The sequence below is a fragment of the Rhinoderma darwinii genome, chromosome 13 (genome assembly GCF_050947455.1).
Source record: "Rhinoderma darwinii isolate aRhiDar2 chromosome 13, aRhiDar2.hap1, whole genome shotgun sequence".
In the NCBI taxonomy this organism is placed as follows: domain Eukaryota; kingdom Metazoa; phylum Chordata; class Amphibia; order Anura; family Rhinodermatidae; genus Rhinoderma; species Rhinoderma darwinii.
Window position 1 is genome coordinate 5,029,678 of NC_134699.1, and position 52,543 is coordinate 5,082,220.

The 52,543-nt window shown below is 42.3% G+C and overlaps 2 protein-coding genes across 6 annotated transcripts; both read left to right on the plus strand.

Moving 5' to 3' along the window:
- The first annotated feature begins 3,344 nt into the window (after positions 1-3,344).
- On the plus strand, positions 3,345-38,242 carry SPO11 (SPO11 initiator of meiotic double strand breaks). Of its 3 annotated transcripts, XM_075845600.1 has the most exons (16): positions 3,345-3,441; positions 3,685-3,767; positions 22,781-23,018; positions 28,304-28,442; positions 30,830-30,943; positions 31,875-31,963; positions 32,554-32,620; positions 33,214-33,322; positions 33,425-33,511; positions 33,757-33,793; positions 34,383-34,492; positions 34,718-34,817; positions 35,474-35,511; positions 36,354-36,430; positions 37,794-37,905; positions 38,008-38,242. In XM_075845600.1, the coding sequence occupies exons 4-16, from the start codon at positions 28,312-28,314 to the stop codon at positions 38,125-38,127; spliced, it is 1,191 nt and encodes a 396-aa protein (XP_075701715.1). In that variant the 5' UTR covers positions 3,345-3,441; positions 3,685-3,767; positions 22,781-23,018; positions 28,304-28,311; the 3' UTR covers positions 38,128-38,242. The 3 variants fall into 3 exon arrangements, with proteins under 3 accessions (XP_075701715.1, XP_075701713.1, XP_075701714.1); XM_075845598.1 differs by lacking the exon at positions 22,781-23,018; XM_075845599.1 differs by lacking the exons at positions 3,345-3,441; positions 22,781-23,018 and adding an exon at positions 3,446-3,475.
- A 1,407-nt stretch (positions 38,243-39,649) lies between these two features.
- RAE1 (ribonucleic acid export 1) lies at positions 39,650-44,680 on the plus strand. Of its 3 annotated transcripts, none has more exons than XM_075845601.1 (13): positions 39,650-39,757; positions 39,907-40,003; positions 40,076-40,180; positions 40,418-40,510; positions 40,940-41,026; positions 41,116-41,202; positions 41,820-41,891; positions 42,228-42,335; positions 42,746-42,852; positions 42,936-43,011; positions 43,311-43,505; positions 43,584-43,669; positions 44,068-44,680. In XM_075845601.1, coding segments are annotated over exons 2-13 (1,107 nt in total). In that variant the 5' UTR covers positions 39,650-39,757; positions 39,907-39,913; the 3' UTR covers positions 44,069-44,680. The 3 variants fall into 3 exon arrangements, with proteins under 3 accessions (XP_075701716.1, XP_075701717.1, XP_075701718.1); XM_075845602.1 differs by having other exon boundaries at positions 44,148-44,680; XM_075845603.1 differs by lacking the exon at positions 44,068-44,680 and having other exon boundaries at positions 43,584-43,670.
- The last annotated feature ends 7,863 nt before the right edge of the window (positions 44,681-52,543 follow it).

Sequence of the window (52,543 nt, forward strand, 5' to 3'; positions counted from 1 at the left end):
CAGGAGAGAGATTGGTGCTGCTGATGTGCTTACCTCACGGAGCATTGTCTAGACTGGATACAATGGTAGAAAATCCTCATCTTAATTACATAGAATGACATAACTTTTTTCTCTCTCTCTATTAATGAATCAGGAGGCTCAGGATGAACAAAGTCCCTCCTAGATATGGGACGGCTGAGTATTTCTATTACGTACATAACCTAAAAATACTGTGCAGCGCAAAACCGCAACACGCGACTGCTGTGCAAGACAATGCTCTGTGAGCTAAACACATCAGCAGCTCAAATCTCCCCCTCTGTCCTGATAGTTTGTTACAATGTATCAGTGCGGTTAAAGTGTGTCAGTCTGTAATCCAGGCTGTTCAGCTCACAGAGAATGGTCTAGACTGGTTACAATTGTAACAAACTCTCAGCTGTGAAAAATTTATTTGGTCAGGACGGGTTTTCAGCTTCTGGTTATAAACTAGAATGTTCCTATTTACTGACAGCAAGCAGAGATCTGAAGGTAATTTAAATTTGAGAATTTGAAACTCGGAGTATATCAGAAAGTTGCAGAACTCTCTATTACACAATCATTACGTCTTCTAGCAGAAACACCTCGCAGGACCTAGAAAAATGGAAATGCCAATGAGCAATTTGCAAAAGGGTCTTCAATAACTTGGGGTCTTCTCATCATAAAAAGATAACAGTCAGGGGCGTAGCTATAGGGGGTGCAATTATACTGCGTTGTACTTCAGACCCGGAAGAGGTGTTATGATTAGTAACACATGGCTGCCTTCTTCAAAATATAGCGCCACTCCTGTCTATAGGTCGTGTCTGGTATTGCAGTGAATAGGACTGAGGTATATTACCATACACAACCCATGGACAGGTGTGGCGCTGTTTTTGGAAGATGGCAGCCATGTTTTTGCCATCTTGGACAACCCCTTTAACGGGACCTCTGAGTCCCGCATAAAGCGGCCTTTACACAGCAATAGTCGGACTGTTCCGGGGCCTTTCATGAGCGCAGGTGTCCGATCCTCCCAGAGAGCGCGCTTTGATCAGTCGGATAATAGAGCTCTTCATTCAGATAGATAATTGTATATTGGGGATAGAACGAGTCACTGTTACTCCGCGGCACCTGTCACCCAGATAGAGCCCGTCTGTCAGCTCCATCAATACGCATGAAAAAAAGACCCACCAGCTGCAAAATAGTGACTCCCCTATGGCAAAACTACAACTCCCAGCATGCCCTGACAGCAAGGCTGGAAGTTGTAGTTTGGCAGCAGCCGCAGATTGGATACGACTACCATATATAATATAATAATATCATGCAGTAAATCCTATTGGGTTGTTCATCCTGAGCCTGCTGGTTCAGGACGATAATCCTACAGAGCGGCTTTAAACCTCTGCGGCGTTTACCGGTGTGATTTACGCCGATTACGTCAACATCATAAGGCGATTGAGAGCAGATCGGGATCAAGGGATTGTTACAAGTGACTGATCCAACATTCTAAAGATTCCGAAAAATCATATGTCGCACTCGACGTCACAGGAACGGGCTGGGAACAGGAGATGGAACTTACCTCATCGTCTACCTATGAAGCCAGACGGACGGCGAATACCGAAACGTGTGTTCTCAACCGCGGCGTGATGTCATCCACAGACGAGGCATCGGGGAAGTGTTACATGTAAAGAAAAATGGCGCACATTAATACAAAAATAAGGAGAAACTAAAACGCGGAATTTTGCTAAGTTATTCACCTGCAAAAATGGCGCCATTTTCTATGTGACAAGCAACTAATTTGACATTTTATATGGTCGAAGGTGAATTTGGTGCAAGTTTCGGAAGCCTTCTACACTACAGTATGCAGCAGCGTAGAAAATATGGCGTATGTGACAGATTAGACTACACAAAAATGGCGGCCGGATGTTTATAAATATGGTACAGGTCCTAGCACGTTTTTATAAATTGTCCCGTAGCGTTTTCTACGTCTTCCGAAAAATGGCATCAGTTCTGCTGTCGTATTTATGGCCCACGACGCGGTCAAAATGAGTTTTTTTTGCGGCAACTGACACGATTTTTTTATGTTATGTCGCTAAATATGGGTCTGGCCTCTCAGTCGCATGGATTCACAATCACCCATTTACATAGTACTATAAACTTCCTTTAATCCGTCATCTATTGGACCTACCGGATTATCAGACGGTCGTTTTCAGAGGAATTTTCTAATTGGTTCAATATTCTGCTTCCGGTCTAGCGAAATTCCACATTAAACAAATGCCAGATTATCAGATTTCTGGATTAACAAATGCCAATTGAAAGGAATTTCACTACATTTGAACTTGTCAAACATACGGTAAAATTTGCGCAACTGTTGTCTGCGAACAGTGCGATATATTAATAGATTTCCAGCTTTCAAGAGTTCTTCAAGGAAAGACGCGTCTTACTTAAATCGTTACTCAGGCCAGACATTTCCCTTGGAAAGTACTGAATAAACATTCTGGCGCGGTTACGTTCGCTATCTGATGTTGGCGGAACACGTGAAAATATTTCAGAATTGTCTGATCCCCCAGGAACGCACTGAAGAAAAGTGTCCGCTAATATTTAATAATCATATTGGAAGGAGATTAAACGTCTTTGAGCGCCGAAATGTCACGAGGGAGCAGTGAGCGCTGAGCAGTTTATACTGACACAAAATGAAAATTATTACTAAAGAAATCCAAAAAAATTCCTCGAGTCGTCGTCTTCTGTCAAGTAAAAATCATACCCAGACGTTTCTTGATGATATCTGTTCCTGGGAAAGTTGTGTGACAGCCAATATGGCAGCAACTAGAACTCCAGCAGAGGTCGTCACCCAGCTTTACCAAGCTACTGAATGACAAATGTGTTTAGATATGTCTGTTACCAAGGAGACACATCGATCAGCATAGGAGCTGTAAACGCAAAACGATTTGCAAAGGTGCTTCATTTTCATTTCACATGCAATTGCTTGAAAAGGTGTACCTTCTATATAATAGGAACCTGACAGGTGTCGGATTATCAAATGTTCTAGATTATTGGGTGAATTTCCTGTCATACTACTCCAAGACGACATTACCTTATTATCCTATACAAATACACAGGTCTACACATACAATACTATATACTGTGCATACGTACGTAAATACATCACTACATACAAGATAGGGGTCTATATTCAGTCACATCTTTACAAATCTTCCACCAAATCCGTCTACTTTTTATTTTCTCCCCTCACCGTCTCAACTGGTATGAACTAATGAGGGGACGAGGAAGCCATTTTTGTTACGTCACGTAATGTACACCTTGGCTTCAGCTCGATACGGCAACACGTTAAGCCCCGCCTCCAATCCTGTTCCAAGTGGGTGGGCTCGGCTCCTGCGTTGCTCCGTTACGTCATCATGAGAGTGGAGCCGCTTCTATAATTACGGGATTTCTGAGGTAAATTGGGGTGACTGGCGGCTCCTGACGTAAAGTGAGGACTAAATGGGGTGTGACACATAATGGGCTATTAAATGAACCTACATGTTCCCACTGGGCTGTGCAATAATTTATATGTACATATATATGCTGCATTATTACTAATATATATTATAATTATTATATATTATACTAATATTACTAATTACTATCAATTATATTACTAATAATTGCATCGTATCATTAATTATTTTCATCTTCCAGGTACCAGTAAATACCGTATATAGTCGTCCGAGTTTGTCGGCCGCTGAGTACTTGAAAGAAAGATAACCGGTTAACGCTGAAAGGTAACTCCTCTCCGCCCAAATAATACATTTTACTATTTGCTTTCCTACCCTCTCGGTCCCCACAGTATTTCACCGATTAGAGCAGCAGTTTGTGCTCCAGAGCTGTTCTTCCTATGGTGACTTGGAACCATAGTCGGCCATTTTGGAAGATATGGAGAGCTGTCTTTGGTCTCCCGGTCACCCACCTTATACATATGTCCTAATAGGGTGTATGGACTGCGGTTGTCTTCGGGAGGCAACACCTTTAAGTGCAATTGAACACGACCGAGTGCCACCCGGGCCGTTTTTCACGGCATACGAGTGGCACCCGTGGACCTGGGAGTCCTGAGGTAAAGCGGCTGGAGAAGAGGTTAATAAGAACAAATATCTCATTCAGCAATCAGACGCTTTTATTTATTGGGGATGAAAGGGCGCGGCGAGGATCCGGAAGCTTTTTCGGACAATGGTGCAGATTCCATAGGAATGCATTGTCGGCTCTCAGCTATTCTGTTGATATGTCAACGGGAAACAATATAAACAAGGACTCTTTTGTTTCCGGCCAAACTCTTCCTAATGATCGTCTCTGTAAACAGTTGCGGCGGTTGCGCCCGACAAGTCTTTTCTTGAGAGCGCTTGTGACAAGGGAAAACGGCAGACGAGACAGAGGACGCGATTATAAACGGCAGAGACAATCTGGAGGTGAAAATGGCCACAACTTCTGCTCTTACCGGGCACCTCCAATGATGACGGAAACATCTCCTGTCAGAAGTTTAAGGCGGAGTTCACACAGGGCAGGTACGTTACGTAAAAGCACACAGCGTGCCGCAGGGAATTCCAGCCGAAAAACCGCGCCAAATTGTGGTGCAGTTTTTCGGCTGGAATGTCCGAGCTGGAAAACGGCAGATTATTAAAAAAAAAAAGCTTATGCTTACCCGTAATTATGGCGACTCGTCACTCTGCCGTCCTGCAGCCCGGCCTCCTGGGATGACGTCTTATCCCATGTGACCACTGCAGCCTGTGATTGGCTCCAGCAGTCACATAGGTCAAAACGTCATCCCTGGAGGCCGGGCAGGACACAGAAGCAGAAAGATCTGGGTAAGTATAATCTTTTTTTTTTTTTTTTCTGGGTTTGCTATTTTTGCTGTGGAATTGCAGGTTTGTTTTTTTTCGCAAAAAAACAAAACATCTGCTATTTGTTGCGGGTTTTACCTCCCTATTGAATTCTGGGGAAAACCAGCGATTCCAATGCTGTGCATTAAAAAATGGCACCGCATGTCAATTTATAAACGTTTTTTTCGGCGTTTTTTTGCAGCGTGTGGATGAGATTTGTTCAAATCCCATCCACTCTGCTGCTACTGTATTACGATGCGGATTTTCTGCAATGTTTACGCTACGTGTGGACTAACCCTAAGGCTCTGTTCGCACACAAAATAAAAAACGGCTGAAAATACGGAGCTGTTTTCAAGGGAACACAGCTCCTGATTTTCTTAAGTTTTTTAATCAGTCGCGTTTTTCGCTGCGTTATTAACGGCCGTTTTTGGAGCTGTTTTTCTATAAAGTCTATGAAAAACTGCACCAAAAACGGCTGAAGAAGTGACCTGCACGGCCGCGTAAAAAAAGCCCAGTCGGAACAGAACGCAGTTTTCCCATTGAAATCAATGACCAGATGTTTGGAGTCAGCTTCCGATTTTCATGCGGTTTACGGCCCGAAAAACGTCCAAAAACACACCGTGTGAACATACCCAAAAAGTGACGGCAGGATGCGGCAGCAATATGACCAAGGAGACGCTTTCAGCGTTATACTGTTGCCTAGGCAACCAGCCCGTCCACTCTCTCCTCTGTAGCTCCTGCCATCACTATGAGGACTCATTCAGACGCCTGTAATGCAGTCACATTTTTGCGCTCGTATTACGGTCGCCAGTCCTGGCCCGACCGCAGGTCTAATGACATGAACTAACCGCATCATCGATCCCTCTTAGACCCACGTCGGGACTTGCAGGTTGTAATACGGACGCCAAAATGCAGCTGCGTGACGACCGTCTGAAGGAGACCGTACGCTTCTGGTGGGAGACATCATTAGAGGTACCCTTAGGCCTCATTCACAAGGCAGGGTTTCCCGGACGGGTGCCGGCCGTTTATAAATCGGCTGGCACCCGGCTGCATTAGGAATAATAGACCCCTAATGGGGCTATTCACACGAAGTCTATGGGGCCGGGTAATACGCGGACATCACCGGAATGTGTCCCGAGTGATGGCCGTGTTTTCCGTGGCTTGCGTTCTGTCTCCTCCTCCTCACAGCGCAGAGTGCATGTGAGGAGGAGGAGTTGATGAATGGCATCGCTGTACACTGTGTGGCAGGGCCGGGGTGTACAGCAGGTGGAGGGAGCGCTGCGCTGGCTCCCTTCCCCTGCTTGTTTTAAAAGCGCCCTGGCCCGGTGACACCTTCCATGGCACCACTAGCAGCTGCTGCGGCTGCTACTACTACTGCAGCGACGCCACTATAGCAGAGCAGGGAGGTATCTCCCCGCTCTGCTATGTGCTAGCCGCACTTTAGCTCCTTGAAGGAGCGGAATCCCCGTGTGTTCGGGGATTCCGCTCCTGGACAGAGCGCTTGATGTCTCTGTCCATATCTGGGCAGTGACATCAGGGGAAACTCCTGAAGCGGAATCCCCGAACACATGGGGATTCCCCTTCAGGAGTTGCCGCTGATGTCACTGTCCGGATCTGCCCGGCCCGGCCCGGATGCAAAACTTAATGCAAACCGGCCGGGCAAAATGGCCGATTTTACCGGCCGACACTCGGGCTCGGGAACGACCCGGTCGTGTGAATTCCGCCTTAAAGAAAACCCATGAACAATACGAGACTGCTCTGACCTGTCTAACAGTGGCTGCCAGAGGCTTTATAAACATGGCGCACGTGTTTACGTACTTTTGAATGCTTTATCTGCCCCACGGGAAAGCTGGGTGGGAGCGGTATAAGTTCCCATATAAGTTGTCACCCAGTTTTCCCAGAGACAGATATATCTTAGAAATGACTAAATAGAATATTAACTTGTCAGAAGACGACGAATCAATGACGTTCTGCATTCATCGACATCTTTATGGCCCCCCAACCCGAGATAGTGGGCAGCACCATGTTCAGTTACAAAAACATATTCTTCGACATGATTTCCACAGGGCTACAAGTTTTCTTTTTCACGACTCCAGTCAATAGGAGTCTGGGAGACGAGCCGGGCCTTGTAACGGGTGATAAAGCCCCGGATTCTCCGAAGACGTTTACAGATCCTGAGAATGGTCCCCATGTTAACAGTTCTGAAGTTTTAATGGCCGATCCAAGGGCCTATCAATTCAGAGCGATGACCCGTGGTGTTTGTGTAAAGCCCCAGCAACACTTCCACCGGTGTTTAATAGACTGGGCTGCGGTAAAGTACGGGCGCTCATCCGTGCAACATCTTCTCTGGACGTTTTTTAAGATTTTATTTTCTTTGTAATTCTAGGTACGTTAGGCAATGAGGCTTTTCTCATGGGTTTTATCCCCTCTGACTTCAGGGTCATCCTTTTATTTTAGCTATAAGTACAATACATTGACTGTTAGGCTATGTTCACACGGGGTCTTTTGCCGAGTTTTTTGACGCGGAAACCGCGTCGCAAAACTCGGCAGAAACGGCCCGAGAACGCCTCCCATTGATTTCAATGGGAGGCGTCGGCGTCTTTTTCCCGCGAGCAGTAAAACTGCCTCGCGGGAAAAAGAAGCGACATGCCCTATCTTCGGGCGCTTCCGCGTCCGACCTCCCATTGACTTCAATGGGAGGCAGGAGAAAGCGTGTTTTATGCCCGCGGCGCTCAATGGCCGCGGGCGAAAAACGGCGCGATAATTGCTATTCACACGGAGTATTTTGGGGGAGGAATATCTGCCTCAAAATTCCGTTTGGAGCTTTGAGGCAGATATTCCTCCCCCAAAATACTCCGTGTGAACTTAGCCTTACAGGTTTATTAGACAAGCTGGATAGAATAACCTTGTCCTTTACTACATGCATTTTCCGCCCTTTGATTCTCAGTTGGAAATAAAAAGTCGTTTTTTTCAGCCATGACTAGATGTATTAAAGCGGTTTTCTGGTTTAAATCGACACTAACTTTTTAAACAACTTAAAATAATCTAATAGTATACCTGTTATAGATCAACTTTGTAATTGACTTACTGTTAAAATTTTGTTGTTTTAACCATGCAAATTCTGTGTGAAGTCACCGTCACTAGGTGTCTCTTCTGTCCACCCCCTGTTGTGAAGCATAATCCATCTCTGGCTACAGATCAGAGGAGACGTACTGCTGGAAGTGGGGGGGGGGGGGGGTTGTCTCTTCACTGCCTGCCAAGAGAAGTCTATGAAGAGGGGAGGGAGGAGCAGCAAGAGAGACACAAACGCTGATGCCCATAGAAGTCTATGGAGAGGGGAGCAGGGAGAGAGAGAGAGACACATAGACGCTGCTGCCCATAGAAGTCTATGGAGAGGGGAGCAGGGAGAGGGACACATGCTGCTTCCCATAGAAGTCTATCAAGAGGGGATTAGAGAGACAGAGAGAGAGAGACACGCACAAATGCTGCTGCCCCTAGAAGTTTATGGAGAAGGGAGCAGGCAAAGAGACACAGAGGCTTCTAACCATAGAAGGCTATGGTGAGGGGAGCAGGGAGAGAGACACAAAAAATGCTGCCCATAGAAGTCTATCGGAAGAAGTAGGGAGCAGAGAGAAACACACAGGCTGCTGGTAAGAGTTGTATGTCACCCCATTACTGGATTCTCATATACACTGATCATTACTGCTGTATAATGTCCTCCATGCTCCTTCTGCTTCTAAGAGCTCATTGACACGAGCGTGTTCGGTGTCCGTGTGCTGTCCGTTTTAACAACGGACAGAACAATGCAATCCAATGAGGCTATTCACACATCCGTGATTTTTCACGAAACGTGTGGCCGTTGCACAAAACTCACTGCATGTCCTATTTTGGTCCATTTTTGGGGACCACGTCGCCTATTCAAGTTTATGGTGCGTGAAAAACACGGACAGCACAAGGACGACAACCGTGTAGAACCTGATGTTTCCCATATGAAGTCCGTAGGGTGCTGTGGTATATGTGACCAGACCCTAACTCCTTGTCTTACCCGTGTAGAACAGGTAATGTATAGTGTATGTCCATCATACGGAAATTCTAACTGGCAATGTAATGTAGGCCATGAGACTGGTACCGTACATTGCGTTACATTTTTTATGGAAATTGTGATTGGTACACAGCTTGACATTATTGTGGAGGCACTGTGGCTGACACTATTACGTAGGCAACATCAAAAAAACATGCACGACTGGTAGTCCGTCATAGTCATGTGAAATGTCAGCTAAAATAAATCCAACAATCCGTCATTCGGACCTTGTTTGCGTACTTTTTTTTTATCCAATAGTCGTCTGTTACGAAGAAGTTTTGTCTAATGATGCGGACAAATATAAAGTGACCTGAGTAAAACATTTGCAGCTCACACGGATATGATTTCACCAACCCCCCGTGCAGTCAGCCTGGTATTTCTACCTACGCAGTCTTGAGATTAAAGCCATATACTTGTTCCCAATGGCCACATATCAGCCGTGTCCTGGTAACCGCCCTCGGGTCCTTATCACTTTAAGAGGAAAGCGAAGGACCAGTGATCTGCTGATGGTCACAGCGCTAAGACGTTAATGGAGTGGAGTTGTGTTTTATAAACACTTCAGAGCTTTCTCCCGGGAGACACATTGCCTGGAGCAGTTAGCAGATTGTCAGCATTAAGTGTTCCTTGCTTTGGACTCACAAATAGGATTTGAATGAGGTCAATTAGAAAGAGCTTAAAAAAAAAAATTAAAAAAAATTCCTGGCCTTACCAGGTTAATGTAGAAATATGTGTAAAAGCCTCTAAATATCAGCTGTTTATAGACCCAGGGATTTCCTTGGCTTTTCATACTTGACTAAACCTGTCAATCATCAATTGTATTGAAAAAAAAAGAGGAGACTAAACTTAATCCCTTAAAGAGGACCCGTCACTAGGTCATATAAGTCGATCGGGTTTACTGACCTGAATAGCGCTGTCTCCTTGAATCCAGTTCTGTTTTTCTTTTTATCCTGGACCATCCCGTTCCAGAGATATGGCCCACTGTTGTGTTTAGCTCCATCTATGCTAATTTGCTGTAGTTAGCCAATGGGGAGTGAACTATCCTCAAGCTGCCTTGTGCTGATTGGTCTGCATCAGAGGCAGGAAAGTAGCATATATAAGCCTAGCAAGAATATAACTACTATAATACGGCCCCCTAGAGACAAGAATATAACTACTATAATATTGCTCCCTAGAGACAAGAATATAACTACTATAATACTGCCCCCTATATACAAGAATATAACTACTATAATACTGCCCCTATATACAAGAATATAACTACTATAATACTACCCCTATATACAAGAATATAACTACTATAATACTGCCCTCTATATACAAGAATATAACTACTATAATACTGCCCCCTATATACAAGAATATAACTACTATAATACTGCTCCCTATATACAAGAATATAACTACTATAATACTGCTCCTATATACAAGAATATAACTACTATAATACTGCTCCTATATACAAGTATATAACTACTATAATACTGCCCCCTATATACAAGAATATAACTACTATAATACTGCCCCCTGTATACAAGAATATAACTACTATAATACTGCCTCCTATATACAAGAATATAACTACTATAATACTGCTCTCTATATACAAGAATATAACTACTATAATACTGCCCCTATATACAAGAATATAACTACTATAATACGGCCCCCTAGAGACAAGAATATAACTACTATAATACTGCCGCTATATACAAGAGTATAACTACTATAATACTGCCCCTATATACAAGAATATAACTACTATAATACTGCTCCTATATACAAGAATATAACTACTATAATACTGCCCCTATATACAAGAATATAACTACTATAATACTGCCCCTATATACAAGAATATAACTACTATAATACTGCTCCTATATACAAGAATATAACTACTATAATACTGCCTCCTATATACAAGAATATAACTACTATAATACTGCTCCTATATACAAGAATATAACTACTATAATACTACCTCCTATATACAAGAATATAACGACTATAATACTGCTCCTATATACAAGAATATAACTACTATAATACTGCTCCTATATACAAGAATATAACTACTATAATACTGCTCCTATATACAAGAATATAACTACTATAATACTGTCTCCTATATACAGGAATATAACTGCTATAATACTGCCCCTATATACAAGAATATAACTACTATATAGTATCAGCCAAGACTATATACAAGACTATAACTACTATAATACTGCTCCTATATACAAGAATATAACTACTATAATACTGCCCCTATATACAAGAATATAACTACTATAATACTGCCCCCTATATACAAGAATATAACTACTATAATACTGCCCGCTCTATACAAGGATATAACTACTATAATACTGCTCCTATATACAAGAATATAACTACTATAATGCCTCCTATATACAAGAATATAACTACTATACTACTATCCCCTATATACAAGACTATAACTACTAGAATACTGCCTCCTATATACAAGAATATAACTGCTATAACACTGCTCCTATGTACAAGAATATAACTACTATAATACTGCTCCTATATACAAGACTATAACTACTATAATACTGCCCCCTATATACAAGAATATAACTACTATAATACTGCCCCCTATATACAAGAATATAACTACTATAATACTGCCCCCTATATACAAGACTAAAACTACTATAATACTGCCCCCTATATACAAGAATATAACTACTATAATACTGCCCCCTATATACAAGAATATAACTACTATAATACTGCCCGCTCTATACAAGGATATAACTACTATAATACTGCTCCTATATACAAGAATATAACTACTATAATGCCTCCTATATACAAGAATATAACTACTATACTACTATCCCCTATATACAAGACTATAACTACTAGAATACTGCCTCCTATATACAAGAATATAACTGCTATAACACTGCTCCTATATACAAGAATATAACTACTAGAATACTGCCTCCTATATACAAGACTATAACTACTAGAATACTGCCTCCTATATACAAGAATATAACTGCTATAACACTGCTCCTGTATACAATAATATATCTACTATAATACTGCTCCTGTATACAAGAATATAACTACTATAATACTGCCCCATATACAAGACTATAACTACTAGAATACTGCCCCCTATATACAAGAATATAACTACTATAATACTGCCCCTATATACAAGAATATAACTACTATTATACTGCCTCCTATATACAAGAATATAACTACTATAATACTGCCCCTATACACAAGAATATAACTACTATAATACTGCTCCCTATATACAAGAATAGAACTACTATAATACTGCCCCCTATATACAAGACTATAACTACTATAATACTGCCTCCTTTATAGAAGAATATAACTACTATAATACTGCCCCCTATATACAAGAATATAACTACTATAATACTGCCCCCTATATACAAGAATATAACTACTATAATACTGCCCCCTATATACCAGAATATAACTACTATAATACTGCCTCCTATATACAAGAATATAACTACTATAATACTACCCCCTATATACAAGAATATAACTACTATAATACTGCCTCCTATATACAAGAATATAACTACTATAAGGGCATGGCCCCACGTGGCGGTTTTCCTCCGCAACTGTCCGCATCAATGCCGCACAGAATCTGCGTTGCAGATTCTGCGGCGGATCTGCCCAAAATGTGCAGTAAATTGATGCGGACTAGCTACTGCGGACTGCGGTAAAAGTGCTTCCCTTCTCTCTATCAGTGCAGGATAGAGAGAAGGGCCAGCACTTTCCCTAGTGAAAGTAAACGAATTTCATACTTACCGGCCGTTGTCTTGGTGACGCGTCCCTCTTTCGGCATCCAGCCCGACCTCCCTGGATGACGCGGCAGTCCATGTGACCGCTGCAGCCTGTGATTGGCTGCAGCCGTCACTTAGACTGAAACGTCATCCTGGGAAGCCGGACTGGAGACAGAAGCAGGGAGTTCTCGGTAAGTATGAACTTCTATTTTTTTTACAGGTTGCTGTATATTGGGATCGGTAGTCACTGTGTTTCAGCACCCTGGACAGTGACTATTTACTGACGTCTCCTAGCAACGCTCCCGTAATTACGGGAGCCCCATTGACTTCCTCAGTCTGGCTGTAGACCTAGAAATACATAGGTCCAGCCAGAATGAAGAAATGTCATGTCAAAAAAGCAAGACGCATCCGCAGCACATATAACATGTGCATGACAGCTGCGGACTTCATTGCGGAAATTAGAATCTCCATTGAAGTCAATGGAGAAATTCCGCCATAAGTCCGCAACCAGTCCGCCACAACTCCGCAACATCCATTGCATGCTGCGGACACCAAATTCCGCACCGCAGCATATGCTCCGCAGCGGAATTTTCAGCCTCGTCTAAACAAACCCTACTAAATAGAAGTGGAAGTCAATGGAGAAACGGCTCCGCTGCGGATTAACGCTGCGGAGTGTCCGCAGCGGAATTCAAGAGCAATTCCGCCACGTGTGGCTTTGCCCTAATACTGCCCCCTATATACAAGAATATAACTACTATAATACTGCACCTATATACAAGAATATAACTACTATAATACTGCCCCTATATACACGAATATAACTACTATAATACTGCCCCCTATATACAAGAATATAACGACTATAATACTGCCCCTATATACAAGAATATAACTACTATAATACTGCTCCTATATACAAGAATATAACTACTATAATACTGCTCCCTATATACAAGAATATAACTACTATAATACTGCCCCTATATACAAGAATATAACTACTATAATACTGCCCCTATATACAAGAATATAACTACTATAATACTGCTCCTATATACAAGAATATAACTACTATAATACTGCCCCCTATATACAAGAATATAACTACTATAATACTGCTCCTATATACCAGAATATAACTACTATAATACTGCTCCTATATACAAGAATATAACTACTATAATACTGCTCCTATATACCAGAATATAACTACTATAATACTGTCTCCTATATACAAGAATATAACTACTATAATACTGCCCCTATATACAAGAATATAACTACTATAATACTGCTCCTATATACAAGAATATAACTACTATAATACTGCACCTATATACAAGAATATAACTACTATAATACTGCCTTTATATACAAGAATATAACTACTATAATACTGCTCCTATATACAAGAATATAACTACTATAATACTGCTCCTATATACAAGAATATAACTACTATAATACTGCTCCTATATACAAGAATATAACTACTATAATACTGTCTCCTATATACAAGAATATAACTACTATAATACTGCCCCTATATACAAGAATATAACTACTATAATACTGCTCCTATATACAAGAATATAACTACTATAATACTGCTCCTATATACAAGAATATAACTACTATAATACTGCTCCTAAATACAAGAATATAACTACTATAATACTGCCCCCTATATGCAAGAATATAACTACTATAATACTGCTCCTATATATAAGAATATAACTACTATAATACTGCCCCTATATACAAGAATATAACTACTATAATACTGCCCCCTATATACAAGAATATAACGACTATAATACTGCCCCTGTATACAAGAATATAACTACTATAATACTGCCCCTATATACAAGAATATAACTACTATAATACTGCTCCTATATATAAGAATATAACGACTATAATACTGCCCCTATATACAAGAATATAACTACTATAATACTGCCCCTATATACAAGAATATAACGACTATAATACTGCTCCTATATATAAGAATATAACGACTATAATACTGCCCCTATATACAAGAATATAACTACTATAATACTGCCCCTATATACAAGAATATAAATACTATAATACTTCTCCTATATACAAGAATATAACTACTATAATACTGCTCCTATATATAAGAATATAACGACTATAATACTGCTCCTATATATAAGAATATAACTACTATAATACTGCCCCTATATACAAGAATATAACTACTATAATACTGCCCCTATATACAAGAATATAAATACTATAATACTGCCACTATATACAAGAATATAACTACTATAATACTGCCACTATATACAAGAATATAACTACTATAATACTGCCACTATATACAAGAATATAACTACTATAATACTGCCCCCTATATACAAGAATATAACTACTATAATACTGTTCCTATATACAAGAATATAACTACTATAATACTGCCCCTATATACAAGAATATAACGACTATATTACTGCTCCTATATACAAGAATATAACTACTATAATACTGCCCCTATATACAAGAATATAACTACTATAATACTGCCTCCTATATACAAGAATATAACTACTATAATACTGCCCCCTATATACAAGAATATAACTACTATAATACTGCCCCCTATATACAAGAATATAACGACTATATTACTGCTCCTATATACAAGAATATAACTACTATAATACTGCCCCTATATACAAGAATATAACGACTATATTACTGCTCCTATATACAAGAATATAACTACTATAATACTGCCCCCTATATACAAGAATATAACGACTATATTACTGCTCCTATATACAAGAATATAACTACTATAATACTGCCCCTATATACAAGAATATAACGACTATATTACTGCTCCTATATACAAGAATATAACTACTATAATACTGCCCCTATATACAAGAATATAACTACTATAATACTGCCCCTATATACAAGAATATAACTACTATAATACTGCCCCCTATATACAAGAATATAACGACTATATTACTGCTCCTATATACAAGAATATAACTACTATAATACTGCCCCTATATACAAGAATATAACGACTATATTACTGCTCCTATATACAAGAATATAACTACTATAATACTGCCCCTATATACAAGAATATAACTACTATAATACTGCCCCCTATATACAAGAATATAACTACTATAATACTGCCCCCTATATACAAGAATATAACTACTATAATACTGCCCCTATATACAAGAATATAACTACTATAATACTGCTCCTATATACAAGAATATAACTACTATAATACTGCTCCTATATACAAGAATATAACTACTATAAGGGCATGACCACACATGGCGGAATTCCTCCGCAACTGTCCGCATCAATGCCGCACCTAATCCGGGTTGCGGATTACGGCTGCGGATCTGCACAAAATGTGCAGAAAATTGATGCGGACTAGCTGCTGCGGACTGCGGTAAAAGTGCTTCCCTTCTCCCTATCAGTGCAGGATAGAGAGAAGGGACAGCACTTTCCCTAGTGAAAGTAAAAGAAATTCATACTTACCGCCCGTTGTCTTTATGACGCGTCCCTCCTTCGGCATCCAGCCCGACCTCCCTGGATGACGCGCCAGTCCATGTGACCGCTGCAGCCTGTGCTTGGCCTGTGATTGGCTGCAGCCGTCACTTACACTGAAACGTCACCCTGGGAGGCCGGACTGGAGACAGAAACAGGGAGTTCTCGGTAAGTACGAACTTGATTTTTTTTTTACAGATACATGTATATTGGGATCGGTAGTCACTGTCCCGGGTGCAGAAACAGTTACTGCCGATCGCTTAACTCTTTCAGCACCCTGGACAGTGACTATTTACAGACGTCTCCTAGCAACGCTCCCGTCATTACGGGAGCCCCATTGACTTCCTCAGTCTGGCTGTAGACCTAGAAATACATAGGTCCAGCCAGAATGAAGAAATGTCAAGTTAAAAAAGCAAGACGCATCCGCAGCACACATGACATGTGCATGACAGCTGCGGACTTCATTGCGGAACTTTGAATCTCCATTGAAGTCAATGGAGAAATTCCGCCATGAGTCCGCCACTGCTCCGCAACAGACAGAGCATGCTGCGGACACCAAATTCCGCTCCGCAGCCTATGCTCCGCAGCGGAATTGTACGCATCGTGTAAACGAACACTGCTAAATTAAAGTGAAAGTCAATGGAGAAACGGCTCCGCTGCGGATTAACGCTGCGGAGTGTCCGCAGCGGAATTTAAGTGAAATTCCGCCATGTGTGAACCCGCCCTAATACTGCCCCTATATTCAAGAATATAACTACTATAATACTGCTCCTATATACAAGAATATAACTACTATAATACTGCTCCTATATACAAGCGTATAACTACTATAATACTGCTCCTATATACAAGAATATAACTACTATAATACTGCTCCTATATACAAGAATATAACTACTATAACACTGCCCCTATATACCAGAATATAACTACTATAATACTGCCCCTATATACAAGAATATAACTACTATAATACTGCCCCTATATACAAGAATATAACTACTATAATACTGCCTCCAATATACAAGAATATAACTACTATAATACTGCTCCTATATACAAGAATATAACTACTATAATACTGCCCCCTATATACAGGAATATAACTACTATAATACTGCTCCCTATATACAAGATTATAACTACTATAATACTGCCCCTATATACAAGAATATAACTGCTATAATACTGCTCCTATATACAAGAATATAACTACTATAACACTGCTCCATATATACAAGAATATAACTGCTATAATACTGCTCCTATATACAAGAATATAACTACTATAATAAGACAAAACCACGAAAACGTTGAATTATTCAAGCAGAAGATTTACTAGCCAGTTGAATTATTATTTAACCCCCTATTTACATGTTCGGTGATATATTTGTGCCCCTGGGAGTGACTCGGTTGCCTCGAAGGCTGTGTTCACACGCAAATTCAAAAACGTCTGAAAATATGGAGCTGTTTTCAAGGGATTTTCGCTGCGTTTTTTACGGCCGTTTTTGGAGCTGTTTTCTATTGAGTCTATTAAAAACGGCTCCAAAAACGGCCCAAGAAGTGACCTGCACTTCTTTTTCGCGGCCGTTTTTTTACGCGGCCATTTTTCAAAACGGTACGTCGGAACAGAACGCCGTTTTTCCCATTGCAATCAATGGGCAGATGTTTGGAGGCGTTCTGCTTGCGATTTTTCTGCCGTTTTTCGTGCGTTTACTCCCTGTGTGAAGATACCCTTACAAATACCTATGGTTCCTGGGCACAGGTGTATAATCTTGGGCTTCGGCTATTCTATAACGGGTGTTTTTGCTGCACTCCTGACACGGGCTGTTGTGTGCAGTCGCCATGTTCCCTGCCCAGTGCTGTGAAGGGGAAAGCAGTCGGTTTTAGTCATTTTTAGTTAAGAGAGAACGCGCTTTTGATCATTTTTGTCTGGCAGCCAAACACTTGACTTTCCAGTCAGAGAGAGAAAAAAAAACAACAGATGACAGCATTTTATTTTCAGCTCCTATTACCTCTTTATTATATGTTACCATCCAGCCTCAAACACAAACCAGCTGTGTCCTCTTCTCATTTAGCAATTGTAGCCCGGAATGGCAGATACTGTACCGCGGGGTGCTGCGAACAGGCCGGCAGAAGCCTTTTTACTGATACAAGCTGCAGCCCCCATTAGGCCGTGGAACGGTTTCAACATGAGCCTGCTGATTGTGGCGGCTTTTATGTTGTCTGCAGGAATTCTTGCCCTCTGTTATCACAGCAGTTTATGCTGATTAAAGGACCGGCCTGAAAAAAGAAAAATATATTCTGCTCTCACGCTTATTGTATTAAAGGGGAACGTTGCTACATAGGGAGTACCCCATTAACTGTGCCTTCATAAACAGTACAAGCCAGAGCACTCACATTACTGTGCCAGAGTACCCCCATAAATAGTAGAAGCTGAAGAACTTCCATTTACTTGGCTGTAGTGCCCCCATAAGCAGTGTCAGCCAGAATATGTTCATTAACCAGAGCATCCACATTAACTGTGCCAGAGTACCCCCATAAATAGTAGAAGCCGAAGAACTTCCATTTACTTGGCTATAGTTCCTCCATAAGTAGTGCCAGACAGAATATATCCATTAACCAGAGCACCCACATTAACCGTGCCAGTGCTCAAATAGTACCAACCAAATCACCCCCAGGAACTGTGCCAGAGCACCTCCATTAAAGGGGCTTTTCAATCTCATTAAGTGATGGCACATGTGCTGCGTTTTCTTCAGTTTTTCCTGCGCAGCGGCACCGCACGCCCCCCTGTGCAGAGAACTGTAGCACGACCCCAAGCAGCACTGTATCCTTTTTATTCTCACAATCTGTATTCCCAGAGGTTGGACTCCCACGATCATAAAGTGATGGCATATACTAGTGATATAACGCTTTACCTATGATGGAGCGTGCCCCCGATGTCAGCCAGCGTGCCCAGTCTATGGTACTACAACTATCAGGTCCAACTAACTGAAATCTTTTTTAACTTTCAGCACATTTTTGAGGACTTTTTTCATTGGTTGTTGTATATTTGCCAAACTGAATGATAATTCACAGTGAGGTTCGATGTTACCGGTCCTGAATTCTGCGCTTAACACGCATCTTATTGGACAGGAATTGTGGTAACGCAAATGAGATAAATTGCAGATGACGCTATTACCCGGCCTCTCATACATGGCTAGAACATAGACATAAGCAGCATCACTAATATTATATGCAGTTCAGATCCCCCTTTTTAGAAGCTAATTCCCCTGAAGATAAGATGATCATGGGGGCAGTTCTGCCGCTAAGACCCCTGAAGATCAAATGTGATCACCGAGGGATGCAGCCGCTAACTGTTCAAGCAGCACTGCAAGGGATCCATTGAAATAATAAGGTCTTCTGCGTAATGTATATGAGTTCAAGCTGATCACATGGGGACCCCCTTGTCACCTCCATAATTCCTATGTATAAAAATCTATGAGACTGTATAAATAAAGTTTATTGAAGACAGCACTGTATGTACTCACACCTTGTAACGCAGTATATCACCTATAGCAATGTGGTTCTTGGGGACGCTGGCTACTGGTGCTTAGTGCTGTATACTGCCCAACAACCCTATACACTATCTCCTACAAACCTCCTTAAAGGTTAAAGGAGGTCTCTGCTATGGACTATATCTCCTTGTTAGAAATGTTCCTTGACAATAAGTTGGTCACAAAGTGTCCTCCTGCTGGGACCCCTGGCGATCAGCTGTGATCTATGGAGAAACCTGGCAGTAAGTGTTCAGTTTTCCTGCAGCGCCACCACAGGGGAAATGAAGTATTACACAGTGTCCATTTATTTCAATGTGTTGTCTGGGTAATACAGGACAGGACAGGTCTTCCAGGGACGCTCTATGTGACCACTTTCCACTGTGGCCAAGAAATGAGGATCCTGAACACAGGACCCCCCCTCTATTACCCCACAATTCTCTAATAGAGTGTATGATATGGGTTTTCTAAACTACACAAACAGAAATCATTCCGTTTTTGCTCACATTCAGATCTAAACAACTAATGCGGTGGATTTAATCCCACGACAGCGAGTATTTCCATCATTTTCCCAGAGACAATTCAGCACAATGTTACATTACAGGACCAGTGGAAAGTGAAACGTTCAGACCCATAAAGGAAGTCTGGATCACTTGTAACGTGCATGTCGAATTGGTAATTACTGCGTTTTCTTTTCAGATGGGAAAGATTACCCCCGGATCCCGGAGAGTGACTGCTTTCCTCTGAAATAAAAGCAAAAGGCCAATTAGAAATTAAAGAGGTCAGAGGCCGAGGGCAGTTTAAGAAACAGAAGCCTGAATGAGGGAATTAATGTAGCGCAAGTCATTTTAACAAAGCGGCCATTAGCATTGAAAGCACCAAGCAAAACAGGGCGGTTTGTGAGGACGGGTGTAGTCAGGGGAGAAGCGCGGAGCGGAGTCCTTTCTCGTTTGTGTGACAGTTCTGTAGAGGACCGTAGCGCTCACATTCATTTCCATGGAAAACTTCTGCAACTTTTTGAGAGGGCGAGCAGAACTTCTACTCACTTTCATCAAAAAATGTTATATTGATATGGAAATTTTTGAAAAATATAAACACATCAGAAGCATACATTTCTACCGCATAGTTTGCTACAGTGTATCAGTCTGAAGTCAAGACGTTTTAGCTCAGACCCCCTGCACACCGACGATACGACGTGATTACAGGCGCGGACAGTCGCCTGCATTTGCGGGCCAAGCTCCCATTATAAAGTATAGGAGCACGGTCAGTAAATTCAAAAAATAGGACATGTCCTATTTTTTGCGGATGCTTTCTACAGCCCAGACACCTTTTTGTAAATATACGGGAAGGTCTCCGTGTGCCATAGAAGTGAATGGATCCGTATTTTGATCCGCAATTACGGATCCGTAATTGCGGATTAAAAATGATGGTCGTGTGCATAGGGTCTTACAGGGGATTGTGTAGACTGGATGTATTAGGTTTGTATGGGGTTTTTGGATTCTGGATGTAATCAAGAACGGCATATTCACTGACAGCAAGCAGTGATCTAAGAAAATAGTGAAAATTAAAGCACGAAGTATATGAGAAAGTTGGAGAAATTATCATGATACAATTATTGGACTTAATTTACTAGTTCTCTTAGATGATGTCTCTTAAAGGGCAACTAAACGTTCAACACACTTGTGACATGTCAGAAGTTTTGATCGCTGGGGGTCCGAGCAATGAGACCCCCGCCGATTGCTAAAACGAAGCAGCAGAAGCGCTCAGCCGCTTGCTCTCTGTTCGGCTTTTCTCGAAAAGCCGAGCAGTTGGTGAACGGACTCAATAGAAAGTCTCAGAGCCCGTACACCGCTACATCGGCTTTCCGAGAAAAGCCGAACAGAAACGAAGCGGCTGAGCGCTCACACGAGAACTTCTGCTTCGTTTTAGCGATCGGTGGGGGTCTCAGTGCTTAGACCCCCAGCGATCCAAACTTCTGACGTGTCAGTAGTTTGTTGAACGTTTAGTTACCCTTTAATATTCTCTTGACAACCAGTGAAGGTGGTTGTATATGGGCAGGTTTTCGCCTGTGTTTTACCACCTTTAAGGAACGGCGCTCATTCTCTCTATTCAAACGGAGCAATGATGGGGAGTATGGGGTCCATACAGTTACTACGATCGCTCGTTCTCATACATTTGCATCTTGTCTGCAACACATCTTATGTTAATACACGAGATGTGCTGCCGACAAGCGATCATATTTATGGCCACATAAATAATCGGATTCGCCGTGGAAGGAACGTTACACATGCTCTACAGAACACTGCCTTGATTTCATCTATGAACAGCAGCGCCCACTAGTGGCCTCAGGCCTTCTTTCTGTACTGTATCTAGGTGATCACCATGTGGTAGGGGCCTCTTATTTGTCAGATAAACTTTTCACCAGGTAATGTGACCGGTGGAAGTGCCGCTCTGCTGGTATTTTTCTTCCTTATTCATTGAAGTCCATGAACACACGATTCTGCTCATAAAACCTGCGCCGTCTTGTAAGGCTAATGGAATTCAACCACATTCATCCTAAAGAGATTAGACAAACATTCATCAATGGCGCGCAGCGTCTTTATTTATTCTGTCCATTGACGAGCCCAGGGAGGATTACCAGACAGAGAAGAGAGATTTAACCAGGCCGAGACAACCCTTCTGCGGCTGGTTCCTAATGGTAAAGTGCTTTTTGGCAGATATATGAACGGCACGTCCGGCGCATTCGCTACAATTTATTACACAGTGAACACTTAAGAGATTTAGAATTTTTGTATTTCTTTTTTTGCAAGAAGGTTTAGCAAAGATATAAAATAGAGAATGTAATTTACCCTGTCAACCTTTTAAAGGGATAGTAACCAATTGGTGTTACTCTTCTGTGTTTTTGTTCTGTGCATTTTTTTTTTTTTTTTAAAGGATCACTCCAAACAAAACTAACACACCTTGTTCTGTCCGGTGCTGAGCCTGGGGGAGCGGGGCTTGATACAGAAAAGATCAAAGAGAGAATCATTGTGTCGTGCACCGCTGTGCTCTTAAAATACAGGGGGTGGGATTGTTTTTTCCAACATCAGATGACTGTACAGTGCCTGCTGTGAAGATTACAATTTCCAGAATGGAAATCAAAAGAAGCTCTGTGCAGACACTGAACAAGCAGGTGGGAGGATTTTTTAGCTCTGAAGCCTAAAGCATTGTGAATGCAGTTCTAGAGTATAATACAGACTGTCAGGATATGTTCACACGCACTGTTTTCAGAAGTAATTCAGGCGTTTTACGCCTCGAATTACGCCTGAAAAAACGCCCATAATACGCCTCCAAACATCTGCCCACTGCTTTCAATAGGAATTACGATGTTCTGCTCCCACGAGCCTTTATTTTATGCGTCGCTGTCATAATACGGCGCGTGAAATGACGGCTCGTCAAAAGAGCAGGACACTTCTTGGGTCGTTTTTGGGGGCGTTTCTCATTGACTCCATTGAAAAACAGCTCCAAAAACGGCCGTGAAAAACGTGAGTTGTTAAAAAAACTTCTGAAAATCAGGAGCTGTTTTCGCCTGAAAACAGCTCCGTATTTTCAGACATTTTTGCTCACATACCCTAACTCAGGATCTTGAGTGCAGCTCTGGAGTATAATACAGGATGTAACTCAGGATCAGTACAGGATAAGTAATATAATATATGTACACAGTGACTCCACCAGCAGAATAGTGAGTGCAGCTCTGGAGTATAATACAGGATGTTACTCAGGATCAGTACAGGATAAGTAATGTAATGTATGTACACAGTGACTCCACCAGCAGAATAGTGAGTGCAGCTCTGGAGTATAATACAGGATGTTACTCAGGATCAGTACAGGATAAGTAATGTAATGTATGTACACAGTGACCACACCAGCAGAATAGTGAGTGCAGCTCTGGAGTATAATACAGGATGTAACTCAGGATCAGTACAGGATAAGTAATGTATGTACACAGTGACTCCACCAGCAGAATAGTGAGTGCAGCTCTGGAGTATAATACAGGATATAACTCAGGATCAGTACAGGATAAGTAATGTAATGTATGTACACAGTGACTCCACCAGCAGAATAGTGAGTGCAGCTCTGGAGTATAATACAGGATATAACTTAGAATCAGTACAGGATAAGTAATGTAATGTATGTACACAGTGACTCCACCAGCAGAATAGTGAGTGCAGCTCCGGAGTATAATACAGGATGTAACTCTGGATCAGTACAGGATAAGTAATGTAATGTACACAGTGACTCCACCAGCAGAATAGTGAGTGCAGCTCTGGAGTATAAGGGTATGTGCACACACACTAATTACGTCCGTAATTGACGGACGTATTTCGGCCGCAAGTACCGGACCGAACACAATGCAGGGAGCCGGGCTCCTAGCATCATACTTATGTACGATGCTAGGAGTCCCTGCCTCGCTGCAGGACAACTGTCCCGTACTGTAATCATGTTTTCAGTAAGGGACAGTAGTTCCACGGAGAGGCAGGGACTCCTAGCATCGTACATAAGTATGATGCTAGGAGCCCGGCTCCCTGCACTCTGTTCGGTCCGGGACTTGCGGCCGAAATACGTCCGTCAATTACGGACGTAATTAGTGTGTGTGCACATACCCTAATACAGGATATAACTCAGGATCAGTACAGGATAAGTAATGTAATGTATGTACACAGTGACTCCACCAGCAGAATAGTGAGTGCAGCTCTGGAGTATAATACAGGATATAACTCAGGATCAGCACAGGATAAGTAATGTAATGTATGTACACAGTGACTCCACCAGCAGAATAGTGAGTGCAGCTCTGGAGTATAATACAGGATGTAACTCAGGATCAGTACAGTATAAGTAATGTAATGTATTTGCAAAGTAGCAGAACTTTTTATGGTGTAAACTGTAAAATGAGGTTCTGAGGTGAACATAGGCTTTAAACTTTAGATTTTTACTTTAATGTTTCCCATAAAAGTCATTGCTTAATAAATAGTGATCTTTGCATTAGGGAAGAAAGAGTGGCATTCCTGTACCTGCAGATCAGACAAGCTGGCTGCCAGCCGCTCTCCACAAGGACAACAAGATTTTTTTCCTTCCCCGATGCTGTGTCTGTAAAATCCATTATCCTGAGCTCATGCCTTCCCCAAATCACCCCATGTAAGAAGTGACCCGCATACAGGGGGCGCAGCTCACTCAGAGAGAGACATCTCTGTTCCACTTACAGACTGCAGCAGTCGGTGCATACAGGACATATTCTTTACAATGGGAGGGATATTTACTGTCTGTGTATATGTCAGACCAGCCATGAAGCAAAAGCTCTCAGCACGGACGCCAATCTGGAGATATAACCTCTTTTTCAGCCCTTATATGCAAAATGCATCAAAAACTGTTAAAGAGTTACTGTATCTTCAGAAAACTATATGTCATAGAGACATATATGAGAAGTTTTGATCGGTGGGGTCCAGGTGCTGAGACCCCCACCATTGCTAAATCGAAGGTGCAGAACTGCACTTCCGGCTGTGATTGGCTCTCCTCGTCTTCCTGAAACGGGCTCAAAGACGTACTATGCGAGCCCATCTATAGGCTGTCAAGAAGAGCTGATCTGCACCTCCGTTTAAATTTACCCCTAAAAAGATTGCTATAGAAATAGGTATGAAAAAAATAGCTCAAAATTATTTTGGTAGCCAAAAGAGTAAAAAAAGTTAGGACTGTTAAACCACCATGTGCGCAAAATCACTCTGATCCATACAGGCTATGTAGACCTTTAAACACTTTTTTTTTTTCAATGCAACTTTTGAATTGTTTTTTAATTAAAAATGTTTTAACTTTTTGAGATACAACTTCTACGTATCCTGGATACATATAAGCTTTAACTTGCGCTGAAACCCGAATTCGTAAGGTCAGCGGGATTGACGGCTTCCTATGACAGAATCCTGTTTTGAACTCAGATGTGATCGATAACTGGTGAATTCTGTGTCTCCGAGACACGCAGGTAGATGTGATCGATAACAGGTGGATCCTGCATGTCGGAGACGCACAGGACCCGCTGTCACCGCAGCTGTCAGTCCCGCTGACCTGACGGATTCGGGTTTCAGCACATAATAAAGCTTCTATGTATCCCGGATATGTAGAAAGCTGTATGTCAAAAAGTAAAAAAAAATTATTTTTTTTGAAACCAGTTAAAAAGTTGCTTTAAACGCCATAATACATTATTTTATATATTTTAAAAAAAAGTGATCAATGGTTTACATAGCCTTTAAAGTTCGTGTTTGATTTAAAAGTGAAACTAGAAATAGCTGCTAAACCTCCAAAATATCACATTTGTTTTATACTTCCGTTAGATTTTAAAGCTTTGATCAAAAGAAGAAACTGCAATAGAAAGAGAAAATTGGTTGTTGCACTGCAGTCTGGTTGTGTAGTCAGACCCCGCCCCCTGAGAGTTGTTAGAAATGCAATAAGGGGGCGGGACCAGACTACACCACGACTACAGTGCAACAACCTATTTATTTCATCTTTCCTGCTGAGTCTTCTTTTGGTCACAAACAATCCTCAAAATCAAATGGGAGTAAATTACAAATGTACTTCGGCTGTTTGTTTCTTAAACCTACACTTTAAGGCCTAATTCAGACGAGTGTGTTCGGTCCGTGATATACGGTCCGTGTGTCGTGCGCATTTCCCGGACCGAACACACTGCAGGGAGCCGGGCTCCTAGCACCTAGTTATCTATGACGCCAGGTGTCACTGCCTCTCCTTCGAACTACTGTCACGTACGGTCCTGAAAACATGATTACAGTACGGGACAGTTGTCCCGCAGAGAGGCAGGGACTCCTAGCGTCATAGATAACTAGGTGCTAGGAGCCCGGCTCCCTGCAGTGTGTTCGGTCCGGGAAATGCGCACGACACACGGACCGTATATCACGGACCGAACACGCTCGTCTGAATTAGGCCTAAAGATGGGTTCACATAGTGCGTTTTTGTTGCGTTTTTACCAGGCGTTTTTTTTTTGGGGTTGATAAACTCCCATAGGATCTGTTCACACGTTGCGTAAATACTGCAGATTTTCCGCAACGGAATTAGTTGTGGAGAATCCGCAGCAAATACAGTAGCAGCGAAGTGGATGAGATAAAACAAATCTCCATATTCTGCATAAATAGTCAGCGGAAAACCGCTCAGACATTAACCTGCGCTGCAGAATTTTATTCCGCAGCACGTCAATTGTATTAGCGTAATCGCTGCTTATTTGTTGCAGGTTTTCCCCATTGAATTCAATGGGAAGGTAAAACCCGCCACAAATAGTAGTTGTTGCATTTTTTTGCGGCGGGTTTGCAGCGATTCTGCCGCTAAAAACTCAACAAAAATAAATAAATCTTATACTTATCCAGAAGTCTGTGCCTCCCTCCAGCGTGGCCTCCTGGGATGACGCTTCATCCCCTGTGACCGCTGCAACCAATCACAGGCCGGCTTTGCTCTGCAGTTTTTCTCAGCTGACATTCCGGGCGACAAACTGCACCCGGAATTCCCTGCGGCGCACAGGGCGGATTTGCTGCGTGCTTCCGCCCCGTGTGAACGCAGACATGGGAGTTTATGTACCAAAACAAAAAACGCATGCAAAAAAAACGCACTGTGTGAACCCAGCCTAAGTGACTGGACAGACTGGCTTTGTTTACTTTCATCCCCTATAGAATCAATGGGCTGGTCTGTTTTGTATAAGCAAGATATATCCACGAGAGCCACGGTGATCACAGGACATTAGTAGATGGAGTAATTTACCGCTGTTTCACCATTAAGAATACAGTGACAAATATTGAATTGCCTCTAATGTTCACCAGGGTCACAGATTGATCGTTCCTGGAGATCATACAATGCCTGGTGTAGTAGCGCAGGATTGTCATTTTAATGCCTAGAGCTCCCTCTAGTGTTCCGTTTGTAAAACTGGAGGGACAGGTTGTCTAAACTACAAAACACCTTTCATTCTCCAACTACAATGACATATAAAGAAGTGTGAGCCCCCAACTTTGTGGAAACAGTTTATGGGAGACCGTTTTTCTGTTTTAGCAGGAAAATACCCCCAGGAACAAAGCGAGGTCCTTAAAACCTGGACTGCTGACCTTGTTGTGGAAGAACTTGACTGCACAGAATCTGAACCTCAACTCCATATAACACCGAACATTATTTTCCAAATGATCATCTTGTAGCTGAAAACAAACGTATCGCTGCGGCCATGTTGCAAAATGTCGTGGAAAACCTTCTCAGAATAGAAAAGATTGCTATAGCAGCATAGGGGGTTCACATACTTTTGTCTATGTGTTCTGTATAAGTCAGACCTAGGCATTCAAGAACAAGCTCGAGCTTTATGTACAGATTGTATAGACACATGTTCATCCTGATAACTATTTATGTCCTATATGAATGTGATTTTCTGTGTGCCCTAATTTGCAGGTTTCCACATGGCTTTTATGCAGAGTCCTGACTTTTTTCACTGCGTAGAAAAGCATCAAGAGTCCCTGATAAAAGCCATACAGAGAAGCCAAAGGCAAAATACAGACGTGGAGGAGGTTAAACAGGAACCTATTACTAGGTAAGAATAGCGAGTTCTATATATATATTTTATATATAATCTATATACCCGTAAATAATATATAATAGTGTAATGTATGTACACAGAGTGCAGCTCTGGAGTGTAATACAGGATGTAACTCAGGATCAGTACAGGATAAGTAATGTATGTACACAGTGACTCCACCAGCAGAATAGTGAGTGCCGCTCTGGAGTATAAAACAGGATGTAACTCAGGATCAGTACAGGATAAGTAATGTAATGTATGTACACAGTGACTCCACCAACAGAATAGTGAGTGCAGCTCTGGAGTATAATACAGGATGTAACTCAGGATCAGTACAGGATAAGTAATGTAATGTATGTACACAGTGACTCCACCAGCAGAATAGTGAGTGCAGCTCTGGAGTATAATACAGGATGTAACTCAGGATCAGTACAGGATAAGTAATGTATGTACACAGTGACTCCACCAGCAGAATAGTGAGTGCCGCTCTGGAGTATAAAACAGGATGTAACTCAGGATCAGTACAGGATAAGTAATGTAATGTATGTACACAGTGACTCCACCAGCAGAATAGTGAGTGCCGCTCTGGAGTATAATACAGGATGTAACTCAGGGTCAGTACAGGATAAGTAATGTAATGTATGTACACAGTGACTCCACCAGCAGAATAGTGAGTGCAGCTCTGGAGTATAATACGGGATGTAACTCAGGATCAGTACAGGATAAGTAATGTAATGTATGTACACAGTGACTCCACCAGCAGAATAGTGAGTGCAGCTCTGGAGTATAATACGGGATGTAACTCAGGATCAGTACAGGATAAGTAATGTAATGTATGTACACAGTGACTCCACCAGCAGAATAGTGAGTGCAGCTCTGGAGTATAATACAGGATGTAACTCAGGGTCAGTACAGGATAAGTAATGTAATGTATGTACACAGTGACTCCACCAGCAGAATAGTGAGTGCAGCTCTGGAGTATAATACAGGATGTGACTCAGGATCAGTACAGGATAAGTAATGTAATGTATGTACACAGCGACTCCACCAGCAGAATAGTGAGTGCAGCTCTGGAGTATAATACAGGATGTAACTCAGGATCAGTACAGGATAAGTAATGTAATGTATGTACACAGTGACTTCACCAGCAGAATAGTGAGTGCAGCTCTGGAGTATAATACAGGATGTGACTCAGGATCAGTACAGGATAAGTAATGTAATGTATGTACACAGTGACTCCACCAGCAGAATAGTGAGTGCAGCTCTGGAGTATAATACAGGATGTGACTCAGGATCAGTACAGGATAAGTAATGTAATGTATGTACACAGTGACACCACCAGCAGAATAGTGAGTGCAGCTCTGGAGTATAATACAGGATGTGACTCAGGATCAGTGCAGGATAAGTAATGTAATGTATGTACACAGTGACTCCACCAGCAGAATAGTGAGTGCAGCTCTGGAGTAGAATACAGGATGTAACTCAGGATCAGTACAGGATAAGTAATGTAATGTATGTATACAGTGACTCCACCAGCAGAATAGTGAGTGCAGCTCTGGAGTATAATACAGGATGTAACTCAGGATCAGGACAAGATAAGTAATGTAATGTACACAGTGACTCCACCAGCAGAATAGTGAGTGCAGCTCTGGAGTATAATACAGGATGTAACTCAGGATCAGTACAGGATAAGTAATGTAATGTATGTACACAGTGACTCCACCAGCAGAATAGTGAGTGCAGCTCTGGAGTATAATACAGGATGTAACTCAGGATCAGGACAAGATAAGTAATGTAGAAATGTATTTACAAAGTTACTAAATAAATTGTGATGTATGGGCTACAGAGGTGAATATTTGTCTTAGTTCACATCTGCGATTGGTATTTCCATTGCTCTTCTCCGTCATAGGAGCAGAACAACGAAAATACCGGAAGCATCGGAACCGTTACACGATGGATGTCATCAGCGTCTGATGGAACCCATGGACTTGAATGGATTCCTTTAGGTTTTCACCATGGTGTCCGTCGCACATTTTTTTTTTTTAGAATAGTTGACCCAGATTGTATATTTTCCATGGTCTCTGGGATCGTAGTAATTTATTCCTATGTATTTTGCTGTTTGTTTGTTATTAATTGTGTATAAAACATAAACACTGGAAAGTTTGAGTACACACGGCCTTGTTCACATTTGGTAAATCTCATTACTTAGATACCGTCGCTTGCAATTTGATTTTTTACAATTATCTGTCAATATGGCTGAAGAAAAATATAATATTACTATTAATGATGACGACACATGTCAGAGTGCAGCGCTCTGCAGCGTCACAACCTACGCACATATCAGGACTTCTGACTAGTAGGAATCTGTAGGGTAATCGCTAATCTTTCTTTTCTTATCTCAGTTCTCAGGTTGTCGCTGCAATTGATAAGATCGTTCAAGACGTGTTGGAGAGTCTCTCTAAAGACGAAGCCCCGGTTCTCACAGTGGAAAACAGATCAGATTGGAGCAACATAGAGTAAGGGCTCATTCAGACAAGCGTGATTCTCATCCGTGTGCTGTGCGTTCAAACAACGCACAGCACTCGGCCCCATTGATTTCAATGTGGCTATTCACACACACGTGAGTTTTCACGCAGCCAGCGTCCATTGCGTGAAACTCACTGCATGTCCGAAATTGGTGTGTGCGTGAAAACCACGGACAGCACAGGTACGCACATCCGTGTTCTGTCCGTGTTTTACGCATCCATTGAATTGAAAAAAAAAAGTGCTTGCAAGTGCGTGAAAAACACATGCCACTCGCAAAGCACACTGATGCAAAACACAACGCACGCGGACAGATTTTACGCGCATAAATCTGGCACGTGTGAATGTGGCCCTAGTGCAAGACCCCATTGCGGTGCCGCATAAAAAAACTCTGATTGACATTTTCCACCAATGCAGTCAGAGCTAAAAAAAAATAGACGCATAGCCACAAAAGGCAGGACTACATACCAGTCCCTAAAAACCTCACTGTTTTCAATTGCACAATGTGAATAGGATTTTACATATCTCTAAACATCGGCCCAACACCTGAACCCAGGGGCCAGCAGGGCCAGTATTTCCGATCCCCACCGACCGCTTACACAACCCAATTTTTGGCGAGTTTTCGGATAGGACAAAAATATGGGGCTGTGTGTGGCTTCTGAGAAAAGTGAAGGAATAGATAAATTGCAAGAGATTTCCAGTTAATTGAATAATCTCCTTGCTGGATATCAACCTCTGGATTATCAGATCTTATTAGTTCCCCACACAGGATGTAATTCACGGATCACACCGAAATATTTCACCACGGTTGACTTTATCGTAGGCTGTAATCCATTAGTTGATATTTTTGTGGTTAAGAAATTGCGTCTATGCACCGTGTGTCCTGAGGTCGCTGTTCTCACCTGTTTATCTGTTCTTGTCCAGGTTTACCGAATCAATTGGATTGCAAATGGCGAAAAATTGCACAACTCGAAAAGTGAGAAGCAACCGCCCCAAGTCTGCGCAGCGGTTTGGTGAGAGCCTTCGGGCATGCACTAATAGTTTATTATCCGCACATATTATATCAGTTAGATGTGAGATCTATTGTAGAGGGGAAAACCACCCAAAATTGATCACATCTGTGGAGTCCGTGAACTCGGACCTACGTCAAGCCATAAAGCTGCTCTTCTCCCAATATTGTGTCAGACTCTGAGTGGTGATGACTGCGTGTATGAGCTTCTTAGGATTCACACCTGCGTCAGGTCTTGTTTTTCTTGTCCGTCACAAGGGATGACCGGAAGCAACGTTTCCTTGGTACCATGGACACCACCGGCGGTAAAAAGTCATTGGGTTCCTTGGGCTTTCTGTCGGGGTGTCCGTGTTGCTGCGCTAATGTTTCCTGTAACCTCAGCCGGATCTGCGACGGAGTCTCCTAACATTGTCTCCAATGCAGATGTGAACGAGGCCTTAGAGCACCTCATCCCCTTTCTTCTGAGAACTAAATTGTGCCTGACTTTGCGTTCTCAGATCTATGACGTGTCAGAAGTCACCGCTACAGACAATTACTTTCCATATGCATTATAATAATCATATTATTTCTCTACAATACAAATTGTGTCCTCAGCCCTGACCATGAAGATCTTGTCTGTGATCTACAAACTTGTGCAGACCAATACATACGCCACCAAGAGGTAGGTCTAAGAATAACTGCCCTGCAGAGATAAACGTATGACCAGCCGTGGCTCGACTATGAGGGCGCAGAGGTTGCAGTGACACATCGGCCCCTCTGCCACATTACAGAACAGTACTAGAAATGTCATGTGACAGTTGGGGCCCTGTTACGGTTTGCATTGGGGCCCAGAAGCTTTGAGCTGCTCCTCTGTGGCCCAACATGACAAAATAGAAACGCTTAGTTCATTTAGGCCTAGTTCACACAGAGTTTTTTTGCAGGCGGATTTTGACTTGCCTGCACTCTCTCTAACGCGTTTTCTGCCATGGCCATTGAGCGCAAAAAACACCGCGAAAACCGCTTTCTCTGCCTTCCATTGAGGTCAATGGGAGGTCAGAGACGGAAACGCCTGAAGAAAGGACATGACGCTTCTTTTTCCAGCGAGCAGTTTTTGTTTTTTCCGCCCTGCCTCCCATTGAAATCAATGGGAGACTTTTCTGCCGCGGTTTCCGACGCAGTTTCCGCTTCAAAATCAGTGCCAAAGAACTCAGTGTGAAGATACGCTTATGTTCTTTTATTTTTATCTTCTTTTTTTTTATATGTTTCTTGCCCCAGGGACATTTTTTATGAAAACGTTCAACTATATGGTAGCCAGACTACAGTGGACAGGATAGTGACAGACATTTCCTGTATGTTGAAGGTCCCAAGAAGAAGCTTACATGTCGTATGTCCTCGGAACAGACTCATTTTATTCTTATTAATATTTTATGGATGTAATAAAGAACTAAAACCGTCATTAAACGTCAGCCTTGAATTTCGCCCCCAGCTATCCACATCCAAGGGCTGCGTGGCCGGCGACCTGCTATACATAGAGCAAGATGGGACTAAAGTGGACTGCAGCTGGAACACCTCAGTAAGGACTTACTACAGCCGGTGGTTGACAGGGGTCCCCATCACTCCCGGGTGCCTGGAGGGGTGGGGGGGGGTGACTTGCTGGAATTGTTAGATTTTATTATAAACGCTCTTTATATTACTACCATATTTGTAATATCGAAGAACGATCAATACGCTGATATTTTCCCCTGAGTAGCTTTAGTAGGCCTGTAAGGAAATCCTATTTTAATATGTAAAAACCAAAACATTTCCTTTGCATTATAGGGAGTCCTGGTGCCGTCCAACGTTGAAGGAGTCACACGTATCTTTTAAATGCAAAGAATCGAATTAAAACAATGACCGCAAACGAGAAGATCCATTCTAAGTAATGATCAATATAACTGTTAGGCCCTGTTCACACAGAGTTTTTTGACATGTTGGAAAAAGAGCCACAAAACAGCCGAAAATGCCTCCTATTGATTTCAATGGGAGGCAGAGGCTTGTTTTTCCCACGAGCTGAAAAACTGTCTCGTGGGAAAAACAAGTGACATGCCCTATCTTCAGGCGTTCATGTCTCTGACCTCCCATTGACATCAATGGGAGGCAGAGAAAGCGTATTTCACTGCGTTTTATCTGCCTGCAAAAAAACTCTGTGTGAACAGGGCCTTAATCCTGAGCTTTCTGGTTCCTGCATAGAATGGGGCTGCAGTGAAGACTCGCATATACAGGCTGGGCAGTAGGAGCGCAGGAGCAGGGACACATTAGTTGTCATTTAGGGTCTGTGGATGCCCCATGAGCCCAGCAATGGCTGCCCTGAGAGCTTGTCAATCTGTTTCCCATGTTATTGACGCAGATAATGCTGAGGAATGAGAATTCCCGTATCCATGTAGTGAATTCTCTTAACACATGAGACTTGAGAACCGCCGCTCGCTTTGTCCTCATTATTGAAAAAGATGCGACATTCCAAAGGCTTCTCGACGACGACTTTTGTGGAAAGTGCGGCCCCTGCATCCTCATCACGGTAAGGGCTTATTCAGACGCACGTTAAAATCGTCCGCTGTTGTTTTAATGGACCGTGTGAACGGCCCATGAAGAATTATTGTCTCTTTTCACGGATCCCTCAATAGATTCGAGTCTATCCGTGGAAACGGGTCCCGCACGGGTCTGAATAAGACTGCGGCCCTGCCGGCATGATGGCGCTCCGTGGGCCGGCTCTAATCTGCGCATTGTTGTATTTTCTTGTCAGGGGAAAGGAGTCCCTGATCTGAACACCAGGCTGTTCGTACGGAAGTTGTGGGATACGTTCCAGATCCCTATTTTCACCCTGGTTGATGCTGATCCTCACGGTATGATGATGATTTTTAGGATAATTTTAGGATAATTACAGTAAAATTCTGATAATCTGGACCGACAAGGTGACAAATTACAGCGCAGCCATACATGTGTATACACGCTTGTCATGCAGAATGACCCACTTATATACCTTTGGGGCTGCCACCATTCAGACAGATTTAGCCTGTGCTGATATGTACATGTGCCCCAGTCTGTTTATGGCCAATGGGCGCGTACCCTCTCCGCCATCACCGTCAGACAATAGTGAGGTGTGGAAATAGTGCAAGCGGCACCAGTGACCCATAGGGAAAAGAAAGATTCTGTGAGCAGAAAAAACCCGAAAATTTAATTTCTCTGGGCGATGATGGTGATGGTGATTATGGTGATGGTGATGATGGTGATGGTGATGATAATGATGATGGTGATGGTGATGAGGGTGGTGCTGATGGTGATGGTGATGATGGTGATGGTGATGATGGTGATGGTGATGATGGTGGTGCTGATGGTGATGGTGATGATGGTGATGATGATTATGGTGATGATGATGATAATGATGATGGTGATGGTGATGATGATGGCGATGGTGATGATGGTGATGATGGTGATGATGATGCAGCGTGTGTATTTGCTGCTGTGTTAACCATTTCCATGTTTTTCTTTTTTTGTATAGGGATTGAGATTATGTGTATCTACAAATACGGCTCACTGGTGAGTGTAGAACGGCCTTCTATGGAAACTTTCGTGCTATTTTCTCCATTACTTGAGAATAGAGAATGTTTACACTTCTGACCAATCTTCCCCATCAAACAGAGCACTGGCGCGATGAAAAAATATTAGTCATGGTGGCCATTATTTTTCGCATTAGCATTTCTTGCCCCAAAAACAGGTCACAGAACCCCCAATAACAGTGTGTGCCAAACACAGATGACCCTATAAGTGTTTCTGCCCCAGGTGCCCAAGATAGTACCTCTACCACGCGTGTCCCCTGCCCTACCTCTGCCACGCGTGTCCCCTGCCCTACCTCTGCCACGCGTGCCCCCTGCCCTACCTCTGCCACGCGTGTCCCCTGCCCTACCTCTGCCACGCGTGTCCCCTGCCCTACCTCTGCCACGCGTGCCCCCTGCCCTACCTCTGCCACGCGTGCCCCCTGCCCTACCTCTGCCACGCGTGCCCCCTGCAGTACCTCTGCCACGCGTGTCCCCTGTAGTGCCTCTGCCACGCGTGCCCCCTGCCGTACCTCTGCCACGCGTGCCCCCTGCCGTGCCTCTGCCACGCGTGCCCCCTGCCGTACCTCTGCCACGCGTGCCCCCTGTCGTACCTCTGCCACGCGTGCCCCCTGCCGTACCTCTGCCACGCGTGCCCCCTGCCGTACCTCTGCCAAGTGTGTCCCCTGTCATACCTCTGCCACGCGTGTCCCCTGTAGTGCCTCTGCCTGGCTGGGTCTTCTGCACTTATGTCCTGAGATCATTACATTGCAGGAGCTTTTGGTGTTTGTTCCTTTAGGGGGTTTGTGTTCATTTGTCAGATTTGTCCTTTGTTTTTTCTTTTAGTCGATGTCGTTTGAGGCTCATAATTTAACAGTCCCGTCTATCGCTTGGCTCGGCCTGCTGCCCTCCGACATAGAGAGGTGAGAGATGGGGATAATTATGTCAGTGTGATTGGGCGCCCCGGTCATGTGTTGTGTTCACCAGATCCATTTACGTCATAAAATAATACAGAGGGGAAACCTTAAATAGCGGACGCGTCCATGATAAGAATCTATCTCTGAGGCTCTCGTCACGTCTGCGTATTTGTCGCTGCATCAGGTGTGAACAGAGCCTTTCTTACAGGGGACGTCGCCTCTCCTGACTAGTCTGTTATAGTAATACAATTCTGGAGCATCTTTTCTTAGACTTTGTTTTGGCTCAATGGGCTATTTCCCCACACAGATTGACACTATCCAATCCGTGCTAATAGTGGCAATGTGTCGGGACACAACCTATTGACAAGGGGAACGGTAACACCCAGTTGTCAATTTATTCATACATTTCCAGGGTGAACAACAGAGGAACTATATAACCGTTCTAAAAAAAAAAAAAAAAAAGCTGCACCAGAATTGTAGTTTACTGGGGAATACAACTATATACTAAACCAAACATGAGAGATGACAGGTCCCCCATAAAGGGGTTATTTATTCACCTTGTTCTGCAGCTGCATGGGGATCCCTCTGCTGTTATCAATGGGAGAAGCAACCGCCAACTATTCATCGCAAAGCGCATTATATTAATGGGTAACTAAACGTTCGACACACTTTTGACGTGTCATAGGCGATCTGTAAGGTCCGTTCACACGCGGCAGATTTGGTGCAGAAATCCATGCACCTGCTGCAGAAACCTCTCCATTCACAGGTATGGGATGTATTATCAAGTCACAATATTTTCTGCAGCAAATCTGCCGTGTGTGAATTTAAAGGGTAACTCAACGTTCGGCAAACTTCTGACGTGTAATAGCGACATGTCAGAAGTTTGGATTGGTGGGGGTCCGAGCACTGAGACCCCCACTAATCGCTAAAACGAAGCAGCAGAAGTGCTCAGACGCTTCATTCCTGTTGGGCTTTTTCCGGAGTAGCGGAGTACGGGCTCAATAGGAAGTCTATGAACCCGTACTCCAATACATTGGCTTTCCGGAAAAAGCCCAACAAACTAAACTGCCCAGCGCTCCCACGAGCACTTCTGCTGCTTCGTTCTAGCGATCGGTGGGGGGTCTCAGTGCTCGGACCCCCACCAATCAAAACTTCGGACATGTCACTATGACATGTCAGAAGTTTGTCGAACGTTGAGTTACCCTTTAAATTCACACACGGCAGATTTGCTGCAGAAAATATTGTGACTTAATAATACATCCCATACCTGTGAATGGAGAGGTTTCTGCAGCAGGATTTCTGCACCAAATCTGCCGCGTGTGAACGGACCTTACAGATCGCCCTCCATGTCTGACATTACCGTTCTCAGGTTATACGTCCCGGCAGAAGCTCTGATTCCATTATCCGCACCGGACCAGAGAAAGCTGCAGAGTTTACAGAAGAGGCCGTACGTCTCCTGCCGGCCGCTGTGGAAGCGGGAGGTGCGTGAGAAATAAACCCGCACAGCTCTCCTGATTACAAAGGAAATAACTGGACCAAATATAGAAATCACTCAAATTCTTCATTGATTTTTTTTTTTCTAGCTGGAGATTATGACGTCAAGGAAAATGAAAGCAGAAATCCAAGCGCTGACTTCTCTCTCCCCGACATTCCTTACTAGTGTTTACTTACCCAACAAGCTGGAGTACGGAGGCTGGATCTGAGGGGGTGCGGGTGATTTCTGCCTCCGCTAACGCCGCGCACATTTCTTCTACTTGTTGAAGTTTCACGTTTTGTAAGTTGCCTGAAGTGTAATAAATATTGGCTCATTGTTCAGTTCATCGCTGACAGTTTCCAGTTTATTTAACCCGAACCCCCAATAAAAGAAACATTTTGCAAGCACAATTGTATTCGCGTCAAACCCGCTGCTTACTTGTTGCGGGTTTTCCCCATTGGGGAGGTAACAAATAGCAGATGTTGTGATTTTTGCAGCGGAAAAGCTGTGATTCCTCCGCAAAAATCGCAACTCAGAAACAAAATCTTATACTTACCCACAATTCTGTGCTTCTTCGTCCAGGCCGGTCTCCTGGGATGACGTTTCATCCCATGTGATCGCCGCTGCCAATCACGGGCTGCAGGATGGCAGAGGGACGCATCGTCATGGCTATGGGTAAGTATGAAACTTTTTTTTTGCAGTTTTCCGCAGCGGGCCACAATTTGGTGCTGTTTTTCGGCCAGAATTCCCTGCGGCGACCAGGGCGGATAAGCTGTGTGCTTTTATACAGCATATCCGCCTTGTGTGAACATAGCCTTAAAGGGGAACTCTTGGCAAAATTGAATACATAACATAGTAAAGTGCATTTAATTTACCAGGTGCCCTTCAGAAACCAATTCTACACATGTTCCTTGGGGAAAGATGCCGTATTCGGTTTATTCCAACAGTTGTCATACCTGTAACTATCGTAGCTACATCAGGAAACGCTGGAGGTCACCCACATACTGTGCAGGGGGCACCATTACTGTATATAGAAAGCCGCACCGCTCCAGCCAATCACTGCACAGACATAAGAGGGGTGATATGAAATGCTGCTGTTATACAAGGGCTGATATTGTCAGAAGATGTGGAAAATGGGTTTTTGGGGGTCTCTTTTAAAGAAATAAAGCCCCCGGTATGTTAACGACACAAGTGATCCCTTTTATCAATCCATCATTTTTTCACTTTAAGATTGATTTCAATAAGATCAGAGATGATCCTCACCCTGTATTGTTGTCCGCCAGAGTGTGACGCCCCGACGCCAGATCCAGACATACGATCGCCTCTTCTTGAATCAAATTAAATGACAACTGAATTTCTTGACACATTCTGTGATGATACAATGTAACAAAAGTCAAAATGGCAGAAGCGCACAGGTCCACACCTTAGACCAGGGCTACAGAGAATTTTTGTAGCGCTACTAATGGAATACATTGAGTTGTATGCAGTCTCGTGGACTGCAGATGTCACATAATAGTTAAAACCAATCATTAAATGTCTCGGTGTAGTCCCTGTCTTGATCGTCCTGATTTTACTGACAGCCAGCAGCCGTCCTTCATGTGTCAGTTTGGCGAGTTCCAGCAGGGGGCGCGCGGTCTGCTACTAGTCCTGTGATTTTCTCCAGCAGTTCTGCCCTGTGGTCACTAGGTGGCGGGCTGTACACACGTTCTGTCACTTCCGCACTCCGTCCAGCAGGTGGTGCTGTGATTACTCGAGAGCTGAGCGGCGCTCCCGTGATGTCACTCGTCGCCTAGGAAGCGTGGAGCGCGGGAGGTGCTGCCGAGTCTGACAACCAGATACACCGGAGAGGCGAGGACCGGGTACGTCTGAGAAATCGGGGAAACAAGCGGCGGGGGTCTGGTCTATTTCCGGCTGCACACGTGTGATTCATCATCACGTTGGCCTGTGTTTACATGTGCGGTTTCTCCGCCATTGCTGGGTGTGTATACTTATGCGTTTTTCCCTCCAGGACCACCATGAGCTTGTTTCCTTCCATCGGTGGATTCAACACTGGAGGGACAGGAATGTTTGGGACCACGACCACCGATAACCACAACCCCATGAAGGTAAAGTCCCAGCGGTGCGGTAACTGGTCCTTGTATATGAGCTGCTAATAACATCTGTCCCCTCGCACACAGGACATCGAGGTCAACTCCCCCCCTGACGACAGCATCGCCTGCCTCTCCTTCAGCCCCCCAACATTACCGGGGAACTTCCTCATCGCGGGGTCCTGGGCCAATGACGTAAGTTCTGTCTGCAGGAAGACGTGGCGTATACAGCGACCATCCCTCCAACTGCTCAAAAACTACAACTCCCAGCATGCCCCGGCAGCTGGAGACTGGCCCGCCCGTGCTGCCGCCTGAGCCGGAGGGTGAAAGGTTGAAGAGTTTTGGAGCAATTGATTCCATTCCCTAAAAAATGTTTCCTCCAGTGATGGCGTCTCGGCGGGTTTTTCCGGTAACTTCTCTTTCTTTTTGCAGGTTCGTTGTTGGGAGGTGCAGGATAACGGTCAGACCATCCCGAAGGCGCAGCAGATGCACACGGGACCGGTGATGGACGTGTGCTGGAGCGACGTACGTGGCCTGGGCTCTTCTCAGCGGGTGTCAGCTGTGGTTTACAGCTGACACCCGGGAATAACAGCTAGGAGCAGCAATCCCACTGTTCCTGGCTGTTTAACCCCTTTGATGATGCGATCAAGCACGATCACCGCATCTAAGACGATAGAAAGAGGTGGCGCCCCCGTCTGACAGCTCATCACCCCCCCCTTGCGGACCGATTGGGGGGCAATGGTTGTCATGGCAGCTCAGGGGCTGCCTCTCTTCATCTCCTGTTAAGCCGTGTCTCCGGCACAGCTTAACAGGAGCCTGTAAAAATGACAATATACTGCAATACATGTGTGTTGTACCAGTGATCGAGCGGTCGCTGGTTCCGGTCCCCTAGAGGGCGGTTCAGGGGCTGCGCGTCTCCGCCGTTGCTCATTCTCGTGTCTCGTCTTTACACAGGATGGCAGTAAAGTCTTCACAGCGTCTTGTGATAAAACCGCCAAAATGTGGGATTTGAACAGTAACCAGTCCTTACAGGTCGCCCAGGTAAGTGGCGCGAGGACGGCTCATAACGTGCGCTGCCGGTCACATGACCTCCGGATCATTCACTGAGACTCGTGATTTCCTCCTGTCAGCACGATGCGCCCATAAAGACCGTTCACTGGATAAAGGCTCCGAACTACAGCTGCATCATGACCGGGAGCTGGGACAAAACCCTCAAGGTAGATTTCATGGCCGATTATTTTTTTTACTGGGATTTTGTCGCGGTCCGTATGTAATAACCATTACGGCCGGTTGTGCTTTACGGTTTTCCTTATTAAACTTTGAGCAAGGTAAAAAATAAACTAAAACCTGCAGTTCACGTGATGATCTCATCCTGTGACGACGACCCCCTGTCCATATGCCCTTATATGGCTTATAGATCTCCTAGAGAGGGGACCCCGCTGTGTGAACCCAAACAAAGAGCTGCTCTGGATTTTAATGGCCTCCATATGATGCTTCGTTTTACTAACCACAGCTTCCCCTGGCAAAAGCCGGGAGGGGCAGTGTTTTGGGCCGGACCCACGATCGCCACCATATAAAGGAGAGGTCTAAGACGGTCAGTATCGCCCCCGCAGTACAGCACCCCTAAAGAACGAGAGGGAGGAGAGTCCCGTCTCCAATCTGTGGTGTGTGGACGTAAATATCGGATCGTTATAACTGAATGGCGACTTTTTATTTATTTTGGGTGGAGTCCTCATAAAATAAGGAGAAACCTGGCTGCTACAATGAGGAGAGTATAAGGGTAGTAAATAATTACATTCGGTATTCATGAACCTCTTCTGATTTTCCTCCCTAGTTTTGGGACACGCGTTCCCCGAACCCCCTGATGACGCTTCAGCTTCCTGAGCGATGTTACTGTGCAGATGTGGTGAGTCCTCCCGTGCGCTGCTCTGCAGTGTGCGTTACATTGTGTCTACGTGTCACACATACATACAGGAGACTGCTGCATATAGTGTATGTAAAGGGGTTGTCCAGGATGAGAATAATTAATGCTTTCTTCCAGAAACAGCGCCACACCTGGACATGGTTTGTGTCCGGTATTGCAGGTCGGCTTCATTAAAGTGATCAGGCTGAGCCGCAAAACCACACACAGCCTGTGGGCAGGGGCAGCGCTGCTGTTAGAAGAAAGCAGACATCTTTTTTTAGTCCTATATAAAGTTTTTTTCGTAAATTAAGGGGTTCCCCGGTGACTTTGTGTTCTCAGGTCTATCCTATGGCGGCCATAGCTACTGCAGAGAGAGGGTTAATAGTTTACCAGCTCGAGAACCAGCCCTCGGAGTTCCGGAGGATCGACTCTCCCTTAAAACACCAGGTAATGAGCAGAGTGTGACGTCTGGGGCTGGAGTTCTGCAACTTTCTAGTATCTTTCAAGTTCTTGCACGTTTCAAGATCTCTGCTTGGTGTCAGTAAAGTGAAACTTTGTTTACATCCAAAGGCTGCATACCAGTCCTGACCTAGTCCCGCTCACACAGGTGTCGTGTTTTAGTACCGGAGCTCTGTGTCAATTGGAAGTGATCCGGATGGGTTTTCAGCATCGGATTGTACACAATATTTTCATTCTGACATCAACCAGAGGTCTTGAAAATGGAGCGGTCTTAAAATACAAAATCTATTCCAAAATTGCGGAACTTTTCATTATTTGCATAAAACTGTTGAGCGCCTGTAGTTCAGGTGACGGATAAAATAATTGGGTGACTCCTTCATCTCTTCCGTTTTTTCCAGCACCGATGTGTCGCCATATTTAAAGATAAACAGAACAAGCCGACCGGCTTTGCCTTGGGCAGTATCGAAGGTCGAGTCGCCATCCATTACATCAACCCCCCAAATCCGTAAGTATTTGACCTGCGGAGACGGAGCAGGATGCATTGTGGGTCACTTAGTGGCGGTAAACCTGAGTCTCCTCGTCACACAGAGCCAAAGACAACTTCACATTCAAATGTCACCGATCCAACGGGACAAACACGGCCGCTCCTCAGGACATCTATGCGGTAAGAGGGGGGGGGGGGGTGTTTTTCCCACCCAATCGTTCAAGAATTTCATGCCTCCTCCATCGTTCCCTATGGGGGGGTGGGGGGATCGTACGTGACCTTGTAACTATGGCGAATGTTCAGCCTCCAAACATTAAGTCCAGAGTTTGCGGCATTTGAGGTTTTTTAGTTCTCCGCCGCCTTCTTGTCTAGTGGAATCAAATTTTGGGCATTAAAATGGGCATGAGACGACCTGCAGTGACTCCCCCGATTTTGATCCCGTTGCTGCTCATGGCTGACGTTCTGTCTCCACCGCTCAGGTAAACGGCATCGCCTTTCATCCGGTACACGGCACGCTGGCCACGGTCGGCTCTGACGGACGCTTCAGCTTCTGGGACAAAGACGCGCGCACCAAACTGAAGACTTCGGAGCAGCTGGACCAGCCCATCTCCGCCTGCTGCTTCAACCACAACGGAAACATCTTTGCCTATTCCTCCAGCTATGACTGGTCCAAGGTGAGCACTCCCATCATGCGTGTCCGCCCGGTGCAGTCATCTGCCCAGCCCCCGTCACTAATCCTCCTCTCCCTCCAGGGCCACGAGTTCTACAACCCGCAGAAGAAGAATTATATCTTCCTGCGTAACGCTGCCGAGGAACTCAAGCCCCGGAATAAGAAATAGTAAGTGAACGTCACGTGGTGTCCGTGAGTCAAGTCAGACGTCGTCCTCGCCGCGCTCCATTGTTGCTTTCTCAACAGATCTTTGCTTGCTCTCTGTGAATTGGGTCTTTCATCTATTACATTTAGAGAGTTCAAATCTGGCGCGGTGTACGGCCGGTTACAGGATAGTGTATAAGAGCTTTCTCTGGCAGCGGGCCGTATACCTGTGTGATTATCACATAACCGAGACAGATTTTCATCCTTTGGATGAAGTAAACGAAGTATCCCATTCACTGCCAGCAAGCAGAAATTGTGAACATGGTGAGGAACCTTTGCCCAATTTAATGAAGAAATCGGGTAATGAAAAGTTCTGCAGTAAATAAACTTTGTTGAAATCAGAATTCCCCTTTTTATTACAGACAAATATTGAAGATCTTTCTGTCCGAGGACCTTCCATGTCCCCCGCCCCGTCATTAATCACGGCCTTGTTTCCTGACAGGAGGAGCAGAGTGACCGTCCGTCTGTCACGTTCCCTGCGCTCGTTGAGTTTCCTCTATCAAGCTCTGCGATTTATTCCTTCTGATCTTCACAACGGCCCCAGGACCCCCAGACCGCTGACATACAGGGACCTACGTAGGTCCTGGCGGCCGCAAACTTCACTCCCCTCTGTACAGATTAAGCCAGTAAGTAGGAGGACACCGGCCCTGAGCGGACTCCGTCTCCCCACCCCCTCCAGCGTCTGCGGGACTTTGTGACTGTTGTGGGAGGGCGAGGACTCAGCATGCGGACAGATAAAAACTGCCTTCAATCCAGTCCTGTGTACAATGGAAACTCGCCTGCCTCTGGTTTTTATTTGAGATCTGAATAAAATGTCATTTTTAGTAAAGGATCGTGGCGTCACGTGGTCCAGCGTCCCCGTGGTTACTCACGCTCCGGATACTTTGTTGCCATATTGTGATACGTTGGTTGCTCGTAGCGATGTCTGCGCTGGACTGAGATGTTAAAATAAGATTTTGGTTTAATCACTTGTAACATCTTGTTGTTTTTTGTGTTTTGTAAATTTGCACGTCGGCTGCTCCTTCCCCCCCAGACCCTACCGCATCAACTCTTCACAAGAAATCGTGTTCTCCGAGCTGGAGGTGCGCCCGTGTACCCATGACAACACTAACTTCCCTGGCCAGCTCAGTGATGAGGGTACCTGGTTTCATAGCAACCAATCACATTACGACTTTCCATATTCTAGCAATTATTGGTGGAGTAACCCCATAACATTGAGCTGAAGGGGTACAGGAAGTGTTATCATAGGAACGTGGCCACAGAAGTTTGTCTTGCAGGAGACTTGTAGTTTCAGCCTCCACTAGACACCGGAGTCAGATCTATAATGTCTTTACTTTACATCCTGCGGTAATTATTTTATAATCATCTCTCAGATGCCTAATTATAGTCACTAAACTTATAAAACTTTCGACGTGTCATAGTGACATATCAGAAGTTTGGTCAGTGGGGGTCCGAGCACTGAGACCCCCACCGATTCTTAAAACAAAGCCACAGAAACGCTCAGCTGCGCTCTGTCGCTTCTTTTCTGATCGGTTTTCCTCAGAAAGGGAATGGTGTACCGGCGCAATACAAAGCCTGAGTCCGTATACGGGGAAAGCCAATCAGAAACAAAGTGGCACAGCACTCAGACCCCCACCCATCAAAACTTCTGACAGGTCACTTTGCCATGTCAAACAAAAACAAAAAAAGTGTAGTTGAACTTAAACTCTGCACCTGCCTGGCAGCATGACTATCCTGCAGAATTGTAGTTCATCCACAAGGGGGCAGCATAGCTCCAATAATAGTCATTGTCTTATCTTTCATAAACTGCAACATAATCGTGTCCTCTAAATGCCGACTCATAACCAGAAGTACAACCTCCGATACCAGAATAAGAGTATGTAACATATATCTGTACATATATAATTATATACAGGAGATACCCAGGTTATACCAGCATGCTCCATATCACTATATACAGGAAGATGTATAACTTATACCAGCTGTACATATATAATTCTATACAGAAGATACCCAGGTTATACCAGCATGCTCCATATCACTATATACAAGAAGATGTATAACTTATACCAGCTGTACATATATAATTCTATACAGAAGATACCCAGGTTATACCAGCATGCTCCATATCACTATATACAAGAAGATGTATAACTTATACCAGCTGTACATATATAATTATATACAGAAGATACCCAGGTTATACCAGCATGCTCCATATCACTATATACAAGAAGATGTATAACTTATACCAGCTGTACATATATAATTATATACAGAAGATACCCAGGTTATACCAGCATGCTCCATATCACTATATACAAGAAGATGTATAACTTATACCAGCTGTACATATATAATTATATACAGAAGATACCCAGGTTATACCAGCATGTTCCATATCACTATATACAAGAAGATGTATAACTTATACCAGCTGTACATATATAATTATATACAGGAGATACCCAGGTTATACCAGCATGCTCCATATCACTACATACAAGAAGATGTATAACTTATACCAGCCGTACATATATAATTATATACAGGAGATACCCAGGTTATACCAGCATGCTCCATATCACTACATACAAGAAGATGTATAACTTATACCAGCTGTACATATATAATTATATACAGAAGATACCCAGGTTATACCAGCATGCTCCATATCACTATATACAAGAAGATGTATAACTTATACCAGCTGTACATACATAATTATATACAGAAGATACCCAGGTTATACCAGCATGCGCCATATCACTATATACAAGAAGATGTATAACTTATACCAGCTGTACATATATAATTATATACAGAAGATACCCAGGTTATACCAGCATGCTCCATATCATTATATACAAGAAGATGTATAACTTATACCAGCTGTACATATATAATTATATACAGAAGATACCCAGGTTATACCAGCATGCTCCATATCACTATATACAAGAAGATGTATAACTTATACCAGCTGTACATACATAATTATATACAGAAGATACCCAGGTTATACCAGCATGCGCCATATCACTATATACAAGAAGATGTATAACTTATACCAGCTGTACATATATAATTATATACAGAAGATACCCAGGTTATACCAGCATGCTCCATATCACTATATACAAGAAGATGTATAACTTATACCAGCTGTACATATATAATTATATACAGAAGATACCCAGGTTATACCAGCATGCTCCATATCACTATATACAAGAAGATGTATAACTATACCAGCTGTACATATATAATTATACACAGAAGATACCCAGGTTATACCAACATGCTCCATATCACTATATACAAGAAGATGTATAACTTATACCAGCTGTACATATATAATTATATACAGAAGATACCCAGGTTATACCAGCATGCTCCATATCACTATATACAAGAAGATGTATAACTTATACCAGCTGTACATATATAATTATATACAGAAGATACCCAGGTTATACCAGCATGCTCCATATCATTATATACAAGAAGATGTATAACTTATACCAGCTGTACATATATAATTATATACAGAAGATACCCAGGTTATACCCGCATGCTCCATATCACTATATACAGGAAGATGTATAACTTATACCAGCTGTACATATATAATTATATATAGAAGATACCCAGGTTATACCAGCGTGCTCCATATCACTATATACAAGAAGATGTATAACTTATACCAGCTGTACATATATAATTATATACAGAAGATACCCAGCTTATACCAGCATGCTCCATATCACTATATACAAGAAGATGTATAACTTATACCAGCTGTACATATATAATTATATACAGTAGATACCCAGGTTATACCAGCATGCTCCATATCACTATATACAGGAAGATGTATAACTTATACCAGCTGTACATATATAACTATATACAGAATATACCCAGGTTATACCAGCATGCTCCATGTCACTATATACAAGAAGATGTATAACTTATACCAGCTGTACATATATAATTATATACAGAAGATATCCAGGTTATACCAGCATGCTCCATATCACTATATACAAGAAGATGTATAACTTATACCAGCTGTACATATATAATTATATACAGAAGATACCCAGGTTATACCAGCATGCTCCATATCACTATATACAAGAAGATGTATAACTTATACCAGCTGTACATATATAATTATATACAGAAGATACCCAGGTTATACCAGCATGCTCCATATCACTATATACAAGAAGATGTATAACTTATACCAGCTGTACATATATAATTATATACAGGAGATACCCAGGTTATACCAGCATGCTCCATGTCACTATATACAAGAAGATGTATAACTTATACCAGCTATACATATATAATTATATACAGAAGATACCCAGGTTATACCAGCATGCTCCATGTCACTATATACAAGAAGATGTATAACTTATACCAGCTGTACATATATAATTATATACAGAAGATGCCCAGGTTATACCAGCATGCTCCATATCACTATATACAAGAAGATGTATAACTTATACCAGCTGTACATATATAATTATATACAGAAGATATCCAGGTTATACCAGCATGCTCCATATCACTATATACAAGAAGATGTATAACTTATACCAGCTGTACATATATAATTATATACAGAAGATACCCAGGTTATACCAGCATGCTCCATGTCACTATATACAAGAAGATGTATAACTTATACCAGCTATACATATATAATTATATACAGAAGATACCCAGGTTATACCAGCATGCTCCATGTCACTATATACAAGAAGATGTATAACTTATACCAGCTGTACATATATAATTATATACAGAAGATGCCCAGGTTATACCAGCATGCTCCATATCACTATATACAAGAAGATGTATAACTTATACCAGCTGTACATATATAATTATATACAGAAGATACCCAGGTTATACCAGCATGCGCCATATCACTATATACAAGAAGATGTATAACTTATACCAGCAGTACATATATAATTATATACAGAAGATACCCAGGTTATACCAGCATGCTCCATATCACTATATACAGGAAGATGTATAACTTATACCAGCTGTACATATATAATTATATACAGAAGATACCCAGGTTATACCAGCGTGCTCCATATCACTATATACAAGAAGATGTATAACTTATACCAGCAGTACATATATAATTATATACAGAAGATACCCAGGTTATACCAGCATGCTCCATATCACTATATACAGGAAGATGTATAACTTATACCAGCTGTACATATATAATTATATATAGAAGATACCCAGGTTATACCAGCGTGCTCCATATCACTATATACAAGAAGATGTATAACTTATACCAGCTGTACATATATAATTATATATAGAAGATACCCAGGTTATACCAGCGTGCTCCATATCACTATATACAAGAAGATGTATAACTTATACCAGCTGTACATATATAATTATATACAGAAGATACCCAGCTTATACCAGCATGCTCCATATCACTATATACAAGAAGATGTATAACTTATACCAGCTGTACATATATAATTATATACAGTAGATACCCAGGTTATACCAGCATGCTCCATATCACTATATACAGGAAGATGTATAACTTATACCAGCTGTACATATATAACTATATACAGAATATACCCAGGTTATACCAGCATGCTCCATGTCACTATATACAAGAAGATGTATAACTTATACCAGCTGTACATATATAATTATATACAGAAGATATCCAGGTTATACCAGCATGCTCCATATCACTATATACAAGAAGATGTATAACTTATACCAGCTGTACATATATAATTATATACAGAAGATACCCAGCTTATACCAGCATGCTCCATATCACTATATACAAGAAGATGTATAACTTATACCAGCTGTACATATATAATTATATACAGTAGATACCCAGGTTATACCAGCATGCTCCATATCACTATATACAGGAAGATGTATAACTTATACCAGCTGTACATATATAACTATATACAGAATATACCCAGGTTATACCAGCATGCTCCATGTCACTATATACAAGAAGATGTATAACTTATACCACCTGTACATATATAATTATATACAGGAGATACCCAGGTTATACCAGCATGCTCCATATCACTATATACAAGAAGATGTATAACTTATACCAGCTGTACATATATAATTATATACAGAAGATACCCAGGTTATACCAGCATGCTCCATATCACTATATACAAGAAGATGTATAACTTATACCAGCTGTACATATATAATTATATACAGAAGATACCCAGGTTATACCAGCATGCACCATGTCACTATATACAAGAAGATGTATAACTTATACCAGCTGTACATATATAATTATATACAGAAGATGCCCAGGTTATACCAGCATGCTCCATATCACTATATACAAGAAGATGTATAACTTATACCAGCTGTACATATATAATTATATACAGAAGATACCCAGGTTATACCAGCATGCGCCATATCACTATATACAAGAAGATGTATAACTTATACCAGCAGTACATATATAATTATATACAGAAGATACCCAGGTTATACCAGCATGCTCCATATCACTATATACAGGAAGATGTATAACTTATACCAGCTGTACATATATAATTATATACAGAAGATACCCAGGTTATACCAGCATGCTCCATATCACTATATACAGGAAGATGTATAACTTATACCAGCTGTACATATATAATTATATACAGAAGATACCCAGGTTATACCAGCATGCTCCATATCACTATATACAGGAAGATGTATAACTTATACCAGCTGTACATATATAATTATATACAGGAGATACCTAGGTTATACCAGCATGCTCCATATCACTATATACAAGAAGATGTATAACTTATACCCGCTGTACATATATAATTATATACAGAAGATGCCCAGGTTATACCAGCATGCTCCATATCACTATATACAAGAAGATGTATAACTTATACCAGCTGTACATATATAATTATATACAGGAGATACCCAGGTTATACTAGCATGCTCCATATCACTATATACAAGAAGATGTATAACTTATACCAGCTGTACATATATAATTCTATACAGAAGATACCCAGGTTATACCAGCATGCTCCATATCACTATATACAAGAAGATGTATAACTTATACCAGCTGTACATATATAATTCTATACAGAAGATACCCAGGTTATACTAGCATGCTCCATATCACTATATACAAGAAGATGTATAACTTATACCAGCTGTACATATATAATTCTATACAGAAGATACCCAGGTTATACCAGCATGCTCCATATCACTATATACAGGAAGATGTATAACTTATACCAGCTGTACATATATAATTCTATACAGAAGATACCCAGGTTATACCAGCATGCTCCATATCACTATATACAAGAAGATGTATAACTTATACCAGCCGTACATATATAATTCTATACAGAAGATACCCAGGTTATACCAGCATGCTCCATATCACTATATACAAGAAGATGTATAACTTATACCAGCCGTACATATATAATTATATACAGAAGATACCCAGGTTATACCAGCATGCTCCATATCACTATATACAAGAAGATGTATAACTTATACCAGCCGTACATATATAATTATATACAGAAGATACCCGGGTTATACCAGCATGCTCCATATCACTATATACAAGAAGATGTATAACTCATACCAGCTGTACATATATAATTATATACAGGAGATACCCGGGTTATACCAGCATGCTCCATATCACTATATACAAGAAGATGTATAACTTATACCAGCTGTACATATATAATTATATACAGAAGATGCCCAGGTTATATCAGCATGCTCCATATCACTATATACAGGAAGATGTATAACTTATACCAGCTGTACATATATAATTATATACAGAAGATGCCCAGGTTATACCAGCATGCTCCATATCACTATATACAAGAAGATGTGTAACTTATACCAGCTGTACATATATAATTATATACAGAATATACCCAGGTTATATCAGCATGCTCCATATCACTATATACAAGAAGATGTGTAACTTATACCAGCTGTACATATATAATTCTATACAGAAGATACCCAGGTTATACCAGCATGCTCCAGATCTCTATATACAAGAAGATGTATAACTTATACCAGCTGTACATATATAATTATATACAGAAGATACCCAGGTTATACCAGCATGCTCCATATCACTATATACAAGAAGATGTATAACATACCATCTGTACATATATAATTATATACAGAAGATACCCAGGTTATACCAGCATGCTCCATATCACTATATACAAGAAGATGTATAACATACCATCTGTACATATATAATTATATACAGAAGATACCCAGGTTATACCAGCATGCTCCATATCACTGTAAACAGGAAGATGTATAACTTATACCAGCTGTACATATATAATTATATACAGAAGATACCCAGGTTATATAAGCATGCTCCATATCACTATATAAAGGAAGATGTATAACTTATACCAGCTGTACATATATAATTATATACAGAATATACCCAGGTTATACCAGCATGCTCCATATCACTATATACAAGAAGATGTATAACTTATACCAGCTGTACGTATATAATTATATACAGAAGATACCCAGGTTATACCAGCATGCTCCATATCACTATATACAAGAAGATGTATAACTTATACCAGCTGTACGTATATAATTATATACAGAAGATACCCAGGTTATACTAGCATGCTCCATATCACTATATACAAGAAGATGTATAACTTATACCAGCTGTACATATATAATTATATACAGAAGATACCCAGG

Coding starts and splice junctions, on each gene's coding strand:
- SPO11 (XM_075845600.1), top strand. CDS start 28,312: ATGGCTTTTATGCAGAGTCCTGACTTTTTTCACTGCGTAGAAAAGCAT. Junction 32,621..33,213: donor AATACATACGCCACCAAGAG/GTAGGTCTAAGA, acceptor TTCTTGCCCCAG/GGACATTTTTTATGAAAACG. Junction 37,906..38,007: donor GGCCGCTGTGGAAGCGGGAG/GTGCGTGAGAAA, acceptor TTTTTTTTCTAG/CTGGAGATTATGACGTCAAG.
- RAE1 (XM_075845601.1), top strand. CDS start 39,914: ATGAGCTTGTTTCCTTCCATCGGTGGATTCAACACTGGAGGGACAGGA. Junction 41,027..41,115: donor AGTCCTTACAGGTCGCCCAG/GTAAGTGGCGCG, acceptor TCCTCCTGTCAG/CACGATGCGCCCATAAAGAC. Junction 42,336..42,745: donor ACTCTCCCTTAAAACACCAG/GTAATGAGCAGA, acceptor CGTTTTTTCCAG/CACCGATGTGTCGCCATATT.